The 72089-nt window shown below is 34.6% G+C and overlaps 3 protein-coding genes across 3 annotated transcripts; all 3 read left to right on the top strand.

Annotated features, from left to right (window-relative positions):
- The first annotated feature begins 18075 nt into the window (after positions 1–18075).
- LOC131056215 (borneol dehydrogenase, mitochondrial) lies at positions 18076–19292 on the top strand. Its single transcript, XM_057990568.2, has 2 exons — positions 18076–18183; positions 18426–19292. Exons 1-2 carry the CDS (start codon positions 18146–18148, stop codon positions 19219–19221), a joined length of 834 nt encoding a protein of 277 aa, XP_057846551.2. The 5' UTR covers positions 18076–18145; the 3' UTR covers positions 19222–19292.
- Positions 19293–39491: 20199 nt separating this feature from the next.
- LOC131056288 (zerumbone synthase) lies at positions 39492–40787 on the top strand. Its single transcript, XM_057990635.2, has 2 exons — positions 39492–39648; positions 39890–40787. Exons 1-2 carry the CDS (start codon positions 39611–39613, stop codon positions 40683–40685), a joined length of 834 nt encoding a protein of 277 aa, XP_057846618.1. The 5' UTR covers positions 39492–39610; the 3' UTR covers positions 40686–40787.
- Positions 40788–51837: 11050 nt separating this feature from the next.
- LOC131056267 (short-chain dehydrogenase reductase 2a-like) lies at positions 51838–52638 on the top strand. Its single transcript, XM_057990618.2, has one exon. The coding sequence runs from the start codon at positions 51838–51840 to the stop codon at positions 52636–52638; it is 801 nt and encodes a 266-aa protein (XP_057846601.2).
- Positions 52639–72089: the final 19451 nt, after the last annotated feature.

The following is a 72089-nucleotide window of genomic DNA, read 5'->3' on the forward strand; positions in this document are numbered from 1 at the left end:
GAAGATAGATATAAAAAGAGATCTGGAGATAGAGTTATAGAGATATGGATAGAAATGCATAGATAGAGGAGTGAGAGGTAAATAGAGAGAAAGAGATATGGAGTGAATAAGAGAGTGAAGGAGATAGAAAGAGGGAGAGATAAGGAGAGAGGGAGAGATAGGGATATAAAGATGGAGATATATGAAAAGAAAGGAGAGATATAGATAGATATGACTTGGGAAAGATATACAAAAATTGAGAGAGAGAGAGAGAGACCTCTATCACGATTTTTTTTCTTTGAAAAATGGGTAAAAAATTATTCAATGTAAATCAAGAAGAACAAGAAAAAAGTCCTTAGAGCGAATTAAAACAACAACCAAATATAAATAAGAAGTCCCCAAAGGAAAAAAATTAGAAAGAATCAATACATATTCTAGGCCTCCATGATTAACTTCTCCATCATCAAAACATATTCTAGAGGTGCCACCTCCTAGTGCCCAACATCCCATCCCTCTAAGTTCTCAAAAGCCAAGATAGTTAGGAAATCAACCACTCTATTCCACTCCCTAGGAATATGACAAAATAAAATATATTCTAAAGATCTAAAAGGCTCAGCATCTACTTACCATATCTACCACAATCTATGAATTAGACTCACAAATGATCATCTTCCAAGTAGGAGAACACCCTCTCTTAATAGCATACATAATAGAAAGAGTCTCCATAAAATTATTAGAGAGTGACCCATTATAAATAGAGAAAAATAAAATAGCACCACCATCAGCTCCCCTACCAATGTCACTGATTCCCACATGCCTCAAATTCCCTCGAGAAGAACCATCTATATTAACTTCAAAACTCCTATAGGAGGAGGGAACTATCTCCCTTATCGATGAATCCTTTGTTTGGTATGTCGATGCCTCCTATCAATACTGAAACTCAAACTATTCAACCCCAGATTTAAATTCCTTATAACAGTAGAATCACCACGATCCACCAGCATAGACAAGTCCCATTTTGTAAACATAGTCTCTTGAAGCCTACTAATAATTGTTCACCACAAATGAACTTCCACCAATTTGTAATCTTGAATATCTTGGGGTTCCTTTCCAACTACATAATCAAAAAAATTAAAGTGGGTTAAATAACCCAAACAACTTGAAGGAAAGAGGTCTTGGTTGGAGGTCTCCCAATACTTTCCTATAATTCAGCCATAGAAGTGGCATGAACACAAACATGTGGTCACACCTCCCATTTTTAATGCCAAATCTCCCTAGAGTAAGGGCATTGAAGGAAGAGATGTGAAGTTTATTATTCACTATTCAAATAGACAAAAAGATAGAAGGTCATTGTAAATCCCTCTCTTGTAGATTCTCCCATGTGAGTCACTTAGTTTGGACAATCAACCATAAGAAATAATTACATTTGAGCCAAGAGAATCTATTCAGAATTTATTTCAAACCTTCTTCCACCAAAACACACCCACTTGACCATGTAATTGTCCATCCAATTCCAAATAACCTATAACACCAAAAAAAATTACCTTTTTGATTATGACCCTAGGATAGAATATCCCTCCCCTTGAGAGAGCTACATAACCTCCCCGCTAGGATCTTAACAAGTTCTAGATGATCTTCTATTGATCCATCCAAAGACAACTTCTGACTATCCTCCCAACAAGTCACCTCCAACAAAACTACAAATCTTCTACAAGTAATAACAAGAGCTTCCCCCCTCTCTATTCTCAAGCCCCTTCCTACAAATTTCATTGGCTAACTCTCACTCCCACTACGTAACCCCATTAAACTATTTTATTAGATAGTGCACAACTCTCCACAATTCTATGCACTGGTTTCCCTCACCTCCTCTTTCCTCCTAATTGTATAGCCATTTATAATTACCATTTCCTGATTTTTTTGATTCACCGATTGGGATCTTCCCATATCAATCCTTTTAAATTCCATGCTTAATCATCGTTGGTCGATTCTATTCTATTTCTCATTTGACCATTTAAGCCTTTAATTGTCCCTCTTGTCTGGGAGCCGAATTATTCTCAATAGATTTTTAAGAAATGTTTAAAATTCCTCATGTACACCTGTCTATTGCATTTGTTGGAAATTTTCTAAACTCTTAAAAATAAACAAATCTTCTTTTATTGTGGTTTGAAGGATCTCTGCACTCTATTCCAAGGTTGTGTGGGTGTTGCCAAAGATGGAGTATATTAGTCAATCACACTTGTATTAACTATTCACCAACTCATTTACACTTCTACAAATTGCACACAGATTTACCAAAGCAGGTGCAATTGATTTTTTCTTTCTTTTCTTATTCCAAAGCTCCAATGTGCATTATCAGTGATCATGCCGGCAAAATATTGTCGAATCTATCTTTTACTTGCCAAGATATTGTCTAGCTGCGAAGTGGAAAATGATTTGTTTCTCTCAAAGAATTTTATGCAATCAAAAAGTATTATCGCAACACAATTATTAAATATTGCAGCCCAAACTTTAAATGAAAATGAGGTTTGACTTATTAGATCAATCATTAAATATCAACTTCTTTGATAATGGATTACCAGTCCACAATATGGTGAACATAAAGACTCTACAAATTGGATTGCAAAGATAATGGAGAGAAACCAAAACCAAAATCAACCCAAAATGAAGAAGACAAATGAAAATTGAAAAGCAGCAAACTAAAAACAATCTGTTCTTGGTGGTGTTGATTGTAGATACACCCAGGTGCTCCTTCACCAATGCCCCTTTTCTATGGATCTTTGGCAGAAGTGGTGACATTGTTGGAATCAACCTTTTATTTATGCCATCTCCTTGTTGTATAATTGGGCCTAGTTGGGGCACATCCTCCTACTCGTTCTTCTTTTTTGTTGATGGCTTGGTACATTAGCCCTATTTTTCTCCTTCATCCTATTTTGTTAGTGAGAAATCATCAGATATTTTAGGGAAATAATCATCTGATTTTGTATAATTGGCAAAAATTCTTGAACTCAGTGAAAGAGACTATAACAACTATGTGTTCTATAGATCAAGACCTTTTTTTCTTTGATCCTTCAATTATAGATTTGGATAATTTAATTTCTTCTATTTATCTTGGATCTCAAATCAAGTCTTATAATATGGTTATTAGATTTGAAAAATGGTAATCTCGTTGTTGGAGCTTAAATACATGGGTTGGTTGAACCCTAAGAATATGCCAAGTTCTATGTCCAGGCTCAACACATGACTTCAGCCAATGAATGGAATCAACCAAAACGGTTGTAATTCCTTGCACTTTAGGCTCTGTAGGACTTATGCGTGTGTACCTTTTTGATTAAGCAAATTGTAATTGTACTCTTCTGAACTATTCTCTATTCCAGATTGGCATGAATATATGAAACAAATTGATTTAACTTATAACCCTACTCCTATCTCTTACTTGCATAAAATTAAAATTAAAATATTGTAATGGTTTGATTAATGATGGATTTAAAACTGATCAGTTCCTTATCCTGGGTTGCAGAGTCAGAATGATGTTTTTCTTCATCAAATGTTTGAAAACTCAAATTGCCCAGCACTACTCCAATTTATGCCTTGGAAAAACTAGAAGTATGTGTTTATGCCTTTCATAAATGTGCAAATATGTAAATCATAAAACTAAAATCCAATCTTATCCTTCTAAATCACTACATTCCTTCAATGGTACTTAGCTCTTCCTTGAAAACACCCATTAAACAGGACAAACTTGAACACCTTGTGTTGTATTGACAAATCATGTGCATCCTTGATATAGTGATTCATTGCCATGTCCCCTCCTTGATCATTATATATATAGCCTAAATGAAACAATTATTATTATTAATTACCAATGCATGATTATTCAAAATTTATTAAATATTATTATTTAATTAATATTTATAATTAAATAATATTCTTATAAAAATAAATTAATTATATAAACATAATTCACTTATTCTTAATTGTAAACACAATTTATATATTAAAATAATAAATATATACTTTATATATTATATACTTGATTAAATAACAGCGAGGTAAAATAATAAATATATAATTTATATATTATACTCACTTGATTAAATAACAGTGAGCCAGTAAGGGATGGAGGGGCATGGGTTGGTGTTCAACATTAGATATGATCAGTCGATTATTGTGAACATACATTTGGCTCCATACCATCGATAATTACAACTCATCATTCTCTAAATATATTGTGTAATCGATTATTAAAGAGACATAGCCGGCGACAATCAAAGAAAGATGGATATCGGGAAAGCAAGAACGATTGGCTAAAACAGAGGTTATTGTAATGGATGGAGGGTCGATAGTCAGCGATCTATATCCAGTAGATGAAACGATATCTGATAGGCATGAATATTTGTTTTCAAGAGACGTGGAATAGTCAAATACCACGGACCATGAAAAGGGACTTCAAACGGTGCTAATAAAACTATGACCATTAGTTAAGTATATTCGATTATACTAAGAGATTAAAACTCTTATGTAAGAAAAAGGAAATTATAAAATGTCATAACCGTTTTCATGAGAAGATGTGATCTTATTCAATGGACATATAAAAAGTACATAAAGAACTTACAATGTGGAGGAGTGGGCAGTATCTGGTTTATATCCTATTCGGATTGTTCAGTCTGAGCGAACTAACCTTGAGTCTTTAAACTGGTTGCATATAGAACACTTTTCAGATCAAAGAAGGCACCGCCATTATTGTACGAATTTCAAGTAAAACTCAGAAACTGTAATCATCTCTCATTACTATTAGTGATTGAGCATCTTTATTGGTATAGTTACATTATCGAATAAGACACAGTTTTATAGCATTATCGCTATAATATAAGGAAGGAGGAGATTCCTAAAAGAAATATCATACCAATCTGAGCAAGTATAAAAGATAAAAATAAAATGGAGAACCTTTTAGCAGAGCGGAGATCTAGTAAAATACAGCGTTGAACTTTAATACAACAACAATTATAATTAAGGGAAAGTAATGGAACTACGCTGACTCTTCTAAGGAGTCGCTTCATTTCAGAAGTCAAATTATGAGGAGTCATGTCTCATCGATTTCCAAAAGATGCCCATTCTTTCGGTTTGAGAGCTATTCATCCTTATGAATATAAATGAAGGAGAAGATTTGTCTACGTAATATTAAATCGGAGAGAGTTTCTAAGTTCTATTTTTCTAAATTATTCTTAAATTTTATATTCAGCAATATAATGAAATATATTTAGTTTGAATAAAATTATGTTTATTAATATATTACAATTCTCTTTTCAATTTAAACTTTGATGTTTAAGGACTTAATTAAAGTAAATCTTGAAAGGGGACATTGCATTTATATGATTGAGAAGAATAAATTCATAGATAATGTTAATCATATTTTGTATTAAAAACAATAAGCAATGGAAAATACTTTCAAAGCAAATTTTTTTTACACTCCTCTTAAAAAAGTCCTAAATATGAAACATAATATTTTAAATAATATATTACAATATTTTATAATATGATATATTCTCTTCTCTCCGTCCCTTTCTTTTTCACATGATCCTAATTTCTCTTTATAAGTTCAAGGGAGCTCTTGTTACATTATGAAAAGACAACTATTTACTTGATTTGTCATTATAAATCTTAATCTTTAATTTGAATAAAATAAAAAATCATTATTTCCCTTGTTATCAAAATAACTCCCACATATGTATTCACCAGCATTTCATATATTTTGCAAAACATTTTCACTTCTGGATGAAACTTCAATACAATCCCTCTTTCATCTTTCACATTAATTTTTCATTTCAGTGTAAAATAAGTCCTCTATGCATACATTCCCGTAAAAATTCTTGTGGAATTATTTTCTTCTTTTCTGGTGAAAGTGTTTATCTCTAGGTAAAAATAATTGCCCACTACTTCCTGCATGCTTTGCCTCTTTATCTTCAAAGCTATTTTTTCCAACCTTGTGTATATCTCATATGCTCATGGATATAATCTTTCTATTACAAAAAATAAGTTCCATTTATATTTACTTTTCTTTGTAATTACACAACATAATGCCCTAAATGTGGTTCCAAAGTCATTTCGCACCATTTGCTTGAACGAAAAATCATAATTTGGAAAACTTTCTCTGAGATGATCTACATCAAGAAACATGACCTCAGAATCTGCAACATTCAAAATGCTGGGCATATTGGTCCACTGCATAGTACTTGGATTTCCATGACTTAAGAAAATGTCATCTCAAATTTCATATGTTGATTCTAATCGAAATAGATTGAAATTTCCTCAAAGGTAGTCATGCAGAGTTAGGAACTATAGATTAATATTTTGAAAGGCTAAACATCCTTCACTGACATAATTAATGCTTGGAACAACATTTTCATCTCTCATGACCTATTCACTTGGATATAGTAGAAGTGCATTTATTTTTTCCCTTTGAGATTGTTTTTTCTCAAAAGTAGAAACTATCACCTTGATCAAGAATCTGTCCTTCTACACGCTGATCATTGATGTCAACTAGCTTAGCTTATTGTAGACCACATCGTTAAGTTCCTCAGCAGCCAAAGCAAAAATCCTCTTATAAATATCACTATGTTTCTCAATGATACCTGTACATTTCTCTTATCGATACTTTCAGCATCCGTCTTAGGAATATTCTTAACCTTGTTTTCAATACTCTCATTTTTGGTGCATGTGGTAAGAATTTTCTTCAACCGATTGTTTATTTGCACATTTTGCATTTGTTGCATTTCATACGATGACATTGTTTCCAGAATTACTGCGAGCTTGTTCAAGTGTCGTGCTATGACATACATGCATCAAGCAGGCAATGTATACAATACAACTTCATCATGAAGGAATTGTATAATTTGAAAATGCGAGAAGGTGGTATTATGTCAAATCATTTAAATGAATTCAATACGTTAGTCACTCACCTAATTTATGTGGGTATTCATTTGGATGATGAAATTAAGGCTATTTTATTATTATGTTCCTTACCAAATAGCTAGGAAGGTGTGGTGATGGTTGTGAGTGGCTGCCAAAAGCAAGTTAAAATTTGATGATGTTGCAGCTACTCTTCTCAGCGAAGATATGAGAAGGAAACATCAAGAGTCTTCTTTCAGTGATGCCTTAACCATTGTAAGCACCGAAAATAGAGGTAAAAGTCAAGAATGAGGAAGTAATAAAGATCGCAGAAGATCAAAATCTACAAAATGATCGAAGTCTAGAGCACACCCTGGTGCTTGCTAGTTTTGTGGGAAATCGGGACATAGAAAGAAAAATTTGCTAGAACTATAAAAAGGCTCAAAACAAATTAAGTAACAATAAAGTTAATGTTGTCGATGATGGTGTTTTGATTCTATCTGGAGGTGACACAACTAGAGCTTCTTGGGTACTTGATTCTGGTGCTTCATTTCATGCCACTTTGTGCTGAAGTATTTTTATCAATTATCAGGAAGGTATGTTTAGAAAAGTTTTTTGGGGTGATAACAAGGAATGTGATATAGCAGTGTTGCCCCATATTTGAAATACCCAAAAGTTGAACTTCAAACTAGTCCTAATGTTGTATGAAGGCTCAATTATGTGTCTTTGCAAAATGAGTGAGCATGTGATCGAAGGTTGTCATTCTTAACCTACATTGTCATCAATCATAAATATGTCAGTCACAATGTGAAAAATGGATGAGTTTTAAAAATTACAAATAATTGAGGAAAATAGTTTCGTGAACATGTCTTAAGTATCATTTTGTGTCATATGACCAAATTTTGCTTAAACCCAGTTCACAGTTTGCTATATTTTAAATTTTCAAATTTTGATGTCCCTTTCTCTAAAACAATTAAAATCCCTCACCCTAGGTTTTTTCATGAGGACTAAATGATGGTATATGCTCATTTTCCTACGTTGAAGGCATGTTTCGAATTTTGGAGCCGAGCTCTTTACCAATTGAAAGTTGTGGTCCTTTTTCCTAGACCAAGGCATTGAAGTCTAATGGGAAATATTTCAATTATTCTTTTGAAAATAATTCAAATATTTTAAATTGTTTCCAATATATTTCCCATTTTTCTCTTTTTGAGAGGAAGAGCAATCAAAAGTCTTTATGTAGGTTCTGATAGAGTAGTTGCAAGTGATCCTTTGCTCAATGCCCTTTGTTGCTCAAAAATTTTATATTTCTAATCTCAAAGGTTAAAAATGCTCAAAAGGTGAGCAATCCTTACCTGTTGCTTTGAAAAGTTAAAATCCTAACCTTGAAAGGTTAAAAATGCTCAAAAAGTGAGAAATCCTAACCTAATATGCTCAGTTGCTCAAAAATCTTAACTAACATCTATTTGAGCATTTGAAAGAAAGTTTTAGTTATGTCCATCCATCAAGTAGAAGTAATAGATGGCTTTATCGGATGGGTTGTTGTTGTGCTGGTAAATAAGCTTGTAAAATGGAGAATCAAACACAAAAATTATAGCAAGGAATGCTCTAATACACTTGCATGCAAACTGTGTGAAGTGCCTTAAGGATTATTTGTTTCAAGAAATGGAAAGCAATGATTATTGCACAAAAGAGTAGTTGACAGACCATTATAAATGTTCAAGCAAATGCAAGTGTCATGGTCATTGATATGTTATCTGTAAGAAAAGAAGATGCGGAAACCAACTGACAAAATGCCTTGATGAGATGCTATCACATGGTTTGCAATGATTACAAGTTAATGCCAAATGGATATGTTGAAAAATCCTGAAGAAATCTTGAACAAATTGATTCAAACACCAACATCCATCGAAGCAAAATAAAGAAGAATTTGTGTCAGAAATTATAATTAGAAATGCACGAACATGTATGCGAATGTAGACACATTTACCAATTTTTTTTGACATAATGGCTCAAAAAGTTGTCATCTTATGGAAAGCATGATTGCAGATATGCATTGCATGGATTCGTTAAAATGTCTTTAGAAACTTGCAAGCAAATACATGAGCATTAGACACCGCATGCTAATTGTTTAACATAATACCTTAAAGAGATGCCATTTGATGGAATACAGTGATTGTTGAATACCCACTAGATCGATTTGTCAAAAATGTTTTAGAAAATATCAAGCAAGTGCAATTGGCAGGTGTAAAGTCCATTCAACAATTCTCGATGTCCTCCTTTCCTGCATACACCAAGTAGACAGTTCACATCCAGAGGGAAGAGGAGATACTTCTTGATTATAATGGTGAGCTATGGATCTCCATGGTCATCGAAGGATATGAACACCAAGGTAAAGGCTTGGCTTAGCACTTTTAATTGCAAATTGGCATCCCATCATTTAATTTTTGAGAGGTCATAACCTCTTGGCAAATGGAGAGTCAAAATTCCATAGCCTTTCACAATCCATCATGGAAGAGAGATACTATGTTGAAGGCCACTCGAAGTAAAATGGACGTGTTATTAATTTGGGAAAGCCGAGACATGAGTTTTACTTATATGCAAGTAATATTTGAGAGGATTTGTATGAGAATGTTAGAAGGTGATGTATTTAAAAAGCTAAGCTTTGATAGAAAAGGGTGGTGTACCACACAAAACACAATTTCAAAAGGTAGTGAATGAGCTAGCTTGACCACAATGCTCTATCTAACATGGGCTAGTTCACTTTAATATTGTGTTAGTAAAACATTAAAGGTATATTCATCATTAAACAATCCATCAGATCTCCTACACACGATATGTGAGATTTATTTTCTCCCTTGGCATGTTTCTAAAACTTTTTGAACAAATGGAAGATGTTTTGAAAAATTAGGTGCTATGTCCTTAGGAAAATATTGATCATATGAAAACATTAAAGCCTCCTACAAGCTTTAAATGTGGTGAGAAATCTTGAAGGAAAAATAGGATGCTCAACAAGTATGATTGGAATCCTCTGATATACACATGTCGAGTGTTCATTTTAATATTTCAAAGCGAGTGTATAAAGAGGAGATTATTTGCAAAATGGGTGGCTTCTTAGAGAAAAAATTTGTACCAAGTGGTTTTATCGCATATGATCTTATTGGATGATAGATAAAAACTGACAACTTTCTCTTTTCTTCCAAAGTTATGAAGCTTCAAGTTGTTCTTTTGTAAAAGCGACTATGTCACTCATGTAGCCACAAGTTAAAATTTGGACCTAGGTAAATTCTAACTGATCTCTAAAAGGTAGTTATTAGAAGTAGTCACTTAGGTGGTTATGCTAAGTTGGTACCTAAGTTTATTATCCTAACTTGGTGTCTAAGTTGGTTATCCTAAGCTTACCTAAAGTGGTTATTCTAAGTGGTTACGAATTAGCTGTCATATGGAGCCTATAAATACAAGGTCACTTATAATGTAAAGGAGACTCTTACAAAGGGAAAGACTATGGAGAAATTCTCAAAGAAATAGATTGATGACTTTTGTGTTTACACTTTGTACAAAAGAGTTCTTAAAATTGTATAGTTTCATGGAAATAACAAAGGATGTGCATTTAGTTCGTATGTTCTATATGTTCTTCATGAGTTATTGCTGCTAATTTTTCATATGTCAAATTAGTGATATCTTTGTCTATGTGCAAATCATTTGTCATCTATTGGAATGCTTAAAATTCATGCAATTGATGTAATGAAACACAATCAAGATTTGGTATCTTGGTTTGGATGTGCTAGAGTTACCCATCTCTTCGTATGTTGAGATATGTCACCCTTCTTTCATCATCATTGCAAGTTAAAACTTGTTTTGTGCTTAAACCCCCTTGTAGTGGTAATCAATTGTGGAATCTCAATGTGTATTTGTGTGTCTACCATTGGGGTTTCTGTTATCTACTTTCTTTAGTTTTGTGTTTTCTTGTTTGTACTTTCAGGTTAAAAGTACACAAAAATAACAAATACCCCCATCATACGAGGGAGCTGGCCCTCTTAAACATAGAGGAAGATTGCAGATTAATTGCAATCTCTACAACTGTTGGAATGGTTGTCACTGCTCTTCGGGTGAATAGGGACAATTTTGAAGGAGAATTCATAGTGACAAATTTGTTTACCAACAAGCAGGAAATGGTGATGTGTTATTGTCCTTGCAAAATGGTAATAAATGGTTATTGAAGGACGTTAGGAATGCTCCTACACTCCAAAGAAATTTGATTTTTGTAGGTCAGTTGTATACAAAAGGGTTCAATGTTAATTTTGGTTTAGATTTTTGGAAAGTAACAAAAACTATGTTGGTGCTTGCTAAGGGAAAAAAATTGGGAAGTTTGTATGTTTTAGAATGCAACGATGAAGTGGGAGGAGCTTTGACAGTTATGGACACCGGTTCTGAAATTTGGCACAAGAGGTGTGGGCACATGAGCAAGAAAGGACTTGAAGCTATGCTGCACTAAGGACAACTTCCAAGCTTCAAACCCATTGATTTGGATTTGTGTGAACATTGCCTTTATGGCAAACAAAGCCGGAGCAAGCTTTTAAAAATGGGCCATGATACTAAAACCAATCCATTGGAGCTGGTGCATTCTGATGTCTTTGGTCCAACATTGGTAACATTGTTGAGAGGTGCAAATTATTTTCTAACTTTTCTTGATGACCGCCCACACAAAATTTGGATTTATATGTTGAATAAGAAACCCGAATTTTTTTCAAAGTTTAAATCTTTGAAAACTCTTGTTGAAAATCAATTTACAACTAAAATTAAATGTCTCAAAAATGACAATGTGGGTGATTTTTTCTCTTCAGAGTTTGACAGATTTTGTGTAGATGATGGCATTCAAATAATCAAAGTCATTCCATCCACACCTCAGGACAATGGTGTAGTCGAGAGGCTGAATTTGACAATTTTAGAGAGTTCGGTGCATGCTCTCCAATGCTGGTCTTGGAAAAGATTTTTGGGTAGAGGCATGCAACACTACAGTCTACCTAATCAATCAAGCTCCCTCCTCTCGATTGGACTTTGATATTCTGGAGGAGAGGTGGATTGGAAAAAGGATTTCATATAATCATTTGCGTATCTTTGGTTGTGAAGCATTTGTGCATATTCCAAAGGAGCATCGTACAAAGTTAGATTTCAAGTCCAAGAGATGCATTTTCCTTGGTTACAGTGAAGATCAGTTTGGTTTCGAGCTGTGGGATCCAATTGTAAAGAAAATTATCCATAGCCGTGATATTGTTTTTAACGAGAAGGCATTTCTAGGTTTGCAAAAACAAAGTATTTCTTTAGATAATTTTATTTAGCTTGATATGTTTGATATTGGATATTCTTTTTCTCAGAGATAAAATTCCTCCACTATTACTTTCTCTACTCCTCTTGTTACCTCCCATATTGTGCACCCTTCAATACAACCACTTCATCCCCAGCCCAAGGTACAAGCTCATACTTCTTCTATTCAACCACCCTTATTCTCACCTCTCCCTCCTACTCTATCTGCCCAACCTTTTGTCATCGATGCTCCACCTCCTGCCACAGATGTGTCGTTACAACCCTTGGATTCATCGTTTCATCCCGAAAGAGGTATGATCATTTAGGATAATGTACAGAGGAGGGCAAATTTTGATTCTGATCTAAAGAGAGTTAAATCTCAATTACAAAGTTAACCTCGGACTAAAGCTCTTCCTTTACGAAAATTAACTCGTGAGAAGAAGAGACCTTCGAAGTATGATGATTATGAGCATTTTCTATCTGATCAGGTATAGCCAACCACATTTAAACAAGCATGTAAAGATGTGAATTTGGCCAGATGGATGGACACTATGAATGAAGAAATCGAGTCTCTGGGAGTCAATAATATCTAGGATTTGGTTCCTCTTCTGCCCAATCAAAAGCCTCTGAAAAATAAATAGGTTTACCATGTGAAAGAGAAAGATGGAGGACGTAAAAAATACAAGGTTAGAATAGTAGTGAAAGGATTTTCTCAACAACAAGGTCTTGATTTTAATGAAATTTTTTCACCAGTTGTAAAAATGCAAACAATTCGTGTTGTTTTAGGCATGGCAGCTGTTTGGGATCTCGAGCTTGAGCAACTTGATGTCAAAGAAGCATTTCTTCATGGTGATATTGAGGAGCAACTATACATGGAGCAGCCTGAAGGTTTTGTGAAAAAAGGTCGAGAGCATTTGTGTTGCAGATTGAAGTGGAGTTTGTATGGGCTTAAGTAAGCCCCGAGGCAGTGGTATGTGAAATTTGATAGCTTCATGACTCAGCAACAAATTGTTCATTGTGAATTAGATCCATGTGTTATTTATAAGAGGTTTCCTAATGGTGAGTTTGTTATTCTTTTTCTCTATGTTGATGATATGTTGGTTGCTGGCACTAGTATGCGGATGGTTAGTGAGTTGAAGCAAAATTTAGCTTTGTTTCACCATGAAAAATTTAAGAGCAGCAAGAAAGATTCTTGGCATGAATATGCTCGAGGATAGAAATAAAAGAGAACTTATATTGTCTCAAGAGAAATACATTATAAAGTTTTAGACATTTAATATGTCAAATGCCAAGCCTGTCAGCACACCCTTGGCTGATCACTTCCATCTATCATCAGCTATGTGTCCGAAAACTCCCAAGGAGCAAGAATCCATGAAACACATTCCATATTCGTACGCGGTTGCCAGCCTTATGTATGCTATGATTTGTAAAAGACAGGATATTACTCATTCACTAGGAGCTGTGAGCAGATTTATGAGTAATTCGGGTAAGACACATTGGCATGTCGTCCAGTGGATTCGTCGTTACTTGAAAAGGACTGTTATTATGTTTTATGTTTTGGAGGAAAGCACACAAAACCGCGTGGTTATGCTGATTCGGACATGGATGGAGATTTGGATAAGAGGAGGTCTACTACTGGTTATGTTTTTACTTTGGCCGAGGCAGCGTTCAATTGGGTATCTCACTTGCAACAAATCGTTGCTCTCTCTTCAACTTGAGGGTGAATGCATTGCTCTAACTGAAGGATCCAAGGATATCATCTGGTTACAACGGCTGTTGGGCGAACTATGGTGTAAGCAATCTGATTTTCCTTTATTTTGTGGCAGTAATAGTGCTATTCATTTGGCCAAAAATTATGCTTTTCATAATCGCACCAAGCATATAGAACCGAGGTATCACTTCATTCGCCATGTTCTTGATGAAGGCAAGTTGCAGCTACACAAAAATGACACTAAATTGAATCTGACAGATGCTTTGACAAAGGTTGTACCTCAAGAGAAGTTCAAATTCTGTAGAGCTTCTCTCGACATTTTGAAGAAGTGACCATAGCCTGCTGCGGGGGATATCTCTGAGCATTCTTCTTTCCGATATGACTTTCTTCAAGTGGAGATTATTGACTGGCTACGTGTGAAGCCAAGCTTGGCGTCTGTGGTTATTATGCTGCCTATATTTAGCATATGTAACTGCTGCCTACGTTTGGCCAACTACAGACTCCTCCCGTGCATGTCAATGCATGATCTTCCAGAAAGGAGATGTAATTAGCTATATACTGGCTAAGAATGCTGTATGTAATTGTACTGTGATGAATACAGAGAGCATCCCCTGCTCAATGTGGACGTAGCCATTTTGGTGAACCACGTTAAAATCTGTTTCTCCTTGATTTCTGTTTCTCTGTATTCTTCATTTTCTCTTTTTGCTGTATTTCTTCTGTTTGTTCTCTGCTGTTTTTAAAATTTCAACAATTTGACCGAGAGTTTCTAAAGCTTTTTCAACAAATTCAATTTAGCATTATGCCTCCCAGGGCAGTTGTAACTTCAACATTTGACAATACACTTAACTGAATATGCACTCTTGGATCAAAACTCCGATTCTGCTACATGCTTCGCAAATGTAGTATTGATAGAAGTCCTTTAATGGGCGCTCTCAAAACATTCTAAAGCTCCTATCCTGGCACGGGTTAGGAGGATACTTGGCCAAAGTCGATGGATTCGGTTCTAGAATTACTGATTGCATCTGCTCGAGATTTTCTAAAATATTTTCAACAAATACATTTTGTGCATATCCTGGAATCACACCATGCCATGAGATTATCTCTCTTTCAGGCGCTTTGTCAAACTGTTCACATGCCTCGTGTATACTTCCACGTTTTGCAGTCATGTCCACCATGGTATTTGCTACTGCAATGTCTGTAGAAATCCGCCTTTCATTATACTTTGATGGATGTTTGAACCCTCTTTCAAGGCTTCCGTTTTGGCGCAGGTTGGAAGTTGCTGGTTTGCTTAATGCTTCTAAAGCCTTTTTATTTTATTTGTTTTCGGTGTAGTTCTCCATTCGAAAAGACCTTTTCTGGTTTTGACTGATTTTTTATGTCTTACCGAAACTTGTATTGTCGCTGAGGCTTCACCCGTATCTGCCAGACCTTGATCGCCATACCGAAATTCACATTTTGGCAAGACCTTCGAATTATCTTGTCGACGAGTCACCTTTTCGGGGGTGGTATCCCATTTCGCCGAGGCTTAATCTATTTTGTTAGATCTTTATCATTAGACCGAAATTATCATTTCGGTAAAGCTTTCTAGATGTGTCATCGACGTATTGCCTTTTCGGCAAAATATCCTTCTTCGGTAAGAGCCCTTTCATGCTTTGTCACCCTCCATTGCTATGCCGACATGGATTAATATATACAATGCTAATAGGATTTTAATCATAAAGGAGTTTAATTTCGTTTTAGGCACTTTGAAAAATTAATCCATATTTGTGGCTTGAGTATAATAAGCTTTATGGTTATTTTTAAGGGCTAAGAAATTTTTTAATTAGCAAATACGACATATTTAGATTAAGGTCATTTGATCACTTGGTTTTATTATTATTAGCTTTTTTAAAAAAAAAATTCTTAAGTTAGATAATATATGAATCCATCATATGCATAGATTTCATTATGAGAGTTGCATGTTGGGTTCTATCATTGTGGGAGCTACATTTGACTCTGCATACATTGTGAAAGTTTGAAATATTAAGCTCTGTTTGAATTTAACATGTCTTCATAGTAGATACGATTTTTGTTAATGCATGATAGCTTCGGTAAGATAAATGATTGAATGAGACATAAATGAAGTCTCTCATTCAATCATTTATCATATCGATAACCATGATAAAACTTTCAAGCAATTAATTCCTTTCTGATAGCCATTCTACATTTGCATATAAATAACCTATTCATTGATAATCATATTATGTATTTTGTTTATGTTCATCGATTAATAAATCTTGTATTTAGATGTATATCGAGTAACACATATAATTATAAATAAATGATTAATGAAAAAACCGATTAATATATTGGGTTGCATATAATATATCGGGTTGCCTATGATATATCGGGTGGCATTATAACAAAGGTCACCGATAGTTATCAGGTGTTAAGCATACACCGATAGTTATCGGTTGTTAAGGCTAACACGTTGATAACTATCGGCTCTTAGCATTGAGCAAACACCGATAGACATCGGTTGTAATACTACTCCCACACCGATTGGCATTAACGTTAAACATGCATTTGTTTACTATAAACATAGAGGCCCGATCAAGTAATTTCTTGATCGGTCATGACCGATCAAGGCATTGCATGACCGTACCCCATTTGTCATATACTTATATTGAGTGGCATTCATGAGATAGGACATAGAATATATAAAATGTTTCTCTCACCTGCCACAAAGAAGAAGATAGTGAAATTTATACATTAAGGCAATAATAAATAAAACAAGATTATTTAATAGAATATAACTTGCATATTGAATGTAAATTGAACATCATTTACAATTTCATGGTTTTTTATTGATTTTCGTATTTAACGAAACCCTAATTTTTTGCAAAAAATTATGGTTCCAACACTTCGCTCAAAATATGTGTTTAAAATCAATATTGATGGTTCTTCTAGAGTTAATCCAAGTGAAGTTAAGATAAGCAATCTTGAACATGATGATGCTAGTTTTGTTCACTTCTTGGTCTCTATTGTCAAAAAAATTAGTATTATTAATCAAATGGAGGTTCTTGGCTTTCTTGTAGCTTTAGAGAAATCTTGTGAATTGGGTTGGAAACAAATTATTTGTCACATAGATTCTATGATTACAGATTCTCTTTTGAACAACAAGACTTTTAATAGTTCTTTTATTAACATTTGACATTTGGGTAAGTAGATTCATTATATTTCTTGTAACTTTGATTCCATCTCTTTTGTTCATGTTGCTCAAGTATGGAATGTGGTTGTTGGTTCTCTAGCTATATAGGCACTGCAAGCTCATCTTATATACAATGTTTTTAATTGAGATCTTTATCCCCTAATTAGATTACTTAAATAAACACTGATAACAATGTCTTCTTTTTTCACTTCTATTGAATTTATGACTTTTTTATGATGATGAAATTATGATAAACCTCTTAGATTTTTTAATTGTTTTGCTATTGAACTTTTTCTAATATTTTTTATTTCATCTTCACAGAACTTAAAAACTAAAAATAAGTGACGTACAATTAAACATTTCAAATACTACCAAATGTATGTGAAACTGAATTTAAAATTTGTCGGCAATTGTTTTTATTTATTGGACTAAAGCAAAGAAATGACACATAGGAGACATGCTGAGACAAGAAACTACTGACCAACAAACTTTCAACAATTGCCCTGGACGAGCACAGCCATAAGTTTTGCTACAATTATTAGATCTTGTTTTATTTCTCGTACACGTATTCTTTTCTGGGTACTATTCGAGACAATTTCGGTGGTTTGGAAAAAGTTTGGCTAAGAACATTAATGGTTGTCAAAAGCTTTTTGCAGGAAAGGACAGACAACTCTCCTTCCTCGAGAGAAACGCGCAAGTGGCGTCTACACTCTTCTCTTCACTCCAATAGTGAGAATTAAATGTTCAAGAAGTGGACAAATTCATCTGTCGGTGTCCGAAAGTGGACAAATGAAGCCATCCCAGTGCACAATCTTAAAGGGGTATGGAATCAATCTACTAACAGTAATTTCGTAAAATGTTTCATGCCTTTTGATGATAAGAGTTCGATTTGAAACGTGGATATATGAAAAACCTTAAACAAATTTAGAAATATTTCACGAAATCAGTTGATTGAAAAAGAAAGTAGTCGATAATTAATTTTTTTTTTTTTTAGAAAAAGCCAAATTCCAGACATGTTCGCTATAAGGCCGGCTCTTGGAAAGCCATCATCATTCAAGGGCACTTTCTAGCTCGAGAACATGTCCACGAGAGAGGTTGCAACTGCTCTGTGGAGAAGGTTATGTTTTTCTTAAACATTCCCGTATGTTGTAGTGTTATCTAATATGGAATTGTTGCTTTCTGAAAGCTTTATAATTTATTAAGCAAAATATATCTTGATTTTACGCTCATAAACAGGTCCATCTGTCAGTGTATGCCAAGTTTTCTTTGCATAAGCACCTAAAACAGAGAATCGGAACTCTCATGAGTTAATATTTTTCACAGTATATTTGTAACAAAAGATGTATTTATTCAATGCAGGCTGCAAGGCAAGGTTGCAATAATCACAGGCGCGTCGGGAGGCATTGGAGAGGCCACTGCTCGGGTATTCGCAAATCATGGAGCCAAAGTCATTATTGCAGACATTGCAGATGACGCTGGTGTCAAATTGGAGGAGCCCCTCTATCCCTGGGCGACATATATCCACTGTGATGTGAGCAAGGAGCAAGATGTAAGTGCGACCGTGGATTTCGCCATGGAAAAGCACGGAAAACTGGACATAATGTTTAATAACGCAGGAGTCGTAGGCATGCAGAAAGGGAGCGTGGTAGAGAATGATATGGAGGATTTCCAACGACTGATGAATATCAATGTAAAAGGAGTAATGCACGGCATTAAGCACGCTGCCCGCGTTATGATTCCCAATAGAAAAGGTACCATTATCTCTACAGCTAGTATTGCAGGAATTTTGGGGGGAGTTACTCCTTACTTCTATAATGCCTCTAAACATGCCGTTATCGGACTGACTAAGAGCGGTGCAGCAGAGCTGGGGAAATGTGGTATACGAGTTAATTGTATTTCTCCAGCTGCAATTGCCACAGATCTGCTAATGAATTTAATGGGAACGACCCCTTCAGCAGAGGCAAAGGCCGAGCTGGAGGCCGTGATTGAGGTAGTAGCCCCCTTAAGGAAAGCCAGTCTTGAAGTAGAGGATATTGCGAAGGCTGCTTTGTATCTGGCCAGTGAGGATTCCAAATATGTGAGCGGTCACAACATGGTGGTGGATGGGGGAAGAACAGTCGTATTAGATGATACCGCAGTGTTTGGAAAGTACTAAAGGTGAATGTCTTAGAAAAAACATGTAAGCCTACCTCTTTAAGTCAATAAATCATTGACGTCATGTTTTCATGGGGCTGCTTAATTCTATTTTCTGCTTAAATTTAACCAGATAAGTGTGTTTCCATGCAACTTAAAAATTGTAAAACAAAAAAGGGATAATTTAGAACCTTTCCCTATTTTGGTAGAGCAGCTATTGCTTAGGAATTATAAATAAGCTATGGAATAAAAGGGGAGGCTGGAAATAAGCAGTGGCTGATTATTAACAAATACGCCACATGGCTCCACAATTTTCTTTCCCTCTTTTTTTTGAAGATTTTATTTCTTTTTTTTTTCCAAATTTTAAGTGCACAAATTAGTATTAATGCTATTAATACAAAGTTAAGATGTTTTCCTTAAAAATAAGCAGCAAAGATAAATATTCATGGGGTTAACTGTTGCTCAAATAATCACAAATAATTGCTAAAAATATAATTAATTATTCATTTAGTTAATAATTAATTTGAGATAGTAAGAGATGAAGTTACATGCTTATGTCATTATAAAATTATGATTATTTTGATAAAAAAGAAATACAACCTATCTTCATAAATATCTTTATAGATATGCTCATTCTATTATATGTGAATAATGTATGATAGTGATATCAAGGAGTTTCATGTAATGACCATCTACATAAATTCCTAAACTTAAATTTGATAGTATTGCACTAATTTAAGTCTTCCATATTTAAAATCTAATATTTGCTCATCAAATAATAATGTGTAAATCCTAGGAGTCTTTTGAGTTTTGCCATGCTTCTATAATTTGACTAAAGACCCCTTAAGTCCTAAAACAACTAGTCTTTTGCCTAATTTGAGTTGGTTTTGAAACCAATATCATGGGCCAACAAGGTTGTCACAACCCATTGGAAGTCTGACAAAGTTATAAGTTTCACTTTTGCCCATGAAGAGCCTTTGAGAATACTTAAGTAATTTTTCCCAATTGTCAATCCTGTTCTTCGTTCTCACAACTCTTTCAAGAGCCGACAAGTTTTCCAAAATCTTGTGCTCTTCTAAATTTTTCTCTTTTAAAAAGATTGTTTTCTTCAAAAACTCAAGTTGCATTCATAAGGCAATTTATTTTCTCAATTTTGGAACCATTGTCGACAACAAAAAATATTCTTAGAACCTTCCTAAGCACCAGCACCAAATGTAAAACTTCAAAAGCTCCATCCAAAGAAGCAAGAAAGAAAATTGTCAAAATAGTGGAAAGTTGTCAAGTGAGTTTCAAAAACTCCTACAGGGCCTAACAAGGTTTGTATTACCTTGTCATTTCCCAACACCCAACTAGAAACCTTCTCTTTGCTTCAATTTTTTGAAGGCTTTGAAAGGTAAAAAGAAACAAACAAACAAAAGAAAAGAAGAAAAGGAAAAAATAAAGCAAGGGCCAAACATGGTTTTTAAACCTTTGTTAGACTCCAACAAGGATTTGTGAACCTAGCAAAAGCATATCTCCCCATTCAAAATAATTTTTTTAAGTTGGTGCCAATGGTAACTACCTAAACTCAACGTTAAATATTGTCAAAGTTAGTGGGTAAATTAATGCCATGATATAAAAAGGGAAAAATAATCAAATTAATTCATTTCAAAGAATTTGCAATAAAGAGTATAGGGTTTTAGAACACACGTGAGAAAAAATTATGATATGAATCTACATACATCAATAAAAGAATAATCTAGCTAAGATACTTTCTCAAAAACTACACACTGATGAGCCCAATGTTCTTGCACTCTAGTAGTCACATTGCTAATTTATTCTAGGCATTTTTTAAGTAATGTCTAGAGGAAAACCACGTACCCTAGTCATTACCTTGCCAATTTTTTCTTGGAATCCAAAACATAAATTTTAGCTAGATTTAATCAAAATGAAGTTTAAATACCGTTGATATGAGAAACTCTATTTTAACTAGCACATTTCTAGAATTTGGTGACACAAGACTAGGGTATATAAACTTGGTGAATTTTTTGGAAGGGTGAATAGGAAAAATGGAGCACTCAAAAGTCAAAGGTTAGTATAAAGTGGCGTATTTAAATCATCTTCCTTCCCTATGGTTGTGCAATGCACAAACCTAGTCCTTCAGTACATAGATCACTACAAGTTCAACATCAAACAAATATGTTTGGATTACAACAATTTTCTCATCGTGTTGGATAGAGAAACTATTATTGGTTGCCTTAGGTTACTAGAGATAGAAGTATTTAGATTTTTTGACTTCATTTCATATCAAGAATAGTTCAATGAAAAGAAGGTATATTATGAAAATATTATTGTAAGGAGTGGTTTTCTATACCCAAGAGAGGTAAATCTTAATTACCTAATAATTTGTACAAGTCGCATTTTAGAGATGAGATTTCAAATATAGTAGTCCTACTTTAGAGACTAAGAGGTAATGTGATTGCTCATGACTTTAAGTAGTGGATGTTCTACTTTGTGCATATTATTGTTGTAAGACAACAATATCTAGACCGACCAATCCTCATGAGTGATAGGTTGCGCTATAAGATATCAAACTTTTCTTTGAACAATTTCTTCTACATATCTTCTTTCTTTGTGTCCTAGATACATAAGACAATCACAAGGACCTTGACTTCTAAAGGTCTTTTACTATCAAATTCAAATATATGGTTGTTATCTTGACCTTCAACTACAAAGGAGCTATCACAACTTTAAAAGAGTGAATGATGCATTCACCATTAAACTACTCATGTAGTTGTAAGGCAATTTGGGTTGGCCAAAGCATTTCTTTTAAGGATATTTGATTAGTGAACAAGTATGGTAGTCATTTGATTCAATTTCAAGTATTTACTTATATTAGAGTTGGGGAATATGATGAAATTCCTCATATAGTGCCCAAATATGAAGAACATAAATTTATTCTTATTTATATATGTAGACAAGTTGAGGTCAATAAAAGGTATGCAAAAATTAAGAAGGTATGTATCCAATTCCCCACTTTGCTTAGATATTATTCATGTTAGTCTCACATAGATATTCTCAACATTGAGATATATATTGTTAAGTACAACATTTCAACATATGCAATGAGATTTCCCTTTGACAACAAAGACTTTATAAGAACAATTTCTAGCTAGGACATGGTTCCACCATATCCTCATATCTAAGACTATTGAGATAATTGTGGTGATAATTATAAGAATAGAAAGTGGAATTTAATGATGATGACTCTTAGAAATATTTTAACTTTTAGATTAAAATAGGATAAATGATATTTAAGATGATGAATGACCTAATGGAAACAATCTACTCTAGTCACATTTAATTGTAACTCATCATGCAAATAGATTGGAGTATAAAAGGGCTAAAAGGTATTGAAACAAGAACTAACCTAGTCCTAAAAAGAATTCAAATATATCTTGTACATAAGAAGGATATGGCTTAGAAGGAACAACCTAAGGAAGGAGAAAAATAAGAAGGTTAAAGAAACCCTAGTTAGGTAGAGGTGAGGATATAGATGAGCCCCTAGAGTAGAGAAAAATCATAGAGAAGACTTGTTGTGATGTTCCAACCAAGGAGAGTCAAGGAGAAGAAAAAAATAGGGGGACAAGAAGAAGGGAAAATAAAAGTATAATGAAAGATAACACAAAAATATAGGACATAAATATTGATTCATTTGGAGAATAGCTAGATCCGTCTCAAAATGTGATCGATAAAATTTCCTTGAAGGGTAAATATCCTCCTTTTCCCTTCAATTTACAGAATGTAACTAGTACATCACCATTTAGGAGAGCCCTATAGTTTTCATCATGTGACTCTTAGTCAAATACTTAAGCTATTGGTTCTACTTCCTCCCCTTGATGGCTAGAAAATTATTTTCCTAAGAAAAGGAAAAACAATACTAGTCAATTTTCCTAATGACAATATTAGAGGGAAACTCTTGCAAAAATCCCCTAAACCTAAAAGGTTGAAGACCACATCGTGAATAATGGTGGATAGTGGTTCTAGGAACCTTTATGTAGAAATTGTACATACCTCTACTCTAAAAGAACCTGGTCAAGCTATAATATCTTACATCAATATGGCAATGGTTGATTTGGGTCCCCCAAATAGGGATAGGGATTTTCATAATTTTAACTTAATAACCGCTAGGGATGTTCATAATTTTAACTTAATAACCATAAACCTACTTGGGTCCCCCAAGTAGGTTTATCATTGTTTTTAAGGGATAAGAAATTTTTTAATTAGTAAATAGGGCATATTTAGATTAAGGTCATTTGATCACTTGATTTTATTATTATTATTATTAGTTTTTTCTTTTTGAAATTTTTTCTCATAGGTTAGATAACATATGAATCCATCATATGCATGGATTTCATTATGAGAGTTGTATGCTGGGTTCTACCCTTGTGGGAGCCACATTTGACCCCACATACAGTGTGAAAGTTTGAAATATTAAGCTCTACTTGAATTTAACATACATCTTCATAGTGGATAAGATTTCAAGATTTTTTTATTGATTTTATTATTTAGGGAGACCTTAATTTTTTGCAAAAAAAGAGGGTTCCAACACTCCCCTCAAAACATGTGTTTAAAATCAATATTGACAGTTCTTCTAGAGTTAATCCAAGTGAAGTTAAGATAAGAAGTCTTGGACATGATGATGCTAATTTTGTTAACTTCTTGGTCTCTATTGCCAAAAAAATTAGTATTAATAATCAAATGGAGGCTCTTGACCTTCTTGTAGCTTTGGAGAAATCTTGTGAATTGGGTTGGAAACAAATTATTTGTAACATAGATTCTATGATTACAGATTCTTTTTCAAACAACAAAACTTTTTAATAGTTATTTTATTTACATTTGACATTTGTGTAAGTAGATTCATTATATTTCTTGTAACTTTGATTCCATTTCCTTTATTCATATTGTTCAAATATGAAATGTGGTTGTTGGTTCTCTAGCTATATATACATTGCAAGCTCTTCTTATATGCAATGCTTTTTATTGGAATTCTTTATCCCCTAATTAGACTAATTAATTAAACGTTGATCACAATATCTTTTTTTCTTGACTTCTATTAGATTTATGACTTTGTTATGACGATGTAATTGTAATAAACCTCTTAAAATTTTTAATTTATTTACTATTTAACTTTTTGTAATTTATAATTTTTATCTTCGCAAAACTTAAAAACTAAAAATTGAGTGACCGACATTTACACATTTCAAATCCTACCAAATGTATGTGAAACACTGAATTTAAAATTTGTCGTTAATTGTTTTTATTTATTTGACTAAAGCTAAGAAATTACACATAGGAGACGAGACGAGACAAGAAACTGTTGACCAACAAACTTTCAAAAAACTGGCCTGGATGAGCACAACCATAAGTATTGTTACAATTATTGGATTTGGTTTTATTTTTGGTACTTGTATCATTTCCTGGGACACTATTTCAGACAATTTCCGTGGTTTGGCGAAATGGTTGTCAAAAGTTCTAAGCAGAAAAGGATAGAAAAATCCCTGAAAGAACAAACAACTCTCCTCTCGAGAGAGAAACATAGAAGTGGCATCTACCATTAATTAAATGTTTAAGAAAGTGAACAAATTCATCTGTCGGTGTCCAAAAGTGGACAAGGGAAGCCATCCTAGTGCACAGTCTTAAAGGGGTATGGAATGAATCTACTAACAGTCAGTTCGTAAAATATTTCATGCTTTTTGATGATAAGAATTCCATTTAAAATGTGGATATGAAAAAGCTTATGAAACCAAATTTAGAAATATTTCACAAAAACAGTTGATTGCAAAAGAAATTAGTCGATATTTAAATTTAAAGAAAAAAAGCCAATTTCCAGACATGTTCGTTATAAGGCCGGCTGTTGGAAAGCTATTTTATTCAAGGGCATTTTCTAGCTCGAGAACATGTGTACGAGAGAGGTTGCAGCTGCTCTATGGAGAAGGTTATGTTTTCCTTAAATGTTCCTCCATTTTGTAATGTTATTTGATATGGAATTGTTGTTTTCTGAAAGGGTTTTAATTTATTAAGCAAAATATCAAATAACTCCATTTGTTGAAGACTAGCATGCATGCCATTAGCTTTGGCTTCACAACAGTTGTAGCGGTGGCAGTGGTAACTCAGTTCTTACCATGCTTAATTGTAGAGTCTTGCGGTGGCACTCTAGTTTGCCTACAATTTTATTTATTTTCATACCAAATAAATTGCATTCATGAAGATTTTATTTTACAGATATTTTAATTCCATCTTCCAATTTTATAATCTGCTTGCATGTAGAGTAATCTATTTTTAGTGTTGAAATACATGCATTTTAATGCATGAACTATCTTTTATTTTTAGAGTTAGTTTTTTAAAATAAGACTTACTATTATTATTTTTTCTATGTTCAGCTTGATCGAACAGTTAGCCCATTCTATATATATGTAATTGTTTAGCCATTATTTTGCAATAAGAAGTATACGGTTTTCTTAGCTTTGTTGTTCACACAGTACAAAGCCTTTTCTGATTTGATCTTTATTTCTGATTTTATTTTATGAGTTTCATCTCCAGCATATTATAAGAGCTTTTAATTCTTTAATCTTTCAATTGGTATCAGAGCCTGCTTGCAAATTTTTTATTTGTGCAGATAACAGTTTGTGTTGAAGAAGTTTGAATGGAAATAGCAACAACATACCCTTGCAACTACCGCAGTTTACTGGAGAAAATTATGAATATTGGAGCATAAGGATGAAGACTCTTCTAAAGTCTCAAGATCTTTGAGAAATAGTTGAAGTTCGATATGCTGAGCCTATAGATCAGACTACTTATAATGCATTGAATCAAAATTAGCGTAATCAGCTGAGAGAATATAGGAAGAAGGATAATCATGCTCTCTTCAACATCCAATCTGCATTGGATATTTCTATTTTTCCTCGAATTGTAGGCATTACAAGGTCAAAAGAGGCATGGGAGGCTTTAAAACTGCATACTAAGGATCTAACAAATTAAGATTGGTACGGCTCCAAACTTTTTGAAGGGATTTTGAGAATCTTAGGATGAAAGAAGCCGAGTCTATTCAAGAATATATTACCAGGACCCAAGATATTGTTAATCAGCTCAGATCTCAAGCAAAAACTGTTTCTGAGCATAAAATTGTAGAGAAAATTTTAAGATCTCTTCCTCCAAAGTTTGATCCAGTTATGATCACCATTGAAGAAAGTAAAGATCTAACAACCTTCCAAGTTGTAGAATTGGTAGGTTCATTGCAGTCACATGAAGAGCGTATGAAGCATTCTACAAAGAGCCTAGCACAAGCTTTCCAGTCTACTGTCAGAATCGAAGAAACGTCTTCAAACCCTTCTTCTCACTCTAATAAATCTCAAGGAGAGTCTTCTTCAAATAGAGGACATGGTAGAGGAAGAGGAAGAGGTTATATGGATCGTAGAAACATCCAGTGTTGGTATTGTGACCAACAAATCTGATTTAAAAAAATCAAGAGCCAACTATGCTGAAGAGTCCTTTGAAGAAGCCAAGCACTCCACATTCTTTGCATGCAACTTTTACAAGAAACCTCAATCAGATGTGTGATTCCTAGATAGTGACTGCTCCAATCATATGACAAGTAAATATGATCTTTTTGTCAAGTTGGATCACCTTGTGAAAAGTCAAGTTAAGTTTGGTAATGATCAAGAGGTTGACGTGATGGGAAGAGGTACCCTAGAATTAACAACTAAGAAAGGTGATACTACTTTAATTAATGATACTTTGCATCTGCCAAAGTTAGAGCATAATCTCTTAAGTATTGGGTAGCTTCTAGAAAAGAATTATAATGTTGTGTTTGAAGATAAGCGCTGCAAAATATTTGACAAATCTGCTAGCCATCAACTGTAGCAAAGGCTTATATGACAGAGAATAGGATATTTCCTCTCACATTGGGTTCTACTAAGATGCATGCTCTCAAAGCAACCAAAGATGATTCATGGTTATGGCACTAACGATATGGACATTTAAATTTTCAAGGACTAAGTTGGCTTCAAAAGAAGAATATGGTGAGAGGCCTCCCTGCAATTCAGGCAAAAGAAGAAGTATGTTTAGGGCGTGCACTTGGCAAGCAACATCGAGATAGCTTCTCAAAGAACAATGCATGGAGGGAAAAAAAAACACTAGAGCTTGTGCATGATGATATTTGTGGTGACATGTAAGAGGAACCTTTGGGTAAGAATCTCTATTTTTTGATATTGATGATTTCTCACGCCACACCTGGGTTTCTTTTCTCAAGCAAAATTTAGAGGCTTTTGCATGCTTCAAGGACTTTAAGGCTTTGGTAGAGAAGCAAAGTGTGTATTCTCTTAAAATACTCAGAACAAATAGAGGGGGAGAATTTAATTATAATTTTTTTTTCTAATTTTTGTAGTACTAATGGGATAAAAAGATAGCTAACTGTAGCCTATACACCCCAACAAAATGGATTTGCTGAGAAGAAGAATCATACCATAATGGAGATGGCACAAAGTATGTTGCAGTCCAAAAATATTCCTAATTGCTATTGGGGAGTAGGAGTAGCTACCACAGTCTATATCTTAAATAGAAGCCCTACAAAGTTGGTTAAGAATATGACTCCAAAGGAAGCTTGGAGTGGTCACAAGCCTTTAGTGGCTCACTTTCATGTATTTGGTTGTCTAGCCTATGTTCATGTTCCAGATCAGACACAGAAGAAGTTGGATACAAAATCTTAGATTTGCATATTTGTGGGTTATTCCGATGCTACAAAAGGGTACAAATTTTACAATCCTGACACAAAGAAATGGATCCTCAGCCGAGATGTGTTTTTTGATGAAGGGGGAGTCTGGCAATGGAAGAAAGGTGATCAGCAATCCACACCAATCATCATGGACATTGAAGATGATCATGCTCCTCCTCTCCCCACAAGTTCAAGTGGAAGTTCCAACTCTAGTGATAGCTCAAGCATGAGCCCTCCAAGTTCTAGTCCACTAGATTCTCCAAATAGTTCCTCATCCTATCCAGAATCAAGTCCAAGACCTTTCCGAAAGGTACAAAGTTTGAATGATATTTATCAAAGGAGCTCTAATATCGACTCCACTGTCAATTTTGCTTTGTTTAATTAAATTCTGGTTGAGCCTTCTATGTATGAAGAAGTAGTTAAAGAACAAGTTTGGATTGATGCAATGAATGAAGAGATGAATGCAATTGAAAAAATAATACATGGGAGTTAGTGCAACTTCCTAAGGGCAAGCAAGCCATTAGTGTGAAATGGATCTATAAGGTTAAGTATCATGCAGATGGTTTTGTGAAAAGACACAAGGCAAGATTAGTTGCACAAGGATTTGCCCAAACACTTGGAGTAGATTATTCAGAAACTTTTGCTCCTATTACAAGATTCGATACAGTCAAGATTATCTTGGCTATTGCTGCACAACACAAGTGGCCAGTTTACCAGATGGATGTGAAATTGGTCTTCTTGAATGGTTACATTGATGAGGAGGTATATATGGACCAGCCTATTGGCTATAAAATTTCAGGTAAAGAAAAGGTGGTTTACAAGCCTAAGAAAGCTCTTTATGGATTGAAGCAAGCTCCACGTGCATGGTATGCAAGGATTGACAGTTGTTTCTTGAAGAAAGGCTTCCATCGCAGCCCCTCTAAGCCAACCCTTTATATCCAACAATTCGATAATGAAATTCTTATTTTTTGTCTTTATGTGGATGATCTTATTTATACAGGTAATAGCGCATCTCTCATGAAGAAATTTCAAGCTGACATGAAGAAGGAATTTCAGATTTCAGATTTGGGATTCATGCATTACTTTCTTGGTGTGGAGGTGCATCAAAATTCTGAAGGTATCACAATTTCTCAATCTAAGTATGTTGCTGATTTATTGAAAAAGTTTAGAATGCAATCATGTACTTCAGTTGCCACTCCTGTAGTACTTGGTGAAAAATTGTCTAAGGAAGATGCAAGCTCTAAGGTTGATGCCACATTATACAAAAGTTTGGTTGGGAGCCTTATGTACCTCACTACTACTAGACCTGATATCATGTATGTTGTGAGCCTTATCTCTCGGTTCATGCAAGATCCACATGAGACTCATTGGCGAGCTGCAAAAAGGATCCTAAGGTATGTGAGTGGAACACAAAATTTGGGCATTAATTACTCTCCTACTGACAAGTTTGAGCTTCTTGGTTATACAGATGTAGATTGGGTCGGTTCAATTGATGATCGAAAATCTACCTCTGGTTATGTTTTCTCCCTTGGTTCTGGAGAAATTTCATGGAGTAGTAAGAAGCAAGCAATCGTGGCTCTCTTCCACAGAAGCAGAATACATCGTAGCAACTGCAGCTAGTTGTCATGCCATTTGGATATGTAGGATCCTGGTAGATCTTCATTTGGTTCCAAAATATGCAACCACCATTTTTTTGATAATAACAGTACCATTGCCATGACAAAGAATCCAGTATTTCATGCACGCACCAAACACATTGAGATCCGACACCACTTCAATCGTGATTTAGTGCAAAAAGGGCAAGTGAAATTATAGTTTTGTCCTACATCCGAGCAAGTTGCCGATATTTTTACCAAAGCCCATCCTACAGCCAGTTTTGTTCAATTACGAACTCAGTTGAGTCTCATCTCCGTTGTTCATCCAGGGGGAGATTGAAGACTAGCATGCATGCTATTAGCTTTGGCTTCACAGCAGTGGTAGAGGTGGCAGAGGTAGCTCAGTTCTTACTGTGCTTAAATTTAGAGTCTTGCGGTGGTACTCTAGTTTGCCTACAATTTTATTTATTTTTCATACCAAATAAATTGCGTTCATGAAGATTTTATTTTATAGCTTTTTTAATTCCATCTTCCAATTTTATAATCTGCATGCAGAGTAATCTATTTTTAGTGTTGAAATACATGCATTTGAATATTGCATGAACTATCTTTTATTTTTAGAGTTAGCTTTTTAAACTAAGACTTACTATTATTATTTTTTCTATGTTTAGCTTGATCGAACAGCTAGCCCATTCTATATATATGTAATTGTTTAGCCAATATTTTGCAATAAGAAGTATACGGTTTTCTTAGCCTTGCTGTCCGCACAGTACAGAGCCTTTTCTGATTTGATCTTTATTTCTAATTTTATTTTCTGAGTTTCATATCCAGCATAGTATAAGAGCTTTTAATTCTTTAATCTTTCATTTGTCACTGTATGCCGAGTTTTCTTTGGATAAGCACCTAAAAGAGAGACTAGGAACTCTCATAATTTAAAGTTTTTCAAAGTATATTTTGAAAAACAATATTTTTATTTAATGCAGACTGCAAGACAAGGTTGCAATAATAACAGGCGGATCGGCAGGCATTGGAGAGGCCACTGTTCGGCTATTCGCAAATCATGGAGCCAAAGTCATTATTGCAAACATTGCGGAGGGCGCTGGTATAAAGTTGGCGGAATCCCTTTCTCCCTGGGCTACATATATCCACTGTGATGTGAGCAAGGAGCAATATGTAAGCGCAGCCCTGGATTTGGCCATGGAAAAGGACGGAAAACTTGACATCATGTATAATAATGCTTGAACCATCGACAAACAAAAAGTGAGTGTGGCAGAGAATGATATGCAGGATTTCGAGCGAGTGATGAATATCAATGTAAAAGGAGTAATGCACGGCATTAAGCACGCAGACCGTGTTATGATCCCCAACAGAAAGGGCAGCATTATCTCTACAGCTAGTATTGCAGGAATCGCAGGAGGATTTACTCCTTACGCTTACGCTGCCTCTAATCATGCCGTTATTGGGCTGACTAAGAACAGTGCAGGCGAGCTGGGTAAATGTGGAACACGAGTGAATTGTATTTCTCCAGCTCTAATCGCCACAGATCTGGTATTTAGTTATGTGCGAGAGACCCCTTCAGCAAAGGCAAAGGCCCAGTTGGAAGCCAATCTTAAAGCAGAGGATATTGCAGAGGCTGCTTTGTATCTGGCTAGTGAGGATTCCAAATATGTGAGCGGTCATAACATGGTAGTGGATGGGGGAAGAACAGTTGTATTAGATGAAACTGCAGTGTTTGGAAAGTACTACTTTGAAATCTATTCAAAAAAATGTTGGCCTACCCTTTTAGTCAGAAAATCATTGTAAGGTAATGTCACAGTGTATTTAATGTTAGTTGATTAGAATATAAGTTTTCGTTGTTTAAACAGAAGTAAACTAAACTGTTCCTTAATCGTAAGAGTGTGTTGACACATGCAACCTGTTGCGTGGTTTTTAGTTTTCCTTAATCTATATTTTTTAAAGCTCTGTTGATCTCAGCCTTTGTTCTCTGAATAATTTCATTAGTTTTTATAAGGTAGGATATTAATGCATTCATTCATTTTTTTTTATTAATTTAACAAATTATTACAAAGAACTAAAATTTTTGAGCAATATTTATATAGTTTGCATTTAATTTTAATTTTAATTTTAAATGATTATACAAAACTATTTTAATTTCTTTCTATTGGTTAGACTAAGTAGTGTGAAAGTATAGCATAATTTGCACAAGGATCTTGTTGAAAGAAAAAAAGACAGAACTTGCAGAAAATACAAAGAGAAACAGAGATAAAAGTAGAGAAAACAAAGCTTCCAATGAATGAATAATTCTTCATTAATTGATTCTCCAAAAATTACATAAGTTACAATGAAAAAGAAGTACCTTAAAGACTAAAATTAAGAAGAGGCAGAGTTTGCAATGCACTCCTTGGTTAGCCTGCATGCAAACTAGAAATTCGTTATTAATGGAGAAGATTGCATAATCATCAGTCATTCACAAAGAAAATAAGAATTGATGCTAACAACCCCCTTAAGTCTAACTATAGAGACAAAAAAGAGGAAAGAGGGAAAATGCTGCGAGAATGAAACTCCCCCTCAAAATAGATCCTAATAGTGCATGGCAGCTATTGTGTTATAGTATCTTTCACTCCAAGAAAATATCAAGAAAGTGAAACTTCTTCTTTGTGAACATCTTTGGAAAGATGTCAGCAATCTGGTGAGATGTGGGACAATACTACAAGTCAATGACTCCATCATGGATCAAAGCCTAGATGTAGTTCATATAGATCTTGATGCATTTGGTTTGTTGTCACTATACAAGATCTCTACAAAACTTCAAAGTACCTTGATTATCACACCAAATGATAGTTGGGCAATGAAAAAGGATATCAAACTCAGTTAGAAAATTCTACAACCAAATAGTTTGAATGGTAACACTGAATGCACCTCTATATTCAGCCTTTGTAGATGATAAAGAAATAGTTGATTGCTTCTTACTTGACCAACAAATGGGGCCAAATCTTGAACTAAAAATATATCCTAAAGTGAAATTTTGAACAATGTTTTTGATAAAGATAAACGGGTTTTACATGGACCCAAAACTAAAAGTTTTACAACAACTGGCCATTAGCCAAACAAACATGAACCAACATCAAAACAGGGGAGCACCTGCGAGAAGTCACAAAAATAAAAGAGATGCAATCACACAAGACAAAACAAAAGAAAAACTCTCATTTAAGAGAGAGCACCAGATCCTTGTTGTTCTGGATGAAAATCTTGTTGATTTCCTCCAGTTCCTCCATAATGAATATGGAGGTACCCTTCTTGTTGCTCTTGCTTCTGGTTCTTGAACTAGGACCAATGGTTTTGTTGTCTCCAGCAACCATATCTTCCCCTCCAAGATCTTTCACTAGTTCAATGTGGTAGGATCTGTAATCAGCAACCATGGCATTGATCTTTTCAAGCCCCTGTATACTATTGTTCATGGCTTCATTGCTTATGTCAACTGGGTTCTTGTGATTTTTCTTAATCTTCACCATAGACTGCTCCACCTTTTCAATCCTTTGTTCGTGATTGCATTTCATCACCTCGACATCCTGGGAGAGCTTTTGGGTCATAATCATGAGTTTCTCAAATTTGTTGGGATCAAGGGAAGTAGTGAAGATATCAATACTCTTTAAACCCCACTTTGAGGCTATCAATTTCACGCTCCACCCACTTCCAACAGCTCTCTTGGCTTCTGGTAGCTTCCATAACCAGATTCATCAGGTTACCAGTCCTCTGTATCCCAATGTTCTCTTATTTGGCCATGGTCTCATGTTTTTCTTTTAGGACATTGATAGGGATGCTCAATTTAATTCCTTGATCGGAAATCTTTGGACAATGGTCCTTAGCCACTAGCTTTTTATTTTTAGAGAGGGGATTGGCCTTAGAGATTAGTTTGCTGGTGGTTTTGTATTTACTAGCCCCCCATCTGAGAGGATTCTTGTTGCTAAACGTCCTAGGTGTGACCATCATCTCCCCTTCATTCGCAGGTTTATATTCAGGGTCATCAAGAGGAATCCCACTTTCTTCCAATTCCATTTCCAAGTCAGAAACATCCTAGATATTAGTTTGTTGGCCAGTCTCAGAAAGAGGGGGCACAAGTTCAAGGGATTTAGTGTACTCTATGATGAGCACAGTAAGCCCCTCATGGAGAACAATGTTGTTTGGATTCTTCAAATGTTTTTTCAGACCATTTTCAAGAGAGGAGGATAGATAAAAAGGAACAAAAATGATTTTACCATGCCTAAAGTGATTTAAAATGGTAAAATGATAGGAAATGTTTTTGGCATATCTGCCATTGAGCGTAATATACCTCATGATGAACTCTGCCATGTCAGCCCAGGGAGCCATAAGATCTTTCCTGTTGTAGTCGCCATCAACCATCTTGGTAACTCTAGAGTGCTCCTTGTCTTTGTCAAAGAAACTCGTCAAGTCCTCCTTCCCAGTTTTTCTGTCCCTATAAAATCTTCTACCAGTCGTCGCTAGACCAATTACCATCGCATATTTATTCTCTTGTTCAGAAAGACCAATAGATTAGGAATAGTCAAGTGAGATATTTATTCTCTTGTTCAGAAAGTATTTGGATCAAATATATCTTCTATTGGTGCTCATCCTTCTATCTCCTTGTGAGGCTTAGTGCATGGATCCCATTAAGACTTAGATTGTACACATGCATGGTTGTTGTGAGACTTTTATTGTACCAGTATTTCTGCTATTTGAGTATCCAGGTGATGCTTAAAGTAGGTTGTCTCTATGGCTGATCTTTATTTTGTTAATGTGAGTGATTCATTGTCATCGACATTGGTACCTAGTTTTGTCACACTTTAACATTATTGGTGCAGCATTGGCTCTCTTTATTTCTAATGGGAAGGTATTTTGGTCAACATCTTAGACCATCTTTGTAGGAGATTGTAAATTGAGGGAGGGTATTCATGGTCTCTCTTCTTCTCTTATGTTGGGGACTTTTTCCTTACATGAGATTTTTCTCTTCTCATGCATTAATGAGAGCATTGTGTGGTTTCATCTCTCTTTTGGATAGGACATTTATCACATTGAGTTTTTCTCTCTTTCTCCATTTGTGATATATTTCATTCATTTGATTACATTTGCATTTGTACATGGGTACCTAACATGACCTAGTAGTCAAAACCCATCTTGCATTGTTATCTTGAGTCTAAATTCCCCTAAATTGCACTTAAGGGGGGTGTTGGTGTAAATTATGTCTCATAATTACACCTTTCTTAAGTTGACTTAGGATAATGCATCTCATAGTAGTTTTGATATGAGACACTTATGGAAGTGTACACATAGGGATGATTTATATAGGATAAATTCCACCTTTTGTGGTCTTATCTTGTTGTTACATTCCACCTTCGATAGGTGATTCACCTCTTGTGGAAAAATTTATTATTTCTCATACCTACACCTACCTACCCTTACCTACCCTTGTTTTTCATTGAGGCACATGTCATGAATGTGTGCTCACATATCCATATGGCCTTTTCTTTATAAGAATGCTCATCTACATTGTATGTAACAACTTTTCATGATCCAGTTGATCAATATTTTGCATCACTGATAGGAATACAGTTTATTCTTGTCATATTTTGTTATCTCTTATTTGTGTTATCAATTGGACTCAAGATCTTGGTAAATTCTCACACTTTCATTTTTTAAAAACTATTGCTCTTTAAAAATATTTAAGTAACCTTCTTTTAATTATTAAATAATTATTTTTCTCTCTATTAAACATACAAACTAATATTTTTATTAGATTAAAATAGGATAGACCCAAGCCATTACATAACCGTCAGATATGTGCTCAAAGTGAGGATCTCAGAAGAAGTGAGACCACCAAGACCAACAACACCAAAAAATGATAGACCCTTTTTTGAAATGTGATTTTAACTAAAGAAACAAACTGATGAGAGCGGGGTTCTTGACAAGCTAAAATCACCTAATTAGAATAGAGGGGTTTATGAAAGAACCCCAAACCATCCTCTTGAGAAAACCCCTTGTGATAGGACTATAGTAGCCAAGGGAACAAATAACAACTAATGGATTTTGAAAGGCTTATTGCAACCTTTTATCTAAGGGATCTCGATGTTTCTCTAAAGAAAACCACAAAGAGAAACATGTGATAGGAAAATAACTTAGAAATTACAGGCACACAATAACTAATATAACCAAGAAATAAAATAGTACAAAACAACCTAGAGGGTTTGAAAGGCATCCCTAAACCTTTTTTCTAGTGGAAATTCCTACAGACAATACACTATGTACCACCTGAATAGGCCTAACATAGTCTTCAGAGTAGGGCACATAGTCTTGCAGGAGAGGACCTACATGCAAGGTCAAGAAGAAGCCATTGTTGTTTCCCACACCTCAATAGGAAAGGCAAGAATAGAGAACTCAATGAAATATGAAGAGAAAACTAGAGACACAACATGCGGGAAGACCTAAATAAAATTTACCTCCATAGGGCCAAGAAGATCTCTATAAGTATCTCCACTCGAGAAAACACCCACACCCTCTACCACAACATATAAATCTAGAATGCTCAACATAGACCTTGGGGAGGACAACAAAAATGCCACTTGGAGTTTATGGACAACTCCATATCTTCTAGTAGACCAAGCAAAGAAGGATTGGTAGACATAAAATAACATAGAGGCACCACACATCACCATCAACTAATGACTAGCATCAAGGACATCGAGGAAATCCAAGCACGCAAAAACACCCCAATAGGGGATCTGATATTCTAAACCCATGGTTGCATTAGGTAGAGCACTCATAGAAAGGTCACAAGAAGAAGTAGTTCCAAGGCTAACAAAGAACTGACCCCAAACACTAGGAGAAGCATAGACAGGAACAAGACTATAAATCTAATAGGATAGGAAAAGGAACACACTCGCCAAACATAGCCTTGAAACATACCTCATAACCCACAATACGATAGACACAAGGTGTAAAAATAGAAAGGAACCCTAGGAAGCAACAAGAACAAAAAGTTGTTAGCCTAAAACAACAATCTCAAACTCCCTGATACAAAGACCATATAAAGACCCTTGCAGAAGGGGAATCCCCACAACAAACCAAACCAAAAGAACTAGAAGCAACAAAATGTAAATAGGTTCCACCAAAAGTAAATAGTCTATAAGTAGCCACTCCTAGCAAAACAAGAGAGAAAAAAGGCTTAAAAAACCCCTAACAAAAAAAATAGGAGAGCAAAAAAGGAAACCCTAAAATACCAGAGACCTAGAGAACGACTTCCCTCTCAGCAAGAAAATCAAGATAAAAATGGTTAAACTTGTATATCAAGATAGGTTAAAAAGGTAGATAAGAAGAGGTGGTACATAGTTCAAAGAAGGTGAAAAAGAAAAAAAGAAACCAAAAAAGTAAAAGGCATCAAAAACATTTATAAGAAGCATAAGTAAAATTAAATTATAAATTAACTACTAAATAATGAAACAAATAAATTTAAATAATGTAACAAAGGAAGGCAAAAAATATATAATAATGAAACTATAACTTTGCCATATATTTATTTCAACTTTGTTTACTTGAGATGTTATTATAGTCTTGTCTTCTTGTTTTCTCCTTATTAGTACTTGCCATTAGGCAATACTATTGTAATGAGTTTTTTGTTTTTCCAGTTAACTAGTTATTAAAAAATTTAATGTGAACCAATCACAAACAAGTTTTAATTTTTAATTTACCAAAGCCTATTTGTACAAATATAATAGTACACATTAAAGTAACAATATACTAACTATAATTTAATAATATAAAAATGATAATATACTAATAATAATTTAATAATAATATAAAATAATATATTAATAACAATGCAATTTTAATTATTAAAATAAAAAATTATTTATTATATTATCTTTTATGATATACTATCTTATATTATTTTTATTGTAAATTCATGTTCTTATTTTTCTTATTATAATAATTAAAAATATTACGGCTAGAGTTAATAATAGGGTTCAATTAGGATTGGAGTTGGCCTTCCTAAGATTTAAAATGGGAATATAGGGTTAGGGTTTAATTAGTATTAAGGTTATGGTTAATATTGCTATTAATGTGTTCTTCACAAAATATTTTATAATTATACATTTAAGACAACACAATTGTGGAAAGATAAATAATTTAAAACAAAATAAATTAAATTAAACAATATATTAGTTACAATTAATAAATTACTATTTCAACTACAAATTGACAAGAAAAATAAATAATATAAAATTAATAAATTAAATTATACAATATATTAATTACAATTAATAAATTAAATTAAACAATATATTAATTACAATTAATAAATTAAATTAAATTAAACAATATATTAGTTACAATTAATAAATTATTATTTCAACTACAAATTAACAAGGCAAGTACTAGCCACTATGTGGCACTTGTTTAAGTTGTATTTGTCTCTTTCTCCCTTCTATTTTCTTTGGTCTTCTTTCCTTCTTTTTGATTTGGCTCTCTTTTTGTATTTCTATCTTTATACTTATATTTCTATATTATTGTCCCCGGCTCTCCCCCCCTCCCACACACACATTCTAAAATAAGAATACATAATTAATATAATTAAGTTTTAGTTTCATTTTAGTTGTTATATAATTTATCTTTAATAGCTTTTTATAAAAACTTTAGTATTTTTGAAAAAAAATTATCTTAATTTTTAGTTATTTGCTCTTTTATTCATGTACTTATATTTTTATATTCTTTTAATTATATGATTGTTCCATTTTTAGACTTTCATTAATGAGTGTCTATTAAAACTTAATTATTTTTGTTTCTTTAATGTGTATCACTTTTTATTATCATATATATTTAAAAATTGATAAAAATTATATGAATAATTATGAAGTATCATTTGTTTCTTATGATTCATATACATCATTGATAAAGTAAAATATATAATTTTTGAAAAATTAAAAAAAGATTCTACATTATTTTAATCTCAAATTTACAAAAGAACAATTAATTAAAATTACTTAAATTCATTTAAGTTTCATTTATTTAAGTGAGCAAATTACATAAATTAAAGAGTGGAATTAAACATAAAAAACAGAGTAGAAAGTAGGCAAGATTATGTAAATATTATGGTAAAGACGAGCTATTTTATTCACTTAAAATGAAAATAAATTTATAAATTTAGTTTGGAGGAAAGTGAGTGGAGTTTTAAATGTTTGATATATTTGTACTCAAGAAAACGTGTGACATCAATAAGCACCCGTGAGTTTTTGTTTTTTCTGCTACTAGTGTGGCAAACAGACCTGTGGGACTCTCTCTACTGCAGATGGGGATGCATGGGACATGGATGCTCCCCGCCATTTTGGTACTTTGGATAGCCAGTGCCCTTTCAAAACTTCCCTGTACGAGCACAGTCCGCTATTTTGGGTACTAGGCTATTTTACGCACTTTCTGTGGTGTGAGGAAGTTTTCGCTGACAGCAATAACAGCTGTCAAAAACTTTAGGCAGAATAGAGTTTTGATGTGAAGACTGCTAATGACTCATATATTCCAATTCAGTGAAAAGACAGAACTTGTCGAGAGAAACGTGGAAGTGGCGTGTACCTTTAAACTCTTGTACCTCGAGAGAAACGTGGAAGTGGCGTGCACCTTTAAACTCTTGTACCTCGAGAGAAACGTGGAAGTGGCGTGCACCTTTAAACTCTTGTACCTCGAGAGAAACGTGGAAGTGGCGTGCACCTTTAATTTATCCGTGGATGTGTGAAAGTGGACAATTCAAGCCATCCCAATGCAAATCTTAAACAGGTATGCAATCTACCTAATAACAGTCAGAATGTAAAAGATGGAAATGAGAAAGCTTGTAAAACAAACTAAGGACATATCACACGGAAATAATTGATTGAAATTAAATAATTTAATTTTAATAAACCATGTGATAAACAAATTGAAAACAATCAATTAAATTTAAAGAAAAAAACCCAAATTCCAGAGAACTTCCCTATAAAGCCGGTTCTTGGGAAGATATTATTCAAGGGTATTTTCTAGCTCGAGAAATGTCTACCAGAGAGGTCACAGCTGCTCTCTGGAGAAGGTTTTACTTTCCTTAAACATTCCTCTCTCTTTTAATGTAATCTGATTTAGATTTGTTGTTTTCTGATAGCTTTATTGTTTATTAAGCAAAGTCTATGCTGATTTTACACTCTAAACAGCTCTTTCTGTCAGCGCATTCCATGTTTTCCTTGCATAAGCACATAAAACAGATACTGGGGACTCTCATGAGTTAATTTTTTTCAATGTCTATTTGCTTTAAAAAGTGTAATTATTCTGTGCAGACTGCAAGGCAAGGTTGCAATAATTACAGGCGGGTCAAGAGGCATTGGAGAGGCTACTGCTCGGCTATTCACAAATCATGGAGCAAAAGTCATAATTGCAGACATTGCAGATGGCGCTGGTATAAAGTTGGCGGAATCCCTTTCTCCCTGGGCGACATATATCCACTGTGACGTAAGCAAGGAGGAAGATGTAAGCGCAACATTGGATTTGGCCATGGAAAAGCACGGAAAACTGGACATAATGTTTAATAACGCGGGAGTTGTCGGCACGCAGAAAGGGAGCGTGGCAGAGATTGATATCCAGGATTTCGAGCAAGTGATGAACGTCAATGTAAAAGGAGTAATAAACGGTATTAAGCACGCAGCCCGCGTTATGATCCCCAACAGAAAGGGCAGCATTATATCTACAGCTAGTATTGCAGGAATAGCAGGAGGATTTACTCCTTATGCTTACACTGCATCCAAGCATGCGGTTATTGGGCTGACAAAGAACGGTGCCGCAGAGTTGGGGAAATGTGGAATACGCGTGAATTGTATTTCTCCAGCAGCAATCCCCACAGATCTGGTATTGAATTATGTGGGAGTGAACCCTTCACCAGAGGCAAAGACCAAGCTGGAGATGGCGATTGAGGTTGTAGCCCCCTTAAGGGAAGCCAATCTTAGACCAGAGGATATTGCGGAGGCTGCTTTGTATCTGGCCAGTGAGGATTCCAAATATGTGAGCGGTCACAACATGGTGGTGGATGGGGGAAGATCAGTCGTATTAGAGGAAACTGCAGTGTTTGGAAAGTACTAAAGGTGGAAAGGTCCAAGTTTGTCAGTTCATTGATTCATAACTTTTAATGTTAATTTGTACTATTAAACTTTAAAAAAAAAATCTAGATGCATTTGTATAATCTATATTTAATTAAATAATATAATATTATTCTTTAAATAAATAAATAATTTGAAAAAATAAGAAATGAAATTAAATATTTATATTATAACAATATTAAGTTAGGATAGTACAAATTATATGAAAGAAGTACAACCCATCTTAATAAATATTTATATAGGCAAGCTCATTCTATTCTATGTACATCAAGGAGTTACATGCTATGACCTTGTAAATAAACCTTAAACTTAAATTTTAAAGTTTATATAATTCAACTAATTAATAAAGATGATTTTAATATTTTAATTTATTGATCTCCATATCGTGTGGTTTGCAATAAAATTTATTGAGTCATGGAATATTAAAGTTTGAAAATGATTTTTGATCAATATTAAAATATAAGCTTTACCAAGTTTTGGCTTTAGTAGAGGATTTGATTTTAAGTATAAAGGAAGATGTGTATCTTATGTGAAATACAATTAACAAAATTAGAATATTAAATTTATTGAATGTTAATTAGAATATGAAGTGAAACACGATCTATTTAGAGCAGTATTTATTTTCTAATTACATAGACAAAAATATGCAATATATGGTAAAATAAAATTATTAAAAATTAATTAAACCATAGACTATATATGTGGGCCAAGCCCACCTGAATTTAATTCTTCTCACTATTTTTTGGCTGGTTAATTTTTCGTCTCTACTTTTTTAGCGGCCCCACCATGCACAAGCATTTATTATCATTTCTTACGAACCTACAGGAGGTTTGCGCGTTGCGATGCTGTTCCAATTTCAACAAATGGAGTACTTTGATCTCAGTGACAACCTCACATTCTCACCTCAACATCAAAAATTTTAACAGCCAAAACCTTAACAGATTTTTCTCCTCACAATTATCACCATTACTCTGTTCTGCCTGGTACATAGAATATTCAACAACATCCTTGGCAGGGCCTACGCCTTGGCTGCTCTTTCCTTTCTTCGGCTTGGTAATCGCTGCTCTCTCAACAAGTGCCGGGTTCGAAGGAAGAGCCGGTAAATAACGCCTCCCAAATTTGACCTCTGCTCAATTAGGTCAACACTCAAATGCATCTGCTACTACAGGGCAAGGGGACACTGCCAATCGCCCCTAAAATTCACATTCTCGTCCTTGCATGATAAAAAATCTCTGGATTTTTCGAGGCAATTTCTCAAACAGCTCTAAGGCTTCCACATTTTGCATACATGTCAACCAGGGTAGTGGCGATGACATCATCTTACAAAATTCCTCTATCCGTTGTGCTTTAATGGATGTCTATACCCTATTCCAAAGCTCCCATTTCCACATGGGCAGGGAGGATGCTTCAACACTTTGCATACATCTACCAAGGCAGTTGCAACTACAACATCTAATAATCCTCCTCTATCCTTTATGCTTGGATGGATGTCCATACCCTATCCCAAAGCTGTCATTTTTACACAGGCAGGAAGGATGCTGACAAATGTTGTATAATATGACTTTACGCCTGCCAGTCACATACGTTTGAAAGTTTCTAAAGCCTTTTCAACACATCCATTCTATGTGTATCCTACAATAATGCCATTCCATGAGATCACATTTTTATTAGGCATTATGTCAAACAATTCATATGCCTTTATGTATGCTTCCACATTTTGTAAGATATCTATAAAAGCATTCATAACTACAACATTAGATGAAAAATCACTTTTTAATATTCTTTGATGTATGTTCATTTCCCGTTTCAAAGCTCCCACATTGCTGCAAGCTAATATAATACTGGTAAAGTTTATGGAGACTAGTGTTACACCTGCGAATTGCATTTGCTTAAAACTTTCAAAGGCCTTTTCAACATACCCATTTTGACCATTCAGTGTAGATCCTGCCACCATTGTGGTCCATGAGACAACATTTTTTTTAGGTATTTTATTAAACAGTTCGGGCGCCTTGTATATCCTTCCACATTTTGCATACATATGTACTAGTACATTTGAAACTATATCGTCTAACAAAAATTTGCTCTCCATTATGTTAATTTCTATAACCCAACAACAAATTAATTGTTCAACAAATATCACAAAAAAGAAACAATCTAATTTGTAACAATTAATACATTGAGTTAATTAACAATAATGAATAGCGGAAGCAAATTCATACGAAACCAATCACACAAACACAATTAACACCGATATACCCAGGAAACCTCAATATGGGGAAAAACTTGCATATGTTGAATCTTATATTTAGCTTCAAGAGCCAACTTTCCTTTCAAATACCATCCTAGTTGCTACAACAATTTTACATATATAACTTTCTTGATGAAAACATCAACTATGCAAGAGAATAGAAACTTTCATCACACGACACAACCTAAGAGAAACATTCCTTGCATGATGCAAACTGTAACTTTCCTTACATGAAATGAGAGAAAAAAAACTCGCCTTACATAATTCAAACTATCCACACATAAAACCATTCTTAGTAATAACCTCACAACTCTAGGAAACATTCTATTTACAAAATAGAAAATATCCTCTTGCTGAACATACAACATGAGTTGCACTTAAGCAACTTCCATAAACACACCTTCCAAACAATAGAAAAATCAACACTCCCTCTTAGAGAGGAAGGTGTTCTGCACAACACTCATCTTATCTTTCAAAAATACAAACTTACTCTTCATCAAATCCTTCATTCGGATATCTACTATCTGCCCATCCATAAAAATATATTGTAACTTGACTGAAGGATCTTGCTCTTGATCAAAGAACCGAGATGGAAGTTTCTGAATCCATATATAATCACATGTAGCCATATTGGTTGCCATATTCTCGGCCTCTGCAGAACTCAGTGTAACTGACATCTGTTTCCTATTGTACCAAGAGACAACCCCTGATCCCAAACTGAAACAACGCCCTGAAGTGCTCTTCTTGTTAGTTGTACTGTCTACCCAATTGGCATTGGTGAACCCCTCAAGCTTCACTCCATCCTACTAGATCAATTATGCCTCAGAGATACCTTAAAGGAATTGAAAACTGAATACTAAAGAAATCCGTGATACAAAAACTTGACTTCATATTCAGAGTTTACAGCTCTAATACCATGTTAATTTCTATAACCGAACAATAGATTAATTGTTCAACAAATAGCACAGAATTTTTTTTTTGATTTGTAACAATTAATACACTGAGTTAATTAAGAATACTGAATAGTGAAAGCAATTCACAAGAAACCAATCACACAAACAGAGTTAACACCGATATACCAAGGAAACCCCAATATGGGAAAAAAAATCTACAAATGTTGAGTCTTCTATTCAGCTTCAAGAGTAAAATTTCCTTTCGAATACCATCCTAGTTGCTATAAATTTTTTACATATATAGCCTTCTTGATGAAAACATCAACTATGCAAGAGAATAGAAACTTTCCTCACATGGCACAATCTAAGAAAAACATTCCTTACATGATGCAAACTGGAACTTTCCTTACGTGAAGTGAGAGAAAAGAAACTCGCCTTACATAACTCAAATTATCGACACATCAAACTGTTCTTGGTAATAACCTCACAACTCTAGGAAACATTCTATTTACAAAATAGAAAATATCCTCTTGTTGAACATCCAACATGAGCTGCACTTAAGCAACTTCCACAAACACACCTTCAAAACTACAAAAAACTCAATACATTATGTGTTGATGGATGTCCAAACCCTATTATAAAGCTCTTAGTTTGACATAGGCTTGGAGTGCATTGACAAAGGTGAAATTACAAGAGAGGACATCTCCCTCAGTCATTAGGTTAAACACATGGAATGCATCAACTAAACTTATGCACTTTTCAAACATGTGTATTAGTGTATTACATAAAATTTTGTTGGTGGTAAACTTATGTTTTGATGTGAGAATGAATTTGCTTACCCTTTTCAAGGGCTTTCTTGGAAATACAGGTATGCAATAGTAGAAGAGTTTACTCAGTTGTTGTGTGTAATAAAATGGATGTGTAGCACATCCTTTAGTCACCTTTCTCTACATAATGCTCTGAGATTGAGATTGAGATTGAGATTGAAATAAGCAGTTGTCTTTCTCTACATAATGCTCTAAGATTGAGATTGATATTGAAATAAGCAGTGGATAGAAATAATATTGACATTGCATCATTATAATTGAAGTGTTAGAAATGTGTGTTTTTATTCAATTTAGATCTAACACAGTAGCAATATAACACTTCCGCTATGTTTGCACTCATAAATGGTTTTATGCCATTTACATATTTCTTTTTACCAAGGATCATGATGTTGATAAGAAACAAACACTATGGGAATGAGCAAGGTAAATTTTCTTCGGCATCTTAAATTTGGGTATTTGTTTTTTATTTTACCTATAGAGAAAAAAGGATTGGTGTTCTAGATCCATGCATGTGCTTTAAAAACAAACATCTGGACAACTTCAAATTTCTTTGCGTTTGGGAATTTTCAACCTATTAAAAAAATTGTTTCACCTGGAATTCCCAAAAAATTATGTAGTAAACCAATGCTAGAATACAAGATGTTGGAAACAGAAGTAGCAGAACTTTACCACAACAATTTTAATGTTGTGATCCCTCAAAATCCCTTTTCAAGTAATCAATGACATAACTCAAGATTTTGTATAAATTTTTCATTCCACATCTCTAATGATCAAGTTGGAAGGACAAGAAAATCATCCATGAAATTCACTAAAATGTGAGACTGGAAATGGTGTAGATCACTTATCTAGCTTAGCTTCTCTTCATTTCTTTAGATCTATTGCTTATGATAAAATTGGGTTTTTTGGGCGTGAAAGAATCAAACATATGTGTCAATGATAGTCTGGATCATTTACTTTTCTACAACTAAAACATTGCTTGCAAGTCCATTCCAAATGGTTCCTTTGGATAACTAGGTGGGAAAGGACCTTTCCTAATAGTCACCATGATAGGTGGGAATTCTACTGAACAGAATATTTTTAATTTAAAACAATTGTATTATAAGATTAATATTAACATTATATTAATGTCATATGATTATTATTATTATAAATATAAAAATAATTTTAATTATATAGTAATTTAATTATAATCTTAACTGAATTCTAACTATAATCTTAATCTCAACTCTAATACTAATTCTAATTGTTAATATAATCTTAATCTTAACTACAACATCATTTCTAATTCAACTTCATCGAATTGAAATGAATGAGTGATCTAAAACTCAATGAAATCCTATTTTCACATGATACAAATGTCAAAGATTGTCGATAATAATTCCAAAACCCCAAAAAAATTATAAACACTAACACAGAGGATGCTACGGAAAAGACTCATTGTCATGTACTCCAAACGTGGGCAAAAAAGCTCTAAAAACACTCATGAAAAAATAAAGTATGATTTAGACAAGTGGGCCAATCAAATTTATTTTAAAGGTTAAATAAATAAATAAAAGTAAAAAAACAACTCACTTTACAACTTTGTTGTAAAATTAATTTTTTTATGCATAATGTATTACAGGCGAGTCTCCAAACAGATTTCATAGTTTCAAATTAATTTGCATTCTTAGATTTGCATATTTTAAAATCACTTCATTTACATTATAAATAATTTACACTAATAAATACAAGTTTTAAGCTTTGATTTTGTACCTCCAACATTTTATTCAAAATATATTTAACTATTGATGTAACCATTGCACCTTCTTTTGATATAAATGCTAGTATATAAATAAATCGACCTGATGAAAAGCTTTGAACAAAAAAAAAGCCCTGATGATATTTCCAAGTTTTGTATCTATTTGAATAGTTAATTGATCGAATATATATTTTAAAATTTCAAAACATACACATAGAAATGTGAGCCAAAAGAAAATTAAAAGTTTTCATTATTTTCTTGAAATCATTCCTTTTATATGTATATAATGTTGTATAACATGTACCAAATGTAATTTTTTTCAATTTTTTGTGAGAAACTAAAAAGTGTCAGCAAAAAAATTATAAATGAGTTTTTATTTTTGAAAAATAAATATATTATAAAAATTTATTGAAGGACAACACCTTAATGTAGTTAAATTGTTTTTAAAAAGTACATGATTAGAAAGGTGACAAAATATTGATCTAGTCTTTACCCTTTTTCAAAAGTAATATCTTGAAATGTGATCTCTATTTCAGAACACACTTGACATTTACTTTTTTTCATGTTTTATGCAAAAACACTTCTTTAGACACCTTACATATAGCTCTAAGTTCAATGTTGAGGGTGGTATTCCAATGTAACTTCAAATAAAACACATGTGCATTATAATGTGCACATATTGTAAGTTATAAAAAACCCAACACACAATCATTTTTTCTTTTTTTTTTCTTTCAAGATTCTTATAATATGAACATGCTATAACATACTCATATTATAATGCACTAGTATTATGGGTTAGAATTTTCAATCCATAATGTTAGTGCAATATATTATGCTGTATGACCTTGTGCACTTACCTATAAACCACAATGAAAGATTCAAACTATTATCATGCTTAGAGTAGGAACTATTAATCACAATTATTCATGACAACGAAAAATAGGAATAAACATCATTGAGTCCCCTATACTCATTTTAATGTATGACTTGGCATTTTCAAATATTCAATTTTAGCTAAATCTTTTAGAATTGTAGGAATCAATCTTGCAGCACAATAAGGTGCATGGGAAATGAATTTGAATTAAGCATGATTCTATCCCAGAGGCTAAACCAAAACAATAATTGTGTTGAAGACATGACAATGAATGAAACCCAAAATGATGAATAAATAAAACCTAAATTAAGCAAATGGAAATGTAATAAAAATCTAATATATCATGAAACAAAACCAAAACATACATAAAAGGTATGGAAAGTATAAAAAATTGATAAAAAAGCATTAGCCAATGAAAAATATTTATAATCTAATAGAAATCCAAAAAATACACGCTTAAAAATAAACGAGTTGAAAAAAAAAGGAATTCCAAAATGTTAAAATATTAGAAATATATATATTTTATAAAAGTTATAAAATTTATTAAAATCTATTTTTTGAAGTTTCAAATCATTTGAAATACAATCAAAGCCTTGTCTTCTACGATTTCAGATTCTTTTATGTTCAACAAAATTTCTCTATTGAATTCATTCATAATTATTTCACTAGCATACCAAAACTTTTTAACTCTTACCTTCTTAAAATCTTAATTATTTTGAACACAAATACTTAGAATACATTGATATCACAATAAAATATAAGCCCTCCTCACATTCAATGCCGAAGGGAGACGTCTTAGTTGATACGAAAGATAAAAGAAAACGCAGGAAACATACCAAATGAAAGTTAATATGTCCCATCTCTGTCAATCCACCATCGATTGTCGATGATATCTCTGTAGACTCCATATGCTATAAAATACTATAAATTTGCACAAATTTTAAAACCATTCAGGATGTCTATTTATACTGGAGTTATCATTCATTATAAATAAATACGATGAAGTGCAGCTTAACAAAACTACTAAATTATGGAGTAAGAAATGGACAGCTATTGTAAGTTCTGTCTCATTTCGAATCTTACATATCGAAAGAATTTGTAAAAATTCTAAAGCTATTCAGGATGTCTATTTAGATTTGGAGTTATCATTAATTACAAATAGATACGATGAACTGCAGCTTCATAAAACTACAAAATTATGGAGTTAAGAAATGGACTCGGCTATTTTAACTTCTGTCTCATTTTGAGTTGAGCATATCCAAAACATTAAATAGATTTAACGTGAGCCTTTCAAACTTATGTTCGCCGTCCCAACTTTTCTGTTTATATCAAGTTCCTGGTGCATCTCGTTTTCTCCACCACCCTTTGCGTCTGTCCTTTCTATCAATAAATGGCTGTAAAAGTCTTGTAGTTGAGATACGGCAGAATCTTCTATCTCCAGTTCGTCGAAGTGAATGTAGTTAAGTGCTACAGAATATAAATATCATCATACGTAGGCAAATTTGGTTCCATCGGCATGCTCAAGGCGATAAGCTTGTTGGTATGAATGAGGTTGTGGGTCAGAAGAGCTTTAATCAGAAGGACCTGTGCAATAAAAAGCGTTACCTAATCCCAAGTTCAAAAGGTTTCTTTATCCATTATACAGTCTGGCAGATTTAATCCTGGGGAGAGATGTCTTGTGGCGCAGCTGCTAATCTGGTGAGAAGGTAGTTGCTTCATCCTTTACTTTTTCCTGATGATCCAGATCGTTAATCTTTTCATGCTTCATTGCCAGTCAATTTGGTTGTTCATAAATTTTGTTTCAGCTAAAATCTAAATTATAATTTGCTGATTATATTAGTAAAAGCTCAACAATTCTGAGTTATAGAATAATCCTGACCATTCACTTTAATTGTCATTCAATTTGCAAGTGACTAGATACCCAGTTCAGAAATAAAGTTTTTCTTAACTAACAACTTTTTCACCTGTTAAAGTAACAATTTTCCCAACTTATAAATTATTTAAATGTTTAGGTTTCTAAGTATATAAGAGATAATGGATATATTGGTCAATTGCTTTACTTCAAACCAGCAGGTCACAGGCCTTAACATTAAATTTTACTGCCCAAGAAACTTAATGGGTATCTTTTAAGAATAGCTTCAAAAAGATAACACCACATATGTTTACTGAAAATGGGAATTGTTTAAGAAGAGCATCTGTTTATATGTAATACGTATACTTTTAACATAGTTTTTAATGTAAAAGTTACAGACAAAGTTATATTTTACTTGTAACAATTTAATGGTACTGTTTATGTTCAATAATGGATGGATTAGAGTGAATTAATTTCTTATAAAAAGGTTTATGTTTGTTTTACAATAATATATAATTATATAATTTTTGAATCAAATTCATTGATTCATATTTTATGAGTAGTAGTTTATATACATTTATTTCTAATGAGAATAAAAGGTTTATTTAGCACTGTTAGTATTTAGGTGAGACTTATGAATGTGAAGAATTGAATTTTCTTAAGAGGTTACTTTTCCTATTACTATTTGTAGTCACACAAATCTGTCCAGCTTAATTAAATAAATATTTGCTATTTATTTGATTAAAAATCCACTAGCCATCAGTTAATTAAATTAGTATTTAATTAATTCATCTCTAAGCATTCTTCTATTAATTAAATAAATTATTCAATTTATTTTAATTAATTCATTAAACCAAATCCACAATCAATTAAATAAATAAAATCTATTTATTTAATTAAAATCCCCTTTTTCCTTTTTTAAATAAATTAAATAAAATATTTATTTAAATCATTATCCCCTCCACTTGCATTTTCCTACAAATGCAACTTGCACACATTTATTGAAATAAATGAATTTTTATTTTAATAAAATCCTATTTTCCCTCACCCACCAAATCCACTTGCAAAATCTAATCCCCTTCTAGATTCTTCTAACCCCTTCCTAATTAGCTTAATCCATCCCTTAATTATTGTCACATTCCTAAGCAAAATGGAATCACTTCTCAAAGACTTCAAAAGTCTTTGAAAAGCATTTAATGCTTTGTGTGTTCAACAAATTAACCCCCAAAGTCTTCCAAGACCACTAATGGCTCTTACATGACCATTTATAGCTCTTACATAACCATTTATGGTTATTTCAAACTTGTCTCTCCAAACATTTATTGTTTTGACCACATTTATCCTTTTCACATTTGCACAAGAGTTTATCCATTGGATAAAAGCTTTATTCTTTGAATAAAGAGTTTATTCATTCAACCAGCCTTGACTTTAACTCCCAAGGTCATATCAAGCATTTAATGCTTATTCTCTCTTCTCTCAACCTATCTCACATTGACACTTGTCATCCTGGGATTGGGTTGAAAGCCCTCACATGGATTTGAAATCATTCAATCCTGACCCTTGTTGAGATTGCTCAATCTCAACCATCCATTGCTCCATTTTTCCTATAAATAGAGCCCATTTCTTCATAATTCAGATCCTGAAAACTTGTATGCATTTAACCTATAGGCATTTTAGAGAGCATTTAGCATAGCAAACTCATGTATTGTCATTTTGGTTAAAATAAATCAATTTTAGCATCAATAGCTTAATATTAGCTTTTCATTTTACATTTAGAGCAAAATACTACAATCTCAATCTTCCATAAGCATCCATAGTGCAAAAAGCTGCTAAGAGCTACACTATTTTGGAACTTGGAGAGGAGAGGAACAAGGGAGAAGGAGCTAAGAGCATGCTAAGAGGCATTTGGAGATGCCTCATTACCTTTGTTTCATTTGTTAGATATATTAGCATGTTTTTAGTATCTCTCTTGATATGCCTATTTAGATTAGTTTTTGATTGACTAACACTAACGATTTTCTTGTGTCTTGTGTGTTATTTATCATTGACTAACCTTGTCCATTTTGCAGCGCATCACTATTCATTATTTTTCTCAGCAACAAATTCACTTAGCTTGTTAATACATTTACAAAAGCTTCATCAAAAGTTTTGCTTTATTAATCATTCATTATAGAGTCCTTTTAGCTCATCCATTGATCAGCAGACCATTTTATCTTGTGAAAAATAGAATTGTGCGAACTGTCATTCATAAAACATAAATTAATGAATTTGATAAAAATTAAGTTATTGTTTATTTATGTGAATATCATAATTTGACACACAACATAAAATATCTCCCATTTATCAATAAACAAACCAAAACAACTCTATAATGTTATGATTCATAACATAGAACATGGATGAAACTTTAGCAATTAGAATAACAAAGTTATGTGAACATGATTTTCGTGAAAACTCAATTGCTAATTCCCTTCAACATAAAGTAGTTTAAAAAGAATAGATGACCTCCAAGAAGTCCCACTACATGAACACCATGTAAGCACTAAAGTATAACTCAATAAATTTGATATCATAATTAAACACACTGAAAAGTACTTTTACTATTAAGAATTTTAAGAATTATTGTTCAGTGCATAATCTCTGGTTTGAGAGTGTATTGTGTAGAGTGATTCAATCACCAAGACAATTAAGAGCTATGTATATATGTATTGCAGACTGGAAGACAAGATCGCAATAATCACAGGAGGAGCATCAGGTATCGGCGCAGCCAGTGCTCGCCTGTTTTCAAATCATGGAGACAAAGTCATCATCGCTGACATTGCAGACGAAAAAGGTCACAAACTTGCGGAATCCCTTTCGCCACATACGACCTTCATCCAATGTAATGTAAGCAATGAGCAAGACGTGAGCGCAGTAGTTGATTTGGCCATGGAAAAACACGGACGGCTCGACATTATGTTCAACAACGCAGGAGTCACTGACAGACAGACAGGTACCGTTGCAGATTACGGGATGGACCAATTTGACAAAGCCATGAATGTAAACGCAAGAGGTGCAATGCACGGCATTAAGCACGCAGCCCGCGTTATGATCCCAAACAGAAAAGGCAGCATTATTAATACATCGAGTGTTTCTGGTATGGTGGGAGGCATGGAGCCTTATGGATACACAGTTTCTAAGCATGCAATTATAGGTGTGACTAAGAACGGTGCAGCTGAGTTGGGGAAATATGGCATCAGAGTCAACTGTATTTCTCCTGCTGCGCTCGCCACTGAATTGGTAATGAATTATTTGGGAAAGGATTCTTCAGAAGAAGAAATTTCCAAAGTTGATGCTGTAGCTCACAGCATAGCCAACTTGAAGGGAACAGTTCTGAAAGCAGAGGATGTTGCATATGCGGCATTGTATTTGGCCAGTGAGGAGTCTAAGTATGTAAGTGGTCATAATCTTGTTGTGGACGGGGGAATCGCAGTTGTAAACCACAATTGGGGACTATACAAGTGACCATGATGGTACACGCAGTTCTCTAACCTTCTCCATTGTTAGGAATAATTGCTTTTCAAATCATCCTCATCATCCACCTTCTGCTACTATTTTATATGATTTATGTTCATATTGCTTTACATTCTAAGGTTGTAATTTTATATTCATTCAATTTTTATTTTTTTTAAATATGTAATATTATAATATAAATGATAATATAATTATTTGTTCATAAAAACAGATATATTTGTATATTTTAATGATTGAGTATTGTTGAATTGTTAATATCATCAGTAGAATATTGTGAAAAATATTATATATGTTATATAGTGGGTATTTTTTGAATAGTCTTTTTATGGTCATGTTGTAAGTTTAATTATGTGTTTAATTATCTTTTTTTAATTTTAAATATCTCTTTTAAGTTGACACAAATTTCTAAACATAAAAATCGCACAATCAATCTAAAGAGCCTGGGGTGCATTCCATCAAGCCTAAATTGTATGTATATCATTTCATACAATGAAATAGAAATTTACACAACTTGAGAATCTAGCATTGAAAAGAAAAGGAGTATAAATCTCATTGTTAATTTTCGTAGTGTATCATTCACATTGAGGGACTTGCCTTTATCGAAAGTGTATTGCATTGTACATCTCTTCTCAAGTCAATGATAATATTGCCATTGGCGTTATGGTTGACCCTACTAGCCGGGTTTATGTTATAACTAAGGAGATGCTCTTCATTAATGGTCTTCATAGGGAAAAATATGATGAGTCTAAGGCCACCATTCATATTCATGATGGCTATTTTTTATCTCCTCTTGGTTTATTCTATTATCAATCTTTGTGGGACCTAAGGCAATGTCTACTACATTTGTCATGATTCCAAAGTCCAATCTATTTAGAGTGAATTTAGGCATTCCTTGGTAAGTTTCCATGAATCTGATCACTTTGTATGTCCACAAATGTTTAAAGTTTCCTCATGAGGGCACCATGCATAATATCTAAGATACTGAATATTAACCACTAGTGCCTTATGGGGGCTTTATACTTGAACATTTATGTGCTATTGCAGTATGGCTTATTCTACCCCATCATGACTTGTTATATAAAGTTTATTGTAGATACAAGACTAGGAGCCCATCACTTGATTGTATTCTTCCTACTGTTGTAATTCCTTCTTCTTAGTGTTCTCCTATGTCACAATTTGATTTGTCCTTTATGCCTTCTTAATTGAGGGTTGAGGATAAGCATGCTCCCTCAAGCAGACCTCCTCATTCTTCTAATACTTCACATCCTTCAATAATGTCTTATGTTCCTTTGACTATTGCTAGCATAGAAAATTAAAAGGCACCCATGTTATCTAGTCTAAACTATATTTTTTCAACTTTTGATTTTTCAAACATCCCCTTGTCCAACTTTGTATGGTAAGGGAAAGTGTACTCCTAAGGTTTGTACTACCCATGTATCGCCTACATGTTGATCACTAAAGCCTCCTACGGTTGTGTCTAAGGTCCCTACTATCATAGCACCTCCTACTCCATGCATGAAATCTCTTATTTCATAGGAAATGGCTATGAAGATGGCTTCACCCATGTATAGGATTATCTAGAGTCTTCTCGAGAATCTATTCCTAGTTTCCATCTTCAATGCAACCAACTTGTGCATGACCTTGTGCATCATCAATGTCTAATGGCCGACAAACATGATTCCATGCAAAAGAAGGAGGATGAGTCTCATGCTTCAACTTCTAAGTTTATTACCATTCCTATTCTAGTTTCTACTTCTACGCCTACTTTTAGTTTTGCTAGTTTGGTCCCACTTCTAGTTTGTTTGGTTAACTCAAATGTACATCACCCAAAAATGTTGCTAGTCTTCATCACCCACTCTTTAGAACTGCCTCTTGTCACTTCTTTCCTTTATATTATTCCTTTTTTGCAACCAATAGACATGCTTCATACAAAGGTTTTTGTTCCCCACACCTGTCAAAAACCTCTTCATCTTAGCCTCCCTAGCATCCTTCGACCAACAATGGCCGATGTGAAGGTTTTTCATTAACCACCTAAGCACAAGTTTGAGTAGGGCCTCATTCCTAAGTTTTGGTGCAAGAATTTTTCTCCACATACTCCTCCATCTACTAGCTTATCTTTATTTGTTCTTGTAGTTGAGAAGGCTCCTCCTTCAAATGTTATCACAACTCCTCTCCAAGAGGTTAGTATGGAGGCTCTTGTTTTGTAACAACCTATAGCTAAGTCACTACACTCCTTTCCTAAGAAGCGTACATTTAACTCTCTTGAGGATATTTCATCACTATCGACTATCTTTACAAGATCATTGACACTAAACTCATAAGAGTTACTTAATAAAAATGTCCAGGCAACTTCATCCTTCACTCTTGTTTGATGTGAGACTCCTAGCATTGCTTTAGTCATTGTCCCTCTACAACTCAACCTCCTTCCCCCTATGACTAGGATTGGGAGGAGAATGAGAATTCATTGGAGGTGATTAATTAGAATTGTATTCTTCATGTCTCTAGATTAGAGTCTACATATTTATTTGTGTTCCCCCATACTTTCTTCTATGTGTTTGTTCTCTATCCTAGAGGATCCAAGATACCATTGTAGGTACTTGGATATAAGAGATAAAAAAGTTTCTTAAGTATTCCTCTATTTGTTGGGTCATTTTTTTATTTCTCATGCGTTGATATATATTTGAATATTCAAGGATGATGCAAAACATGGGGGGCATTTAGGCCTTCTTCCATGTTGACCCAAATTTTTATTTTGTCTTCGTGTGCTCTTTCTCCATGTTTTGATTTATTTGGTTATATTATGATGATTTGTATATAATCTATTCAAAAATAATATTGAGATGAATCCTATTAATCTTGAATGTTGTGATCCTCATGTCCTCTTTTGCATGCATTTTTGTGTGTGTTGTGGGTTTTATGTGTTATATTTTGCAGGATAAGATGACATTATTACATCTTGATATATATTTTATAATGCAACATATCTTTTTCCTTATAATAATTAGTTATACTCATTATTGAATAAATTAGTCTAATTGGGACTATCCTTATCATAGTTTGATTTCAATCATTATTATAATTTAGAAATATGTCTCAAAATTTATGTCTCATTACATATTTGTCATCTAGCATGGTGGCACCCTACTAGACTTTAACTTTATATGCATCTTATTTTTTTCTAAATGTCTTGTAATGTAGTTTACAGAAGTCATAGGTCAATTGGATTATCATATGGTTTCTAGCATAACAAAGGTTTCTACCCATACTTATCAATATTTCTTATATCTAAGCAATTTTTAATGTCTATTTTGTTTCTTTCTCAGCTAACATGTTTTTCTATAGCTAACATGGTTATAGTGATCATAAAGATTAACAATTTTATGCAAGATTGGCTCAAGTCTCTTTCCTAGGGGTACTCCATATAGGTATAAGACTCTTCATCTCCTTTTCATCCTAGATAAAATAATATCAACACTTTCTCTCTCTACTTTATCTTGCATCTTTTCTAGACGAACTATGCTCACTAAAGTGGGGGAGAAGTGTAATGTCATAAATTACATCCTATGCAATTTCACATGACATAGCCTTCCCTTTAGTTTAATTTAGGAAAACCATGCCCATTCACCTTATTCCCAATCTAAAAAATTTGTATTTTACTAGATACACACAATTCCCCAACTGTTTGGCCAATATTGGTTTGGAAAAATGTGCCAAACATTTCTGTCCAAAAAACATTTGTAGTTGTATTAGCTATTGCGATGTTACGATTTTTATTCTTCAACATTGTAGTGCCTTTTCCAACCCACAACATCATCGAGAATTCTTTTGACATTTCTATTTGGCTTTTGAAATCCTACAATTTGTCTCTGACATTCTGCATTGGAGTCAAGTGTTAACATTCACACATTCTCATACTCACAACATCATTTTCAACACCATACTCAGTTAGTTCTCTGATCTACGCACCATTTTCTTTGTCATTTCTTCATCCATTCTCTTACACAATGATATATTGGAGTTTCATTGTCAAAATACAATGATTGTCAATATGAATTTAGGGGCAATTGTTGCTTCCTTGTTGCATTTATAGTCTTCTTGGCTTCATTTACTTGAGGAGTCACAATTTCTAAATTTTTATGAGCATATCGTCTATTTTTTATTAAATAGAATATTATACATTTTCTATTGCATTTCTATTATATATCTCTTTTTTTGGCTTTCAACACACTCCTTGAAATCACCATGATGGTGCTCTTCTTCCTCTAAACCACTCCATTTTGTTGTTGAGTATAATTATTTTTTAAATCCTTGGTGCAATGATACTTGCAAAAACTAACTCATTGGAGATATATTCTCCCCATCTATCTAGCCTTATGAACTTGATGAAAGTTCCACTTTGTTTCTCATTGTGAGATTTTGACAAGATCTAGAGGCAATGGAAAGCACAAATAAGAGAGACAAAATATATGATAGGAATAAATTGTATTTTATCAAGATGCAAAACATGATCAACTGGATCATTACACGATGTTGATTGATTCCCCGTATAAACAATGTAGATGAGCCTGCTTATATAGGTAAGGCTAGGAATATGTGAGCACACAAACATGACATGTGGATCAATAAGAAAAAAGGGTAGGTAGGAAATAGGCGTGGGTAGGTAGGAGAAACAATGTAATATTCCACATGAGGTGGAATGTAACAACAAGATAAGATCAACACCATAAAAGGTGGAAATTCTCCTACACACACTATCCCAACGTGGCACAAGCACCCAAGTGTCCCATACCCAAACTATTATTAAATGCATGTTCTAAGTAAACTTAAGTATAGTGTAATAATATCCATGATGAATAATTATTTACACCAACACCCCCCCCTTAAGTGCAACTTAGGGGAATGCACTAGAGTCTACAATGCAACTAAGCCATGCAAGATGGGTCCCGACTATGTTAGGTACCCATGAACAAATACAAATTCAATCTCCCATAAATGGAGAAAGAGAGAGAAAGCCAATGGAAAAAAACCCTCCCCCAAAAGAGAGATGAAGAAAGCACACAATGCTCTCAATGATAAATGAGAAGAACAAAAAAATTTCTCCCCCATAAGAGAGAAGAAGAGACCATGAAGCCCTCCCTCAATGTCAAATCTCCTACAAAGATGTTCCAATGATGATGACCAGAATACCTCCCCATAAGGAAGAAAGAGAGCCAATGCTGCACCAATAATGTCAAAGTGTGACAAAACTAGGTACCATGTCGAAAATCATGAATCACTCACTGCAACAAAATGCAGATCATGCATGGAGACAACCTTCTTTGAGCATCATCTGGATACTCATAAATGGCAAAAATACTGGTACAAGATAAGTCTCATGGGAGCCATGCACAAATGTGTCCAATCTATGTCTCAACTGGAGCCATGCACCAAGTCTCACAAGATATTCCTAGTCTACGTGTAAAAGAGGATCAAATAGTCAACAATGACAAGATACAAAGAGGTGTGGCACTTTATGATAGTGCGAGTACAACATTGCTCAAGCAAGAGCATACATCATGATAAAATATACAAATGTGGAAACATGAAAATGATTCCACCAACAAAGAAGCCCTGTAGAATACTATAGATGAAGATGCCTTTGAATGAAATTTCAACAAGAGATATAAATGAACAATTGACCCCCCATAAAAAGATCATGTTGGAACATGCAAATAATGGCAAAGTGGACGTCTGATTTCAAATTTACAACTTCTCAAAATGAGATATAAGAGACTTCAACAAATACTGCTAGTGATCTAAACTGAGATCCAAGCAAAATAGAAGTACCAAATAGGCCAAAAAATGACCAAATACTAAAAGTACACTTTCTACTCAAAATCAATGCAAACAAATGGTATATTGTGAAAGTAGACAAAAAATTATGCACTTAAAAAAAAAATGGCACTTGAAAAGGAGGTTGTATGAGCCCAAATGAAGTCTCCAAAGTTGTAAAAAACAAGATTTCATGATTTCTGAAAAAACTGTATCCGAAATTCAGAAATCTCCTACACCGCTGTACAGATCACAAAATTCTACCAAAAAACAAAAAATATTGCTCAAACAAAGGAGCTCGGATGAGTGAGATATCACTATTTGAAAATTGCCTACAAAATTATAATTTCTAGAAACTTTCCGTCGCATCTACAAACTTCAAATGCCTCTAGATTTGGCCTCCGAAGATCAATTTGGATGAAACAAAAGGAAAAACTGACTTTGTTGGACCTCCTGAATCCAATGGTAACCTCATATTTGACCCATCAAACTTCAATAATAACCTGCAATAGAAAGCTCCAAAATATACAACCCTAAATAGCATCAAATTTCTCTCAATTGACAAACCAATGACACTCTAATGGCTCTGATACCATGAGAGAATTTTCCAAGATCAAAGGTTCAATGAAAAATGCAATAGAGAGACAAAATATTGATAGGAATAAACTGTATTCTATCAAGAGAAAATATTGATCAATTGGATCATCAAACGTTGTTCAATACAATGAATATGAGCCTGCATATATAGGCAAGGCAATATGGATATGTGAGCACACAAACATGACATGTGGCTCAATAAGAAACAAGGGTAGGTAGGAAATAGGTGTGGGTAGGTAGGAGAAATAATAAAATATTCCACATGAGGTGGATCACCCACCGAAGGTGGAATTATCACTCCACAATAAGTGGATATGGTAGAGTAGTAACAAGATCAACATTATAAAAGGTGGAAATTCTCCTACACATACTATCCGAATGTGGCACAAACACCCAATTGTCTCATAGCTAAACTACTATAAAATGCATGTACCTAAGTAAACTTAAGTAAAGTGTAATAATATCCATGATGAATATTTATTTACACCAACACTCATCCTAGGCCTTAAGCAGATTAAATATCTCAAAAGCTTCAGACTTATGATATAAAAACCAAACCCATATCTTATGGCTATATTTCTCAATGAAGGTCATATAACATTGACTCTTCTTAATATAAATGGTTTGCATAGGGACATGAAAACTCATGTTTACTAGATCCAATGACACTCTTACCCTTCTAGAATTGCCCAATATAAAGGGTTGCCAATGTTTATTGCCTAAAATCTAGGTTTTGCATCTACTACTAGTCTCTTCAATGTTACAAAAACCTATAACCATACTATTCTTAGTAAATAATCAAACCAACATTTTCAATGCCTTACATGTCAACATTTAGAGGGATGGTGAGTGTTGAGTGATTGCTACTATATTACTATATATTTTTCATTCTTGAGAGGTGCGCCTATGGAATGTGATGAAAAATATGTTTGAATCCTTAACAAAAACATCTAGTTCTCTATCATTTGTACTACTAAAAAAATATTCTCGCTCTCATTCTTTTCTAACATGATGCATGAACATTTTTCCATCATTACTTTGTGACCTCTTTGGATTACTTTCCCAAAACTCAAGAGATTGTGCTTAATGCTAGGGAAAAAATAGACATTTTTTATGTCATTGTGAACTTCCTTGGTGTGTGATGAGCTTAAAAAAATGCTCATAATTTGGATGTTTTGATAAAACTTTTAAATGCCTTTACTTTTGTTATTTCATGGATGTTCAGACTTTGTGAAACCTTTTTGGGATATCCTGTAGCAAGAAACTTTTATATTCCTGCAGCTCTTTGTGATTAACTTGATTGCATTTATTGCCCCGTTGACTCCCTAAAATGACTGGTATATTGTATACAGTTTTTGAATGATGAAGTAAATCTAAAATGTGTGATTAATGAATAGATATCGTGTATGTGCCATATGCCTTTTCTGTTGCCTGTTACCTTTTGTTTCACAGGTTGTTGAAGAATGATAGACTCAAGCGCAGCCAATCTCGGCCTTGCAGTAAAGTCCATTTCCTGCACGACTTCGAGGAAGCTCCGGCAAAGACTCTTTGACTGAATCATGGGAAAGAATTTTAATGACAAAGAGTGGAGTGCTAGATTCTCTCTGATCGGGTTGAACGCATAAACTCATTTATGAAGTTTGTTCCTTGATTCGAGGATATGTTTTTACTTCCACGTCTTTCTTTTATGGAGTTAGTTAGTTAGTTGCTCCCCTGTTTTTAAATAAAGCTTCTCCTCCTGTGCGAGAGAAGGGTAGAATAAGAATAGTAGATGTCATGTAAGAATCAAGATGATAATGAAAGACAGAATCTGTTTAACCAGAAGCAAAGTTTGTTGTTAGTTTCCATATCAACAAAGCAATGTATATCATTCTATTTTTATGAATAAAGTTCAATGAAGTTCTGAGTTTCATATTTGCGTAATCAGGAGATGCTTGCTAAGGGGGCCCACTTAGTAGGTATCTGTAGCTAGTTAGTTAGTTGTTCTTTCCTATTAAGCTTCAGTTTGCTTTCATCTTTTAAGTTTTTATACAAACTCAGCTTTACATTGCTCCTGCAGCACAAGGAATCCATCACTGTGTCTGTTCCGGTAGCATAAGGCCAGTTCATAGTTTGTGTTTCAGTTGTAGTTATTATGGTTTCTGTCGTAATCAAAGCATAGTTGAGTTAAAAAGCTTTGCATTACCTTCCTGTAGCGTAGGTAGGATTTCTTTTCAGTATGTATTTCCGCTAGGATTTGACCAAAATAAGTTGCTAGTGCATATATTTTGCTGCGCCATTTAAAGTATACGTCCCCTGGTTTGACAAGTAAATGAACGTCTACAGAAGAGAGATATTGATCACCTGTTGGAATGCCCAATTCCCAGGAAAGGTTTTACTATGATTTTCATATCTTTTTGTGGGCGCGACCATCATTTTTGATGCCATTGCCGGGGATGGCGTCTCGCTAGGAGTTTATCAAAAGTCATTTTTGGCATTAGTTTAGCTTGTTAGTAAAATTTCCTAGATTTTTCAAGCCACTATTCATTATATTGCATGCACAGAAGAAGAAGAGACGCACTGGGAAGGTTTATCCCTGAAAATCTATTTATTGAACTACCATTTGACCCAGCTGACAACGAACCTGAGGAAAATCCATTCGCTCTGTTATTCCAGCAACCAAACATGGCAAATAATCAACCCAATAATCCGCCTCCTGCATTTGAGTTTCCTATTGTTCCCCAGGGAGATACTGACAATCTTAAAAACATTCCCTCTTCTTTGCTCCCAAAGTTTTATGGCCTGGTTACAGAGGACCCAGAAACCTTTCTGTTTGAATTTGATGTCCTCTGTCACAGTTATGACTACAACACAGACGTTCATAAATTGAAGTTATTCCCTTCCACCTTGAAGGAAGGAGCTCTCAGATGGTTCATGAGTCTAGGAAGAGGTGTAGTTGATAGTTGGGAGGTCATGCAGACAAAATTCCTTGAAAAATATAAGGAATATTGTAAGAGCACCGGCAAGGGTGATGATATATTCCAAATTCAACAGAAGGAGGATGAGAGTCTGGAAGATTACATTTCCAGATTCTTGTTTGCACTACAGAGGAACTCAAACCATACTCTCAACGAGGACTCTCAGAAACTACTGTTTCTAAAGGGAATCAGTGATGCTTGTATAGATGCCCTGGACCTGATAGGAGAAGGTGATATAGCCCAGGTGCCTTGGGATGATATAAAGAAAATATGTCTTAACTACTCTCGAGCAATAGTTAAGAAAGGTAGAGGTCATCATGCTACAATAGGGAAGTCTTCTTCTGACGGAGTTTCTCGAATAGAGATAACAAATTTGCTATCTGACTTTAAGCAGGACATCATTAATAATATGGCTACGCAACTAGACACTATGCAAGCTTGAAAGAAACATGAGGAGGCTGACGCAGTTTTGGCCGAGTTTTGTCCATATTGCAGACAAAAAAAGCGTGACTGCAGATGCAAGATGGTGGCTAATTTGGAAGCTAAACAACTACCTACTAACTTTAAGCCAGTAGAAGGAGATGATGATCACATGTTCTTTGTTGCACAAAGGAGACCATGGGCCCAGAGACAAGGTATGCCTCAAGACCCTTTAACTTTTGGTAATTCTTATTCTGGATATAATAATCAATGGCAACATGCATATGGACCACCACCATCCTGGAACCCACCTCAACCAAATTGGCCTAATTATCAGAACCAGCAATGGTAACCCCCTCAAGGGGGATGGCAGCAGCCACAGGGGCAATGGACCCCACCTTTAGGAAATTGGCAGCAAAATTCTCAATGGTGAAGCCCTCAACAATGGCAAAACCAATCCTCTGGATTCCTGCAACTTCCACAATCGCAACCATAAGCCCTTATGCCGCCTCCTGCAGTAACTGCCACAAATCCTGGACCTTCGAAACAAATGCCTATGCCTGCCCAGCCAATACCCAACCCCAATAATAAACCTCAGTAGCCTGCATATCTTGCCGAAGCCAACCAATATCAAGCTTATGCCTTAAACATTAATGATATCCATTTGAGGTCTGGCACTACTTTACCTGCTCCAAAACCGCCTCGGATTACTGAAATATCAGATCCTCCCCATGAAGAACCTACTACAACTGTTGTTCCTACTGAGCACATGCCAATAACAGATACCGTAACTAAGGAGCCTATTCTAAAAAATCAAGATAACCCACCTTTTCCTCAGAGGTTGCAAAGTACTGCATATAAACCCATGGAACAACCCACTTTTGACATTATGGATCAGCTCAAAAATGTGCAGATTTAAATTCCTTTATTCCAGGCTATTAAAGATATTCCTATTTTTGGAAAAGCTATTAAAGAAGCCTGTTTAAAGAAGCCTGGACGAAAGAAAAAGGACCCTCAAACAATTCATGTCTTAGGAAAATTGGCTGATATAATGTTGGGAAATGTAGTTATGCCAAAGTATATTGACCCTGGAAGTCCTGTAGTACAGATAAATGTAAATGGCCAAGTTGTAAAAAATGTTTTGATTGATTTAGGTGCTGCCATTAATGTCATGACAAAGCATACTATGGACTCCCTGAACATTTCAAACATTAGGTCTACACCCACAGTCCTGCAGCTTGCAGACAGTTCCACAGTTAAGCCTGATGGGATTGTAGAAGATGTAATTGTCATTCTTGAATCTTGGGAGTACCCTGTTGATTTCACAATATTATCAGTTAAGGCAACTTTAGGAGGGTATCCAGTTATTCTTGGTAGACCATGGTTAGCAACTGTCGATGCTTTTATAGGATGTCATTCTGGAGATATGACTATTTCTGATGGGCAGTCCACAAAGAAATTGGCTCTGTATCCTCTTGCTAGACCTCAGCCAGATTTGTCCCAACCTGTTTGGCCAGATGTGGGGGAGGAAATTGAAGAAACCAATTCCTTGGCTAAATTGATGATGATTCAAAATGACCCATTCTCACAACTTCAGAGTGAAGATGCCTTATTGTTTCAAATTCTACAAAACAACTCTGATAAAGAAGGTTCACCTGATCCAAATGATATTCATTTACAATATTTCCTGCAGCAACCAGATTCTGAAAATCCACTGCCTAAACTTCCAGTGATTTTTCATAATTTGCTTCCACAGGAGATACAAAAATTACCTGTAGACTCTATGAATGATCTCACGGAGCAGATAGAATTGTCTCAAGGTCATTGTTTGAATATCAATAATAAGCTGTCACAGTCTCAACAGGCTGATCTATTAAAAATGCTACAAGAATAGCATAAAGCTTTTGCATGGGAATATGGGGACATGCAAGGAATAGATCCTTGAGTTTGTACTCATAGGATATATATCAAAGAAGATTGTTCACCAATTAGACAACCTCAAAGAAGAGTAAATCCAGCACTTAGGGAAATAGTTAAAAATGAACTTCAAAAATTGCTTGATGCTAGCTTTATTTATCCAATCTCTGACAGTCAATGGGTTTCTCCCTTAGTTATTGTTCCCAAGAAAGGTGGAAAATGGAGAGTATGTGTAGATTACAGAGAATTGAACAGTGCCACTAAAAAAGATCACTTTCCACTACCTTTTGTAGATCAAGTACTAGACTCACTGTCTGGCAAAAAATATTTTTCCTTTTTGGATGGTTACAGTGGATACAATCAGATAAAAATAGCCCCTGAAGATCAAGATAAGACCACTTTTACCTGTCCATGGGGAACATTTTCTTATTCGGTCTTGCCTTTTGGCTTATGCAATGCGCCAGCAACATTTCAAAGAGCAGTAATTAGTATCTTTGCTGATATATCTCATGAATGTATGGAGATTTACATGGATGATTTCACTGCCTATGGAGTCACATTTGAAGAAGCACTGGTAAATTTAGAAAAAGTATTGAGAAGATGTAGAGAGCAAAATTTATCTCTAAACAGTGAGAAGTGTTTTCTAATGATGGAAGAAGGTATTGTTCTAGGTTATCATGTTTCAAAAAATGGAATTCAGGTTGACCCTGCTAAAATTGAAGTAATTCAGAATTTACAAACTCCTGCAAAATAGAAAGATGTCAGAAGTTTTCTTGGTCATGTAGGGTATTATAGAAGGTTTATAAAAGACTTCAGTAAAATTGCCAGTCCACTTTATGCTTTGTTAACAAAGGATTCCCAATTTGAGTGGACAGAGGGCTGTGAAAAATCCTTCCTACAATTAAAAGACTTGCTTACTAAAGCCCCTGTTCTTCAAGGTCCAAAATGGAATTTGCCTTTTCACATACATGCTGATGCTTCTGACTTTGGCATAGGAGCAGTTCTGAATCAAAAAGAAAATTCAGTTGAACATGCTATTTACTTTATCAGCAAGAACCTTCAAGGTCCTGAGCTCAATTATACTGTCACAGAAAAGGAATTGCTTGCAGTAGTATATGCTTTGAGTAAATTTAGACATTATGTCACAGGTTATCAGATATTCGTCCATAATGACCATGCAGCAATCAAATATCTGATGAACAAACCGGCCATTTCTGGTAGGTTGGCACGATGGCTCCTGTTGTTACAAGAATTTGACATTTCTATAATTGACAAACCAGGGAGAGCTAATGTTGTAGCTGACTTTTTATCAAGACTTCAATCAGCTACACCTGTTGAACATGAGATTATTGATGATAGGTTCTCAGATGAACACTTGTTTTCTATCACTACACATATACCCTGGTATGCAGACATTGCCAATTATCTAGCAGCAAACAGAATACCAGACTACTTTTCTCCAAAAGAAAAGAAGTTATTAATAGAGAAAAGTTTTAACTTTTCCAGGATTGCAAATAGTTTGTTTTATACTGGAGCTGATTAGGTAATGCGAAGATGTGTAAGAGAAGACGAAACTTATGACATATTGCATGCTTTCCATGATGAACCATGTGGAGGACATTGTGCAGCAAAAAGAACATCAATGAAAGTTCTTACAACAGGGTACTACTGGCCAACATTACATAAAGATGTTGTGGCCTATACAAGAAAATGTGACAAATGCCAGCGTATGGGAAGACCAACTAAGTCCGATGAAATGCCACTACATCCACAGATAATAGTCACCCCTTTTGATAAATGGGGGATGGATTTTGTAGGACCAATTGATCCACCATCCAATGGAAAATCATACATTCTAGTTTGCACGGACTATGTAACAAAATGGGTTGAGGTAATAGCTATGGCTCATGCTCGAGATAACAAAGTTGCTGAGTTTCTGTATGAACAAATTTTCACAAGATTTGGGGTTCCCAGAGAGCTTGTAACCGATCAAGGAGCTCAGTTTACATCTAATCTGATCACAGCACTAATGAATGAATATAAAATAAAACATAGGAAGTCCAGCCCTTATCACCCTCAAGCCAATGGTTAGGCAGAGGTAACAAACAGAGAAATTGAGGCGATCCTCACAAAGACAGTACAGATACATAGAAAAGATTGGAGCAATAGACTTCCTGAAGCAGTTTGGGCTTACAAAACTACATGGAAAACAACAACTGGGTTTACACCTTTTGAGTTGCTTTATGGGAAAACAGCCATGTTACCAATAGAATTTGAACACAAAACTTTGAGGACAGCTCTTGAACTCAATATAGACATATCTGAAGCACAGAAGGACCGTCTCCTGCAGCTAAATGCTTTGGACGAAATGAGAAAAGCCGCCCTGCAGCATACAGAAGCAATCCAACAGCAAAGGAAAAATGGCATGATCAGCACATCAAAACCAAGAAATTTTCTACTGGAGATTGGGCTCTGTTATATGATTCAAGATATCAAGAAAACCAAGGTAAGCTCACCACACGTTGGCTTGGCCCCTATGAAGTTGAAAATGTGTTCGATAATGGAGCTGTACAGCTGGTAACAATAGACCCAGTCCACTTCAAATTGTTAATGAATGGCCACCGACTCCGGTTATACCACAAACCAGTCTCCAAGGAAGAATTCATGCAGCAGTTTCTTCAGGTTCCTCCTGCTACTCTTCCTGTAGTCGAAGGCTTTTTCCTTTCTCCTGCAGCGTCACCGTAATTTTCAAAAGGCATGCCCATAATAAAGGTTTTCTTTTTACAAAAAGGAAACCCCTTTTCTCCATTCTCATTTATCGCCTCCATTTCACTTCTTTCACTTCCGTCCATTCAATTCATTTGTTCATTTCATCCATCCATTTCACCCATCCACGTCATCCATCCGCATCAAGCTTAATTAAAATGTCTTTCCCATTTGTCAATCCATGCAGCTGCCGTCATATTTCTTCACACGTACGTGCAATTATCAAAGGTACGCCATATCTTTTCTTATCGCATATTTGATTTATTTCATTCAATTCATTTTCTGATATGCATGTACCGGTCATTATTGCCTGAACTTCTACCTGTTCTTTGTGACATGTGAGGACACATGTCATATTTTAAGTAGGGGGCGGGGTAATCCATCTTTTGAAACCTGTCTTTTCGCCGCTGCCATAACTGCAAAATAATCTTCTTTAATACTTTTTTTTTGGTACTTTCCAACTATGGTCGCATGTCTTTCTTTATTGCATAATCATGATTAAGACTGCTTGTTCAAAAAAGTTCATTTTTGGAAAAGAAAGAAAGTAATGTGACGGCACGAAAAAACTAGAACAGAAGGGAAGCAGTGAATTTGAATCTTCACCAAAGAATTGAGTTCAGCTGTAAGAAAACTGCAAACATGGGTGGTCAGTTGGTGCAACATGAGCCTACAGCTCATGAAACATTATTGCAAAATCCGCAAACAGTCCATGCATTCAGCCTCTGTGGTTGGTTAAATTATTTTTTGAGCTTAAATGATTTTAATGAGGAGGCTGCTAAAGAATTTCTGAGAACCCTTTCTGAAGGGGAAGCCACCGTATGGGGTCTAACGGTTGTTGCAATCGAAAGCAGAATTGCAGAAGTAACTGAGCTTCCAGCCGTTGGAGAAAACTTTTCTTCAGACGCTGCAGCAGCAAGGGCCGAGTTTTCAATGCCTACTGATAGACCTTTGGAAGTCTCCAAGCAGGGATGCAAGCACGTATCGTTGCCTCCTCCTTATTCAGAGTATGTTATTTACATAATCAGATATTTGACCTGTGAAGGCCGTTTTTCCTATTTGCATTCTCATCATTTCAAATTATTGAGCCATATGAGGCATGGGTTAGCTATAAATGTTCCAAATTTCTTGTTAAAATTTTTAGAACACAATGCCCACGGAACTCAACAAGGGAAAGATAATTCTATCACTCATCATGGCCTCATTAAATTACTGATTGAGCGCTCTTTAAGGGATGTCTCATCTCTCTCCTGGCAACAATTTGTTGCCCAAAAGAGTTTGCAAATTCCACAACCTCCTAGGGTACTTACCCCACGGCCTCAGAAAAAGAAAAAAGAAAGTCCATCTACCAGTAAAACAGGGCAAGGGTCATCTACTCGTGTAGCACCTGGTCCTGCAGCTTTCGTACCCAAATCCTCTGCTAGGATTCAAACTAGGTCTGCCACTAGGAGTGAGAAGGGAAAAGCAAAGGTAGAAGGGTCCCCTGAATCTGACCCTCGTTCTCGGAAAAGGCAATGCCCTTCTCTTGCAGCACCTTCCCCTGCAGCTGTTTCTCCTACAGCAACGCCTATTGCTATTTCTAGTTCGTCGTCATCCTCTGGTAGGGCAAAGCCCTCTAAGCAAACAAAGAAGAGGAAAACCACCGGAACACCTCCTACAGCCGCATCAATGCCAAGAAGGGTTTCCGCAAGGAAACAATCTAAGACCTCCCTTGCTTCATCACAACCAGAGGTGATTGTAATTTCAGAAGAATCTGTTGAGTCTGAATTTAATGTTTTTCAGAATGTGTCCGAAAATGCTGCCTAGAGTTCGATCGTTCCTGAAGTGGAACAAGTTGAGACAAAGGAAACAGGGCATAATGAGCAAGGGTTACCAAATCTTGATGATTTGGCTACTGCTGCTATGCAATTTTCAGAGGAAGCATAGGCTTCTCCACCACAGGAACAAGAAGAATTTATCTTACAGCAAGAGGAAGAACAGGCTAAACAATCAAATGTACCTAGTGAAGTTGTATCTCATCCTGAAGTTTGCAAAGCTATTGTTATGTATAAGAAAACATTTTTAATGGAATTTTGAGAATATGTTAAAACTAATTGGGAAACAGTTACATTGCAAACCCTGACTTTCCGATACATAGCCCAGACTATCATGCAGCAAAGTCTATGGGAAATAGAAAAGAAGAAATTAAATAAGAAAATTGAAAGTCAGAAGCAAGAAATTGCTGAGCTGAAAGCAAAAACAAACGAAATGTTGAAAGTAACTGGCCAGATTATGGAATGTAGACCCCCACCCAGAGTTTATGCTCTATGCCTTAAAGAATAGTTTTTATGGTTCCAATTAATGAGAATTTCCAGAAACCAAGATCCTATAATTCATAATGCCAAAGACTTCTATGAAGCATACCAGGCAGCCCCTAACTGGTTAAGAAATTCTCTCTGTGAATTCTATTTGCATGGCTTTCTAATACCATTTGAAACAGAATGGAATCCTCTTCTTTATATTGGTGATGTTCATTTAAGAGCATTTATGTCATGGACAGCAAATGAGGCAAATTATGGCAGGCAATGGGAAACATATGAGGAAGTTGAGAAAATAGAGCCTGTTCCATTACGATCTCACAGTTCAAATCCTTATGCAATGTTGAAAGATTGGTTTGCTCTGACATATGCAGTTAATAATGTTTCAGCAAGAGGGAAAATATTTGATATCAGAAAACAGGTATATGATGAATTCCAGGCACAACAATATTCATTTTGGAAATTGGCATTCTCCAGAAGTGAGAAAAGATGGGAAAAGTTAATTGTTGGGTTAAGAAAGTCAGAACCGCATAGTCCCTTAAATTTCACAGCAACTCTCAAACGAACCAGCAGATATATTCAATTGGGACTTCAAACAAGATTTGAACTGTGGTTGCCGCTGACATTCAGACCTTCTGTGCTAATGTGGCCACTTTATCCTCACCAGGCTACAAAACTCAACAATGAATTAGAAGACCAAAGGTATGAAAAATGCCGGGATTTCAGAAGATTTTATTACGAGTTTAAAAATCCGTTTCAGAGTCATGTAGCAGCCACCGACTTCAGAGAAACCACCAGGAAAGTTAATGCTGGAGGACCAGCATTGGGCTAAGTAGGGGGCAGTGATGAGCTTAAAAAAATGCTCATAATTTGGATGTTTTGATAAAACTTTTAAATGCCTTTACTTTTGTTATTTCATGGATGTTCAGACTTTGTGAAACCTTTTTGGGATATCCTGTAGCAAGAAACTTTTATATTCCTGCAGCTCTTTGTGATTAACTTGATTGCATTTATTGCCCCGTTGACTCCCTAAAATGACTGGTATATCGTATACAGTTTTTGAATGATGAATTAAATATAAAATGTGTGATTAATGAATGGATATCGTGTATGTGCCATACGCCTTTTCTGTTGTCTGTTACCTTTTGTTTCGCAGGTTGTTGAAGAATGATCGAGTCAAGCGCAGCCAATCTCGGCCTTGCAGTAAAGTCCATTTCCTGCACGACTTCGAGGAAGCTCCGGCAAAGACTCTTTGACTGAATCATGGGAAATAATTTTAATGACAAAGAGTGGAGTGCTAGATTCTCTCTGATCGGGTTGAACGCATAAACTCATTTATGAAGTTTGTTCCTTGATTCGAGGATATGTTTTTACTTCCACGTCTTTCTTTTATGGAGTTAGTTAGTTAGTTGCTCCCCTATTTTTAAATAAAGCTTCTCCTCCTGCGCGAGAGAAGGGTAGAATAAGAATAGTAGATGTCATGTAAGAATCAAGATGATAATGAAAGACAGAATCTGTTTAACCAGAAGCAAAGTTTGTTGTTAGTTTCCATATCAACAAAGCAATGTATATCATGAATCACGGAGTGTGATTCGAAACGTTGATGAAAAAATATACACACAATCGAATCCAGAAAAAATACACTAGAAATGTATATCATTCTGTTTTTATGAATAAAATTCAATGAAGTTCTGAGTTTCATATTTGCGTAATTAGGAGATGCTTGCTAAGGGGGCCCACTTAGTAGGTATCTGTAGCTAGTTAGTTAGTTGTTCTTTCCTGTTAAGCTTCAGTTTGCTTTCATCTTTAAAGTTTTTATACAAACTTAGCTTTACATTGCTCTTGCAGCACAAGGAATCCATCACTGTGTCTGTTCCGGCAGCATAAGGCCAGCTCATAGTTTGTGTTTCAGTTGTAGTTATTATGGTTTCTGTCGTAATCAAAGCATAGTTGAGTTAAAAAGCTTTGCATTACCTTCCTGTAGTGTAGGTAGGATTTCTTTTCAGTATGTATTTCCGCTAGGAGTTGACCAAAATAAGTTCCTAGTGCATATATTTTGCTGCACCATTTAAAGTATACGTCCCCTGGTTTGACAAGGAAAGGTTTTACTGTGATTTTCATATCCTTTTGTGGGCGCGACCATCAGTGTGGATTATAACAAAACCTTTGTCCACAATTGCATCTAATCCACTATTCACTAGTTTTATCTTAGATTTGATACTTTTATAAATAAAAGATAACAAAATTTCATTACTACTCATGTGGTTGCTAGCACTGGCTAAATACAGAACTTCAATATTTCCTTACTCACCAATATTGCACATGATGAAAACCTTTGCCTAATGTCCTTTAGATACCTTTTCATCATCCACATTTTCACTTTACTTTGACTAAGCATGCTATGTTTTCTAGAAATCACTACAATAGTGACCAGATTTTTGGGCAATTATAACATTCTAAATTGCTCTTACAATACCTTTGAATTGAGATACTATCATTCTTCTTGGCTCTAGAGGTGAACTAAGAGCTTCTCGCTCGCTCTTGGCTATGAGTTCATCCAAAGCTATTTATTGTAAAACTTCCTCATCTAGAATTTCTTCTTCCTATACCACCCGGGGTTCATTTATAGTTACTTCTACTTCTCTCTCATCCTCTTGCATTAGCCTAATATTTAACATAT

Source organism: Cryptomeria japonica, chromosome 7 (genome assembly GCF_030272615.1).
Source record: "Cryptomeria japonica chromosome 7, Sugi_1.0, whole genome shotgun sequence".
NCBI lineage: Eukaryota > Viridiplantae > Streptophyta > Pinopsida > Cupressales > Cupressaceae > Cryptomeria > Cryptomeria japonica.

Coding starts and splice junctions, on each gene's coding strand:
- LOC131056288 (XM_057990635.2), top strand. CDS start 39,611: ATGTCTACCAGAGAGGTCACAGCTGCTCTCTGGAGAAG. Junction 39,649..39,889: donor ACAGCTGCTCTCTGGAGAAG/GTTTTACTTTCC, acceptor TATTCTGTGCAG/ACTGCAAGGCAAGGTTGCAA.
- LOC131056267 (XM_057990618.2), top strand. CDS start 51,838: ATGTATTGCAGACTGGAAGACAAGATCGCAATAATCACAGGAGGAGCA.
- LOC131056215 (XM_057990568.2), top strand. CDS start 18,146: ATGTCCACGAGAGAGGTTGCAACTGCTCTGTGGAGAAG. Junction 18,184..18,425: donor GCAACTGCTCTGTGGAGAAG/GTTATGTTTTTC, acceptor TATTCAATGCAG/GCTGCAAGGCAAGGTTGCAA.